This window comes from Dipteris shenzhenensis, chromosome 1 (genome assembly GCF_047967505.1).
Source record: "Dipteris shenzhenensis isolate YYH24624 ecotype China chromosome 1, Dip_SZ_1.0, whole genome shotgun sequence".
NCBI lineage: Eukaryota > Viridiplantae > Streptophyta > Polypodiopsida > Gleicheniales > Dipteridaceae > Dipteris > Dipteris shenzhenensis.
In genome coordinates, this window is record NC_141596.1 from 37,330,288 (window position 1) to 37,402,376 (window position 72,089).

A 72,089-nucleotide genomic window follows, 5' to 3' on the forward strand; every position below is an offset into this window, starting at 1 on the left:
TGCAAGCTAGAGTGAGAGAAGGGAGGAGACGGGTCTAACCAGCAAACAACAAAAGCTATGGTGTAATTGTATACAGTTATGAAATGAATATCTTGCTTATTTTGACCACAATTTGTGTACTCACTTTTGAATATCTTGCTTATTTTGACCATAATTTGTGTGCTCACTCTTGGAGTCCAAGGTCTGTGTGAGGTAACGAGGTTGGGGAAGGTGGGGACAAGGTGGAGGAGGGGGATGAGAAGGGAGGGGCACAGGGCGGGGCAAGTGGGGGGGAGTGGTAGCAAGGGTAGGGGAAGGGAGGGGACATGGTACCTATGCCCATAAATAGGATAAAGCAGACGCCAAGGAAGCGGCATCCCAAAAAAGGACAAAGCTCAAGACATCCATGAGAGGGGGATTCGAAGGAGGATCGGTGGAAAGAAGAGCAATGCAAGAAGTTCAAGGCAGACAAGAGGTCATGGAACCATGTTCACATACCTGTACAGCCTCCACCAAGAGTCAAGAAGCCATACAGAGCAAAGCCAGGAGTGCAGGCCCTAAGGGAGATCAAATAGATGCAAAAGACCACCGACAATCTGATCCCGCATGCTCCCTTCCAACGTGTGGTATAAGAGATAGCACAGGGACAATGTACGATTAAGCATAGAAGCTATGGGGGCACTCTAGGGGGGTGTGAAGCAAGTCACCACCTCTCTTTTAGAGGATGACAACTTGTGTCCCATCCACGCAAAGCATGTCACGATCATGGACAAGGACATGGCTCTAGTGAAGCGGCTACGGATGGACCCAAGCTTGAAGCCCTAGAATCTCTTTGAGCCCACCACCCAGGACTTAGACTACCCCCTGCCCTTAAAGGCACAATCTTGTATCTGAGGCCCAAGGGCCAATATTTTTTAATAAAACATATCTACATTTTGTACACTATCGCATTGTTGTGAATTCTCCATGTTTATGACTAAAGCTACTATTCATTGTAATGTCTTTTGAATTCTACCAAATCCTGGAGGAATTTCACCGTGGCACAGAAGGGAAAAGTGTCTGAGACATCACGAGGAGCCCAAAATGCCCTAAACCCACCACGGCACAAAATTGGGCATTTTGGCAAGTCCATAATGCCCAAATTCACACCATGATGGGTTTAGGGCATTCTAGGCTCCTTGCGATATCCTTGACACTTTTCCCTTCTACGCCACTATGAAATTTCTCCAGGATTTGACAAAAATGAACTTTGGATACCCAGAATTGGTGAAAATCACCGTGTCAAAAATGTGTGTGTTGATGGGGGAGCTACATGTAATATCATGGTGCCCCGAATCATGAAGAAATTGAATTTGAAATGTACAAGGCGTTCCTCCACTCGAATCAAGGTAGCAGATGGTCGACGACTCGCCACCCTAGGAGTCATTGAGGATTTGCCCATCACTGTCAATGGGTTGGCCACCATTGTCAATTTCTATGTAGTGGACATTGAAGATACAGGCAGGAGTTACCCAACCATACTCGGGAGACCATGGTTGAGAAAGAGTGATGCAGTCAGCTATTGGAAGACAGGACACATGTCTTTTGGTGCTTCTAAGGAGAAGATCCCAGTGCAACCCGGTGCCATGGAACCAGAAGAAGAAGAGGAGCAAGACAGTGATACTCTCTCATCCTCAGTGTCTGAATCAATGGAAGAATCAAATGGGGGGGAGGAATTCTCAGAGGAGGAAGTTTACATGATGGAGGTGTCTCCGACCCCGCCACCTGCAGAAAAGGTAACAGCTAGTCCTCAACAACTTGAATCTATGTTTTCCCCAGACCTCACTCCAAGTGAGAAAGACGAGTTCCTAGAAATGTTCAAAGATTTCCCTAACCTCTTTGCAACTAGCTACCACCACCTTCGTCATGTGACTGCCATAGAGCACAAGATAGAGCTGAAGCCTGATGCAAAGCTTGTGGCTCAGAAGTATCGAAGATTAGGGCCCCTGCAGACCGATGCTTTGCGCTCGGAGTTGCAGAAGCTTGTAGAGGCTGGGTTTATTGTTCCGATTCACAATACTGAATGGGTTTCACCAGTGGTAGTCACCCCAAAGAAAAACAACAAGTGGCGGGTCTGCATCGACTATAAGAAACTCAATGCAGCCACCAAGAGGGATCATCATCCTCTGCCCTTTCAAGACCTCATTCTTGAGAAGGTAAGTGGTCATGAGATGTATACTTTCTGTGATGGTTACTCTGGGTTTTATCAAATCAGAATTGCCAAAGAAGATGTGCTTAAAACCACATTTGCCACACCCTGGGGGACATTTGCATTCAAAGTAATGCCATTTGGCCTCACCAATGCTCTTGCTACCTTTCAAAGATTTATGCAGATGGTGTTTGCTCCTTATTTGGGGGATTTCTTGGAGGTGTTTTTAGATGATTTTTGTATATTCTCGTCACGTAAGGAGCACGTCATGAAGGTTAGATTGGCCTTCCAAAGGGTCAATGATGCAAATGGCTGTCTCAACCCTGAGAAATGCACCATTGGAGCCACTCAAGGGAGGTTAGTGGGACATATTGTCTCATCCGAGGGCGTCAAGCCTGACCCCGAGAAGGTAGAAGCCATCCTCAAGCTCTCCCCACTTACAACCAAACGTCAGGTACGCTCATTTGTCAATCTAGCAGGATGCTATCGCCGCTTCATTGATCAATATGCTACTTTGACACGACCCATGACTATGCTATTAAAAGATGGGGTTGATTTCTCTTGGGATGAGGATTGTGATCATGGGTTTGCACAAATCAAGAATGCTCTGGCTTCAGAACCCATTCTACGCAATCCAAATTGGTCAAAGACTTTCTATATCAATCCTGGGTTTGGTGAGCACACTCTGGTAGGTATTCTTCTCCAGCAAGGGGAGGATCGGTTCATGTATCCTGTTCGATTTGCTTCTCGACAATTGCTCGACACTGAGCGACACTATTCAGAGGTTGACAAGCATGCCTTGTCTTTGGTGTTTTGCATTGAGAAATTTAAGCATTATGTGGCGGGAAAGTCCTCCATTATACTCACTAGCACTGGTCTTGCAAAGCAGGTTCTTCAATCACCAAATCCTATGGGCCAGTTGACCAAATGGATGGCAGTTCTACAAGAATATGATTTTTCTTTCAAAATTGTAAAAGGGGGTTGTTCCAACTTGAAGAATGCTTTGATTGATTTAGAGGAGTGCCTTGATGTAACCCTTGTAGCAGCCATAGAAGTTGGGGATCCATGGTATGGTGGTATCTACAGGTTTCTGACTACTTTCTCCTTTCCTCCAGAAAGTATTAGCTACGAGAGAAAGAAGATCCGCAGAGATAGTAGGTGCTACACCCTCCTTGATGGGGTGTTGTACCGTCAAGGCATGGATGGTGGGCTACTAAGACGGGCCATTGATGCAGATGAAGTGCCTAAGGTATTGAAGCATTATCATGATGGATTTTGTGGAGGCTAATATGCCAGTGACTATACAGCTAAGAAGATTTTACATGCTGGATACTATTGGCCGACCTTGTTCAAGGATGTCACTTTGTATTGCAAAACCTGTGAACCATGCCAATTCTTTGGTAAGAAGAATTTGCGTCTTGGGCAACATCACCCAATGATGTCCATCCATCCGTTTCAAAAGTGGGGAATAGATTTTGTCGGGCCCTTGCCGGTGACTGCCCACAAAAAGAAGTATCTTTTGGTAGCCACTCAATATGTCACTAAGTGGGCTGAAGCTATCGCCATCCCCGCTGCAAATGGTAAGGCAGTTTCAAATTTCATATTTGAACGTATCTGCACAAGGTTTGGGACACCCATGGAGATTGTCTCTGACCATGGGAGTCCATTCTTAAATGAAGTAATGGAGTTACTCATGGATCACATGGGTATTGATCATCACACTTCTAGCATCTATTATCCGGCATCCATGGGTCAAACAGAGCGGACCAATGGCCTCCTTTGTAAAACCCTGGGAAAAATGGCCATAGGGAACAGGAGCCAATGGGATCAAAAGGTCACTAAAGCCGTGTGGGCTTACAACATCACTCATAAACATCTACAGGTCACACTCGTTTTGAGTTGGTGTATGGTACTGAGGCCGTTTTACCACTAGAGATAGAGATTCCAGCTTTGAGATTGACACAAGAACAGAGGATGACAGAAGATGAACATGTAGAGGCCATATTGGTACAACTTGAGAAGTTAGATGAAACCCGACGTCTTGCACTACACCAAACAGAGGTCCAAAAGAATCGACAAAAGGCCCGCTTTGATGCTAAGATTCGCAAGGGATGGGAAAGACACTTTGATGAGGGGGATGTTGTGCTATGCTTTGATAACAGATTGGACCACCAAATGGATAAGAAGTTTCTGCCACTGTGGACTGATCCATACAAAGTCATCAAGGAATGGGTCTGTACAAGTTCAGGAGCTGCATGAACCATATGGCAAGAAGGTGATCAACAAGCGTTACCTCAAGCCTTTCTTTGTGCATGATGGACCCAGGCATGGAAATGCTATGCATTCCCTGCCTGGGGGGGGGGGGGGAATTGTTATGGATAAAATTGTCTAAGGAAAAAGGCATTAATATGTGTGTGTGTTTGTATATGTGGCAATAGTATAATAAAATATGGTGTGCATAGGGCCCAGGGTTGAGGTGGCAGGGCATGACCATGTGCCACCCTTCCACGTAAGAGGACCCATAAGGTGTGTTGTACATAATCCATGATAGTAATATCATAAAATGTAAGGTGGCATGGCTCCTCCATGTGCCACCCCTCCACCTAGGCTGCATTTAGTGAGATATGGCTCAAAGTCCATGGGAGAAGTAATATAAAATAGGTGGAGATGGATATTATATTGAGTTATTCCCTCCATATGGGATAGGCCCATGTGAGGGAGGTATAGAAGGTCCAAGAGAGCAAGTTAAATAATGGGAAAAGTAGGATGAGGTGGCAAGATTCCTTGTGCCAACCCTCCACTTGTCCTCCTAGAGGTTTGAACATATTATAAAATTGGGAAGAGACCAAGGGAGTATCATAGACTTGAGATATGGGGCTTGATTTATGTGGAAAATTGAGGCCAAGGGTTGTCGCACACAATTGAGAGTGCATAACCGCCTAGCCCACATGGGAGACTTTTCCACATACACCATGCATGTGGGAGGATGCATTAATTGGGAGACCCCTCTTTTGGCTATAAAAGGAGGGGGCTATTCCTTGATGAGACACGCTCATTCTTGTAAAGCCACCTAGCTAGTACTTTGATATTTCCCTCTCATCCTTTCAAATAAAGTATGGTCCTCTTCCCTTGATGTCTCCATCTTTACATTCCTCCTCCTATCATGTACATGCTTCTCCTCCCCCCTCTCCCTTTCCCCTTGTGTCATAGTCTCCCTCTTCATTTCCTCCCCTTCTAATTCCTTTTCCCCTCCCATGAAACGTTTCGCCCTCACGATCTCCTTTCCTCTATGGCCCTCGAGCGTCGCCATGCTTAGCCTCTAGCCTCTGGTCTTGATTTCTTTTTTGGCTAATAGTGTTCATATGTTGCTTACAAATTGTCCTTCACAAGAGGTTACTACATGCTTCTAAATTAGCATGTGGCACATATGGCGTGGCATTATGACGTCTACGATTGGCATGATAATGAGCTAGCTATTGATGATGTGGCCACTCTACCACATGGCAATTTTATGACCTAACCTTATCTCTAACCTAATATACCATGTGTTAATTTCTTGACAAACTAAGGTTTGTAATGGAAAGGAAGCTATGGACTTCTGCAAGATCTTCAGCTTTGTTGATGATGAGTGTTTCTCATTCTTTCATCCACTTCTAGCCTAGGGCCCTATTTTGTGTTTGGGTTGGGTTTTTGTTGTTTGTGTTGTAGAAGTAACGTCCTGCTTGTATTGCTTGAGCATCTGTCACTTTTGATGTGTGTCACTTGCCATGGTTATTGTGGGTCTCGCGCTAGTGCGCTATCTATCTTTGGCTTAGTCAGCTTGCAGGTTGAGCTTATGTTGTGGTCTGTGTATGCTGCACCACTAGTTTAATTTGTCTGGTTGCAACTACCTAGTGTTTGATTTCTTTTGTTGTCTTTTATGTAGGACTTCATTGTTCGGCCAGCTTGTGTTTTGTTCATCCATTGACCGTGTCTTGCTCTGAGAATATTTTATGGATAACAACCTACCTTTTGCTGCTATATTGCTCATTAGGATCTTTGACAATGGTTACCAGAAGGAAACTCACAAAATAGAAGTGAAATATTTTAGAATGATGGAGAATGGATGTGCCACTTTGGCAGGCTAGCCGTGCGGTGCATCATGAAAGACACTTGCAAAAGGTTAGACCATTGCCTCCTCACACAAAGTGCAGAAAAAGACCATTTCTGTATGAAGTAGAGTGGCAAATAAAGTTGGGTGCATATATGGCCTTGCCACAAACCCTTGAAATATGAGGACATTGCATAGTCATTTCCCAACTTGAGGCCCTTTTCCTACTCGGATTGGGCAAACCAGTGAAAAATTGTTGCAATCCATTAACAAGGGATGTGTGTAACTTAATCCCATTGTCATGCCAAGGTTAGGGAGGGAAGTAAAAGCATGATTTTGTGGGTGAAAAGGAGCAATGGGGTTTTAAGGGTAAGGGAAAGTGTTGGGAACAAAATAGGTTAAGGAGTCCTTTTTGTTTGCAACCTACTAGGAAATTATAATAGTGTTTTTGACATTTTTATTGAGACATATATGCTAACACTTATATTAACTTTGAAAATTTTCTAGAAACCTTTTCTTCCAAGGAATGCCTAAGTAGACTTGTATTTGATGGATGTGTTTTGAGGAGAGAGGGAAAGCCGGAAGGCAAAAGGGTTTTGGGAGAATGGAATGCTACACAGTGATGGGAGACATGGCAAGGGATGGGGGATAGGGGTTGGAGTTGGAGTTGGGTTGTTGATTATGGATAAGAGGGTGTGGTTTGGAATGTCATTTTACTTACATAATCAAATTGTACTTCTTCATTTATACTTCCTTTTCCCATTTTTACAGGCATTTTGGTTCCTTTGTATTTCAACAAGTATACAATAACAACATGCTGAGAGAGAGAGAGAGAGAGAGAGAGAGAGAGATGTTAAAGTATGGGTCAAGTAACAACAGTGGTCCTTCCAATGAATACCCACTCAAGGTTGAATTTTTGGGATGTGGGAAGTGGCTGTTTCTTTTTTCTTTTTTTTAAATAATAAAATTGTGGAATTTATTAGGGGGGTGGTCAGCCCACGAAAAAATACCAAGGATACAAAATTCGGTCCTAGAAGGGCTACCCGCCGCCCTAGACTGTGCTGCATGCAGCTACCACCCTCTAGCTTGATCTCGTGGTTGACTACAAACTTATCAACACTTCACTAACTAGTGGATCCTTTTCTGCGATGATATGGCCCTCTACTGCATTTTCCCCGCATAACTTGCTTGTCTACCACCCACATAGATTTTGTAAGTGTAGGCTCCCATGAGGGAAAGCTTATCTTATAAGACCCATAGCAGCAACCATAGGCTCTTATGAGTTGGCATGAAAGCCTTGAATGTTAGTGCGTCCAACATTTGAACCCACGAAGTGAGCATCTACATCCTCTCTTTTATATTAGTAAGTGTAATATATAGTGTTTTTTTTAAAGGCCCCCCCAAGAAAACACTCAAACATTTGGCCACTGGCCACAACTCATATATCTTTAGACATAGTATCATGACATTTTTTTGCACTATTTTCCATGTACTTATGCCTAGAATAATGCAGTCTAGTGTAGTGTATTGCAAAATTTGGCATTTTTGGTGACAAAATGGCTTTTAAAACCCATTTTATCAAACTTTTGATGATATTTTTCATTTGGGGCTAGTTAACATGACATTTTGCCCAATATTCCTTTGGGTGCCTAAATTTTGCCAAGTTTCACCCCAAACACTAGTAATTACTAATATAAGCTATGAAGCAATGCTTTTTCCCTTCTCAACAAGCATGATATAAGGTCTGAGGCAATGTTTAATTTTTTCATGGACTTTTTAGTAGCCAATGCTACCATCCTTTACACTTTAATTGACCTAAGTCAATGAAACTTTAATTGACCTAAGCCACCCTTGTTGCTACTTGCCTCCTTGATTTCAAGAAAGGGCTATGTAGCCATCATGGCCCCCTTGATTTTTAGGAAAGGGCTCCTCAAGGCCCTTTTCCCTCATATCTTTTGATGAGATGCTTGCATTTTTCATGATTTGGTCGAGACATAGCAATTGCTATCTTACACTGGTTATTGCCTCAGATGCCATGAGATGATGTAGCACCATCTTTGCTATTGTCAATAGTATTGGCTCATCGAATGATTGGAAGAAGCGGTTGATTGAGCATAATAGTCACTACCTTACCTAGGGAATTGCCTTCAAGGTTGCCATGAGTTGCAACTTTCCATTTGACGATTGAAAAAGTGCACATGTTGCCCTGTGCTATACCATTTTTCAAATCCAATGGCTTTTGATCAGGGACATTAACCGAGATGGCCCATCACAAGTATTTGAGGGCATGAGATCAAGGTGAAGAAAAGGGTACCCCTTTTCTATGGTGGTGATGTCAATAAACAGAAGTACTCGGAATTCTAAGAAGTGTTTATACTCAAATTTCATCGGCTTTGGCATATTCTTATTAATGATACTCTTCATGTGGGCTTCTTGCTAATGCATTCTTAACCATGACTCACTTTTGCTTGAGGTTCTAATCTCCCGCAACAATATTGTTGTCACATTTTCTTTCATTTTTCAAGTACCAAGGTTAATAGTCACCTACAATATGGTTAGGCAATTGGCCTTAAGGTTGGAGATGTAGGTTGAGCTCTTGAGAGCCTTGTTTAGGCACTTAGGTAGGTTTCACAAACATCTACCTATGGATTAATGGCAGCCAATGAAAACTCGTGCGAGTAAGGTTGGTTTCATAAGTGTCTATTAGGTGCATGAAGCGGGCCTTGATGTCTTCCAGTTGTAGACTAACAAAAAGGCTTGCATATTCACAAAGGGAGGACTGGAAAAGCTGATGCCTGGGGCCTCGAGGGTCCTAGGTTCAATTCCTGAAGAACAAGTAGCCATTGGCCTACAAATGTTGAACATTGCCGGACCAAAGTGTGGCTTTGCTTGGGCATGATCACCTGCCAATGCGTTTTTGTTATGTGTAGAGCAGCTGGATGCTTGTGAAATGACGAGAAGGCATATGCACCCAGCAGGATGTGTGCATTCGGGTGCGAGTTTGGACATTTTTTGGGCTCACGCCAAGGTTCATGGATGGGAGGTGGTGGTGTTGAGCACATGGGTACTTGTTTGGCCATCGGGGCGCTGGATGCACTGGTCACTTTGCATGACCAATGGGTTGCCTCGCTATTTGTATGTAGCCTCTGTATGACGACGTTGTGAGCTATTGCGCGAGTGTGGCTCGAGTGGTGGTGGGGTGTCGAGTTGGCCACCCGGGTGCTGGATGCACTGGTCACTTTGCTTGACCAATGGGTTGCCTCGTTGTTTCTATGTAGCCTCTCTACAATGAGTTTGCGAGCTATTGCGCGAGTGTGGCGCGAGTGGCGGTGGGGTTGTGAGGTGATCCATCTGCCGAGTTGGCCACCACATGCATGTGTGCGGGCACAGGCCCTAGCGCCCCGTGCCCCCCTCAACCGCCCCCGCCCCCGCCCCCTTCCCCCCTTTTTCGCCATAATGTTGGTGCCACCAAGTGAAGTGTGTGGACTTTCAAACTGTGGAGAAATCTTCCAATTCTTGTGGAGTTGAGCAAAGAAAGCAATGGAGCTTGCAGGTGGTGGTCTTCTTCTTCTTCATCTTCTTGTAGATGTTGTTGCATAGATCAAAGCCATGGAGACCTCCCTCTTCACGCTTCCCTGCTCCAAACTCCCTCACCATCATCCTCACCCTCTGAGCTCTCTCACCTTCCTTGCCTCTCCATCTCCATCTCCATCTCCATTTCCATCTCCTTCTCGCCTTCCTTGCTGCTTCAGCCTCCACCATCACATCTTCCTCGCCAATTCTCCCGATCCTCCCCTTACCCGCACAGTTGATCCTCCTCCTCCTCCTCCTCCTCCTCCTTCCCTGCCCCTCTCGCGAGCTTCCTCCAATGGATCTGCCGCTGTTTCCCCCAATTGCCAGCCCTCCCAAACCATCTCGCCTCCTCAGCCTCTCCTCACATTGCCTCCTGACTCTTTGCAATACCAGCCTGGCTTTCTCGGTGCCATTTCTCCCCATACCGCCCCTCCCCACGCTCGCTCATCTCGTCAATCCGCCCTTTCGTACTTGACTCGCACCCTTTCTTCCAAAGTTTACGATGTCGCGATTGAGACCCCCTTGGAGGTGGCTCCCAAGTTGAGTGAGCGGACTGGGGCACACATTTTTCTCAAGCGAGAGGACCTGCAACCGGTAATTTCAGCTCTGAGTACACTGAGAATTGTTCAATTCGTATGCGGGCGGTTTCGTGGTTCAAACTCTCGATGAATCGACATCTGCTGGCAGGTCTTCTCCTTCAAGCTGCGCGGTGCTTACAATATGATGGCAAATCTTTCGAGGGAGCAGCTAGAGCGAGGCGTCATCTGCTCTTCCGCTGGTAATCATGCTCAGGGAGTTGCTTTAGCAGCCCGCAAACTGAATTGTGACGCCGTTATTGCTATGCCCGTGACGACTCCAGAAATTAAGGTTTAGCTTTTCAAATGCTTAACGCCCATGCAGTTTTTTTTTTTTTTGCATTGGAGTGCAACCGAAAGCAGTACTCCCAAACTGGTGCTCATTGTTTTGTTTCGCACGATCTGCAGTGGAAATCGGTCGAAAGGCTAGGAGCTACCGTTGTTTTAATAGGAGATTCATATGATGAAACGCAATCATATGCAAAGCAAAGAAGTTCTGCAGAGGGGCGAGTCTTCGTTCCACCTTTCGATCATCCCGACGTAATAGCAGGGCAGGGAACAATTGGGATGGAGATTATCCGACAATTTTCTGGACCCTTACATGCTGTATTTGTTCCTGTCGGGGGTGGTGGCCTTATCGCTGGCATTGCGGCTTATATGAAACAAGTGCGGCCAGAGGTAATCTGCGGCGCTGCATTTTTAATACCTGTCCCTTGTCGTTTTTAAAGAATGTCAGAAAATGTTGGGTGGTGCACATTGTTTTCCGGGAATTACAAATAAGCTTCTCCTTTTGGTTTTTGACCACCTTTGAATTAGGTCGAATAAGGGTGGTTGAGAAGTTTTGAAATGTTAGACGCACTTCTGCAGACTATGGCCATCGTGGAAGCTAGTACAAATAAATTAAATGCTGCTAAGGGATGTGAGCAAAAATCTTTATCTTGGAGACCACATATCCCAATATTAAAATACTTTTTCAAAAATGCAATATTATAAAATACTGTAACAAAATCTAATGTTGCTAAGGGATGGTTGGCTGTACATCTGTTCAATGCACTGTGTATACAACTGGCTGCCGCAGACTGCACACGCTATATACAAAGCGATGTAAACGTGTATGGGCAAGGTGCTGTGTAGATACGTATACTTCAGAAAACTGCTATATAAGACGTTGTGTATAGGCAGCAATTTAAAGGTATGACAAGTAGATATCTCTTGTAGTTGGAGATCTTAGATTCTTTGCTACTTTGGTTTTGTGGAACAACTGTTAGATATACTATGCTTTGAAGACGTGTGTTTGGAGACATATGAAATGATCGTGAAACCATGCATCAAGTGTGGTTACAGTAATACTTGGTTTTGATGGCAATAGCAATTTGAGAATTACAGACGGAGCAAATATAAACTGGAACTCTTAAACATATGATGTCTTATTACAACCGTTAGGAGGGAAGGATAACCAACACTGACGTAGAAGTACTCAAAAAAACCTTGACGAGTCCTAGGATGATAGCAAAATTGTGCTAGATGGCTGTGCTTGCTACATGCCCGTGAATTTGCAATCATCAACTTGAAACACATTGTAGGAACAAGATCCAATCACCATAGAGCCACAACTGAGGGTCCAACAGCTAGACAACATTCCAATTGGCAAAAAAAAGTGCCCGGGGTCTGCATACAGGCCAGAAACAGACCCCAGAGCAGCAACCCATGATTTTTAAAGAGATGCCCTGAGGAAGATGGCAATTTTGTAGCAAGAGGTAGAACAGGTAGGAAAGAGCACGAAACCATATGTGCTTTCACTCTAAAAGGCTGAAACTGAAATCGCTATTAGGGAAACATGGTGTTAGCAGCAAGACAGGAGCACACCCTAAGCAGAGATTGCAATTTAGGAACAGGAGGATGTCGACGCACACAGGTGCTGGGCAAGGTGATGGATGAAGGGCTGGAGCAAGGAGGAGCAAGAACAAGCTAGAGAAACAACTCATAATGTACGCTAGTGAGAAAACTGGAATTAGAACATGAATATAAAGATACGAAAGCTGAAAAGCTCAAGAAAGCAACGAAAAGCTAAAATTTTCACTTTGTATTTAGTTTTAAAGTGAATCAAATACTCTAACCTACATAGGAGCTTGCACACAAGACCTAGAACAAACCCTAAGCTTGCTAGCACATAACTTAAGTAGACAACTTGGATCCAACCCAAACTTAAACCTATAGTTAGGTCTTGATGTGCACTATCTAATGTACAATTAGAGTGATCAAGGTGATTTTGTAGACTATAAGAAAAACACTTGTGGTTCCGAAGGATGTTCTTCTTAAATCTAATTTATTTCACTTTGACCTTGTTGAAAGCGTCATGGCTTAGCACACCAAGGCTAAACTCCAAGCCCTAGTATTACAGTGTCAGAGACTAATTGAAGGTGTAAATTCTCTAGAGGTATGGAAACCCTGCGTGTATGTTCACCCAAATTGCCGTTGGTGTGTATAGTATTTGTCCAAATACTTGCCAATGTGTGTGGGTGGATCTCGAGGCCATTCAAAGCGTATGTGCATTTGGATCTGCAAATATGCCACGTTGAAACGCTCGCTAGAATCTCCAAGGAAGTATCTAGTGACGCATATGGAAGTCTTTGAGGAGACCATTTAGAGAGCATGGCTGAAGTAGATATAACCAAAAGAGTCAAAGAAGAATCATGCCTCTCATAAAATACCCGAGGCCCCGAAAGAGAGAGCTAAGCCATCGAGCCCCAAGTCATGAAGAAGGTAGAAGGAACAAAAGTGCTCAATAGACTAGCAATCCCCCTCTAGATGATCCTTGCCTATGTGCAGGCCTATCAACAATGTTGAATAAACTCCTCAGCAGAGAGGCAACAAGGGCAAGTAGTGGGTGCTCCGAACTGGGACCTCCACTGGTTCACTACAATCCCTCCATGGATAGAAAGACAAAATATTCTTGAGGGAAATTTAGAGTGTCTCCAAAAGTATTTATGCAAGTGACTGCATCAATCCACTCCCACTCTCCCAGGTTCTACTGTAAATACTTTATGGGGACACCTCCATAGAGCGGATCCTAACCTAGGGGAATGTGATCCGAGTTAGGGTTTAGGTACCATCTTGGAGCCATGACCTACAACCCTAATAGGATGAAAAACATCATTGATAAGGATATCCTAATCTCTAGACCTGGACAACTTGCCCCCTGAGTGAACATCAGAGATCAAGGCATCTTATGTGAACGTCATAGTCCTACGACGCGTAAAGGCCCCAAGCCAAGTAGAGTGACAGTGAGGCTTGTCATTTGTATCAACCCAATCCAAGGGTATGGCTGCATCAATCTGGTGAATTCTGCAATGAAAGAGGCAGGGGCAGATTGTAGGAAGGGGATAGAATTGGCAGCGCGTAAAGGCCCCAAGCCAAGTAGAGTGACAGTGAGGCTTGTCATTTGTATCAACCCAATCCAAGGGTATGGCTGCATCAATCTGGTGAATTCTGCAATGAAAGAGGCAGGGGCAGATTGTAGGAAGGGGATAGAATTGGCAGTAGGGAGAGAGATGAAGGGGGAGAAGGAGTGAGAAGTGAGGAAAGGAGGTAGAGGGAGAGGAAGAGAGAAGGGTGAGAGGAAGAGAGAGATAGAGAGAGATTGGGAGAGAGTGTAGGCAGCACGTATGTGGAAGGAGGGAGATGATTGGATTAGATGTCACATCCAAAAAGTCCACAATGATTGGTGGATGGCGAGTTATATAGTCTCTCCACATTTCCCACCTAAAAGGCCTCTAAAGGGCCTCTAAAATAGCCATATAGTCTCTCCACATTTCCCACCAAAAAGGCCTCTAAAGGGCCTCTAAAATAGCCCTTCCCCCCCCTTCATTACAGCCATCCCTTCCCATAGAATTTTGCCCTCAAAATTTTACATTCTGGCTGTCTAAAAAGGTGCAGCAAACAGCAAAGTCCCTGCCACTTGATAAGATGCTCTATGTAGACCCTGTTTAGGAGCACATGGTCTCTGAAACCCATGATGCGCTCCGGGATATAGAGGATGCGACCCTCCTTATCGATAGGTGGTAGCTGAGGAAGAACTTGGACATGTCGTCCTACATGCGGCTTCAGCAAGGACACATGGAAAACATTATGAATCTTGGAGGTACTGGTAGCTCCAACTCATACTCCACCTCTCCAACTTTGCGGATGATCTTGTAGGGAACCGTAATACCTGTAAGCAAGCTTCGTGCTGGTGTTACCTTTCAGCGAGGCATAACAGTTCTTATGGAGGCGTAAATGCACATAATCTCCTTCTTCAAAAGACAGATACCTCCTGCGTTCATCCGCATACTTCTTCTGCTTGGCTTGGGCATCCTGCATATTCTTCTTAGCCAATCGCAGAAGGGCATCCATTCTTTCCAGGTCACTTCTTGCTTGCTGATTTTTCACAGCCATGTTTGCAATTAAAGGTGGCATCCCAACCTTGCATCCATACATTGCTTCAAAAGGGCTGATGCCAATAGAAAGGTGCTTGGTACTGTTGTAACAAAATTCAGCAAGAGCCAACCACTTATCCCAGGACTTATGTGTATCATGACAAAAGTGCCTCAAGTATTCGCCCACCCATTTGTTAATCCTTTCTGACTGTCCATCCGACTCAAGGTGGTAAGCAGTGTTAGGTGTGAGGAGAGTACCCATTGCTATGAATAACTCCTGCCAAAAGTGACCCATAAATTTTGCATCTCTCTCACTGACAATTCCTGAGAGAAGCCATGATGCTTAAAAACATGCTCAATTAATTGCCAAGCAACGTGTGATGCTGAATACCGGGTCTTAGTGGGTATGAAGTGAGTCTGTTTTGTCATTATATCCACCACCACATAAATGCTATCCCATCCCGTCTCTATAGAAGGAAACCCTGTGATGAAATCCATAGGTATGTGAGTCTATTTGCCTTCTGGAATAGGTAATGGCTGTAAGAGACCTGTGGGTAGCTGGCTGTGCACCTTATTCTGTTCGCAAGGCAAGCATTCAGTGACATATTTAACCACGTCCCGCCGAATGCCTGTGAGAGATTGGGGAGAGAGAGAGAGAGCAAGAGAGAGTGAGCTAGAGAGCTGAAAGCTTGAGAGCTGAGTTGCAATAGAAGAGTGTAAAAGAGAACAACTAAAAGAGTAGAGATAAGGTTTTGTCCTAGTGACAAAACCTTAGTAGTCACTAACCATAGTTAGTGAACTAACTGCGGTTAGGGGGAAAAACCTCTTAAAGAGGGAAAAGTGCCCCTAACTAGCTTATTAAATTACATTGGTCATTGCTGAATTATATTTATAATTCTAACACCCCCCTGCAGTGCCAATGTCATGTACAAGGCTGATCAATCACCAAACGGATATAAGTTCAGGGCACTGCGAAATGCCTCAAACTTTTCACGTGGTAGTGCTTTGGTGAAAATATCTGCAACGCTGTCATGTGTGGACACAAAGATCATACTGATCTCTCGTGCATGCAACTTCTCTCTGACGTAGTGATAGTGAACCTCAATGTGCTTCGTGCGAGCATGAAACACTGGATTCTTTGCCATTGCAATGGCACTCTGACTATCAGTGAGGATTGGAGAAGGACCCTCCAAAGACAGATGAAGATCAGCAAATAGACGTCGCAGCCAGACACATTCAACTATTGCTGTGAAAGCTGCCTTGTACTCAGCTTCACATGATGAGGTAGCCACTGTAGATTGTTTCTTGCTTAGCCAGGAAATGCAAGATTTACCCAAAAAGAAACAATTGCCACTAGTGAACTGCCTAGTGTCATAATCACCAGCCCAATCTGAATCACTGTAGGCATGCATCTGCAAGTCACCCCCTCGGGAAATAACAAGCCAAAAGACTTCGTGCCCTGCAAATAACGAAAGATGCGCTTAATTGCCTGCCAATGCATAGTTTTTGGGCTGTGCATGTACCTGCTCACCTGAGATACTGCAAACTGAATATTAGGTCTAGTGTTGCAGAGATATATGAGGCATCCAACAGCCCGACTGTAAGATGTGGCATCAACTGTTTCTCCTGCATCATGCATTGTGAGTTTCAGCCCCGGCTCCATGGGAGTGGCTATGGGCTTACAATCATGCATGTTAAATCTGTCCAAGAGTTTCTGCACATACTTGGACTGAGACATAATAGTGCCACGTCTCTCTTGAGAGAACTGGATCCCCAAATAAAAGTGAAGCAGTCCCAAATCTGACATGTCAAAGGTGGTCTGCAAATCAGCTTTGAAATTTGCAATTTTATCTTCATTGGACCCTGTGAGCAGTAAGTCATCAACATAAAGAAGGATGACTAAAATTTCCCCCCCATCCATCTTGATGTAGAGGGTGCTCTCAGTAGGACTATTGTGCAGCCCCTTGCTGGTCAAAAAGGCATGAATCTTGGCATACCATGCACGAGGGGCCTGTTTCAGCCCATACAAAGCTTTGTTTAGCTTGCATACCTGAAGTACATTTGTTGTAATTTCAAAGCCTGGAGGTTGTTTGACATACACCGCTTCCAGCAAGTCTCCATTTAAGAAGGCTGGTTTTATGTCCAACTGATGAACATTCCACTCAAAATGTGCAGCCATTGCAATAACAGATCGGATGGTGGTCATCCGGGATGTAGGAGCAAATGTCTCCTTTTTCTGAGCATAGCCTTTAGCAACCAGCCTTGCCTTGTATCTGTCAATGGAGCCATCTGGCTTCCTTTTGACCTTGAAAACCCATCGTGTGCCAATGGCATGTTTACCTGGTGGCAAGTCTACAACATCCCAAGTCTGATTTTTTTCAATGGACTGCAACTCATCGTGCATGGCATTCATCCAATGCACATTGTCCTTTGCTTCTTCGAATGTTGCAGGCTCCTGCTCATCAAGAAGAGTACCTGCATATGCTGATTCCACTGAATTAGCACCTTCCATGTGCCTTGCTGCACTGCGAGTCCTGCCAGGTAATGGAGCATCAATTTTACTCTCCCTGAGAGTCTGTAACAGCCAGTTTGGGACTGTTTTTGCTGCATGTATGTCTGCAATTTCTTGCTGCACCACCTGTTCCACTGCCTGTGGAGGTGGCAAGACATCTTGTGGTGGAACTGAAGCATCGGAAGGTGGCTGTAAAGTCTGATTTGCATCAGAAATATCAGCAGGGGAACCCAAGGCAACGGGTAGCAACCCCTCAAAAACATCCTTTGAAGAAGAAGGCATATGAAATTCAGCCTGAGTGTGAGCTGAATTTTCTGCAAATATCACATCTCTACTGACAATGATCTTGCGTGTAGTAGGATTGTAGAGACGGTACCCCTTGCTTTCTGCACTGTACTCAACAAAAATGCACTTAATTGCCTTATTTGACAACTTGTGCCGAAATTCAACTGGCACATGAGCATATGCAAGGCATCCAAAGACTCGGAAATGATCCACTGAAGGCTTTCTCCCATTCCAGAATCCAGACCTCATAGGGAGTTTTTGTTTTCAAAGCCTTAGTGGGAGCCCGCTTTAAAATGTAGTTGGCACACATCAGACCTTCAAGCCAGAATTTGGGAGGCATGTGTTTGCTTTTCAGCATACATCTGTCCATCTCTATAAGAGTTCTATTTTTCCTCTCAGCTTTGCCATTTTGCTGAGGGGTCAGCCTCACTGTGAGCTGATGCACAATACCCTTGCCTTTCAGAAAAGCATCAAAATCTGCAGACAAGTATTCCCCACCTCTATCTGTGCGCAATGTCTGTATCTTGAGTCCGGTTTCATTTTCAACCATGGCTGAAAAATGTTTAAACACCATGAACACTTCTGATTTGCGCTTTAGCCCAAAGACCCAAGTGAAATTGGAGTAATCATCAATAAAGGTAACAAAGTAGAGATGACCACCCAATGATGGAGTCCTCATGGGACCACAGACATCACTGTGTATAAGCTGTAATTTGCGGACAGCTTTAATTGAACCATCCTTTTTGAAGGGGAATCTATGCATCTTGCCTAAAATGCACTCTTCACAGGCATGTGGAGGAGGTATCTCAAGAGGTGGCAATGCATCAACCATAAAGTGCTTCTGAAGTGTCATCAAGCTGTTATAATGCATGTGGCCATATCGGGCATGCCATAATTCTGCATTCTGCATGGCAGCTGGAGGGGTAGACACTGCAAGAGCATGGGCTGCTCTTTTCTCAAAAAGATCAAGCTGAAAAAGCCCACGCAGCAGAGTACCAGATAATCTTAAGGCATAATCATGCACATTTGTCATCCTCAAAGATGACCTGAAATCCAGCTCTGTTAAGAGTGGACACTGAAAGAAGATTTTTGGTGATACCAGGCACACATAAGACATCTAAAAGTCTGAAAACTGAGCCATCAATGGCAGTAAGCTCAACTTCTCCTGTGCCACGTACTGAATATGATGAGTTATTGGCACAAGTGACTTTCTTACCAACGGGAGGTGGATGCAAGGAAGTAAAAAGACACTTCCTAGGAGTGATATGCTTGGATGCACTGCTGTCAAAATACCAAGTGTTCAGTGTTTCATTGACACTGAAAGCAGATGCATCCGTAGAAGAGTCATAACTGCAAGTTAAAAATGCATATGTATCATCATTACAAGTGGCTGTACTATCCCGAGCAGCCAGCCTAGAATCTGAAATGCAAGATAAAAAGGCATAATCCTGTCCAACAAAGTTGGCTGCAGCATCCCCACTGTCAGATGCATGAGGAGCTGAATCTGAAACAGCCATACCGGAGCTGTTTTTCTTCTCTTTTGCAAGCCTTTTCCTGCATTCTGCAATGTGATGACCTGGCTTTTTGCAGTAATGACAAAAACCCTTCTTCTTGGGCTTACTTGCATCATTTTTAGCCTTTTGTGAAGGCTGTCCTGACCCACTGGAAGGCTGATTTACTGATGTCTTTGCTTGTCCCTTTGTTTTTGACTCAAACTTTGAGAGCATAGCTTGTTCACCTACACGTGAAGCCAAGTTTTTCCTGGTCTGCTCTGCCTGAAGCAAAAGTCCTATCAACTCATGAAAAGTGAGAGGATTTGCACCCCCCCTCAATGATAAGTTCAGCGAGGTATGAAAGCTGAGATAAGACTCAGGAAGAGAATTCAGAGTGGTAGTAGTCATCTCTGAATCAGGAATAATCTCATCTATGTTCAATAATTGCTCTCTGAGATCTTGTAGTTTTGTGAGGTGGACTGACATGGAGTCACCCTCTTCCATATGTGTATTACTTAACTCTCTTTTCAAGAAGGATACCCTTGCATCATTCCTGGCTGCATACATGCTTTCTAAGATATCCCACGCTGCCTTCGAGGTCTTACACGACCGGATATGCGGAATGATAAATCTTTTCACTAAAAGAGAGATGCATGACAAAGCTAAGGCATCCCGTGAATCCCATCTCTTCTACTTTGGACTAGTGGCTATAGCTGCACCAACAACTTGTTCTCTGCAGCTGCACCCTGTGCACGACCTCTTCCACCTCCTTGCTGAGGAGGGGTATTAGGTGCCATACCTGCTGGTCGGATCTCACCCCCATTAACATAATCCCATAAATTGCGAGAAATCAGAATATTGCGTACCATAAAACTCCAAAGGGAGTAGTTGGTACCATCCAACTTGTCTTCCTGTGAAAGACCACCGAACTGGAAGTCATTCTGATTTTGTTGGGCCATATCTGAGAAAGAGATTTAAGCAGATACAAAACTGAATTCCCTTACTAGGAATGAAATGCACAACTCCCAAAAAACACAGCCAAGCACTGGCTGTAAATGCAACTCAGATTTCTGCACTTGCACTGTCAGAAATCTGTCCAACCATCAAAAACTCTCCAGAATCTGCCAAAAGTGCTGCAAAACACTTCCAGAAAGGTAGTATGAACTGAAATCTCCAAAAATTGCTCTCCCAACACACAAGCCCCAAAATAGGCCCGAAATTGCAATCGGAAAGGGGCAAATTGATCAAAAGCCCCAAATGTTGCAAGAATTGCGCTCAGTCTGCAAAAGCCCCGAATTTCACTGTGAAATTGCAGTGTAATTACAAAATCCCCAAATTTCTGCAAGAAATTGTACTGCAAAACTGAAAGCCCCAAATTTCGAGCTTGAAATTGCAACCGGAAAGGGGCATAAGCACAGAAAGCCCCAAATTTTGCAATTTCAGTAGAAAGCCCCAAATTTTTGGGCTAAACCTTTGAATCTGCTTGCAATGTCTGCTTCACAATCAACTACAAACCCGAAGATACCCAAATGACTGCAAAAGACTACAAATGTCTGCACAAACACTACCAGATCTGTTGGTATGGTGACTGTACGACAGTGTACTGATGGCCGTACTGTATAGTCGATGCAGGTTGGTGCCACACGTGTGGTACGGAATATCTGTACGCAGTTGTACGGAAGTAGGTACGATGCAGGAGCTGTACGGCGGAAGCAGATACGTGAGAGATGTACGGAATATGGCGCATGGCTAGTACGGCGATACAACGTACGGCGCCACACGTTCAGTACGGCCTACGATCTGTACAGCCGTACGGTCGACGAGACTGGAGGTGCGAATGGCGATGACGCAGGTACGTTAGGGTACGGATTCCGTATAGTCGTACGGACTGTACGGACAGTCGTTTTTCTTGCTTCGAGTTGTACGGACGGGATGTAGCAGCATGAGCGGCAGTTGGAGCGTGGGCTGTAGGCTGGAGCTGAACGAGGAAGGAGTAGGGAGCAGGATCAACCTGCTGTGATACCAAATGTGAGAGATTGCGGAGAGAGAGAGAGAGCAAGAGAGAGTGAGCTAGAGAGCTGAAAGCTTGAGAGCTGAGTTGCAATAGAAGAGTGTAAAAGAGAACAACTTAAAGAGTAGAGATAAGGTTTTGTCCTAGTGACAAAACCTTAGTAGTCACTAACCATAGTTAGTGAACTAACTGCGGTTAGGGGAAAAAACCTCTTAAAGAGGGAAAAGTGCCCCTAACTAGCTTATTAAATTACATTGGTCACTGCTGAATTATATCTATAATTCTAGCAATGCCATCCTAGATGAAGCTTGTCACGATCTGTGACGTATTCCTTTCTCTATTTCTAGACTTATGGATGGTTTGATGAATGGACACTTGTGGAAGGGTATGCCCTTTCGACGGGACACTTCCTATGAGGCACAACCCTTCACAAGAGACATTCTATTGAAGAGACATTCCTATTGTAATGTACCCTCTCATCAAGGGTCACACCCTTCACAAGGGGTACACACCTCTTCATGCACATACACTTTGGAGTACACACCTTTTCATGTGTGACTCTTCACTCTCTATATAAGAGAGGCCCAATTGTATGGATGACACTACAGCTACACTACAGACACTCAAGCAATACAATTATTCCTTGTTCTCTGCTATTTCAGTCTCCTTTCTGTTCCTTAGCACATTTCTAAATATAGTAAATCTAGGATTTCTTTCAGTGGTATCAGAGCAAAATTCGCTCCTGCCTGTAGGAAATGCCCCCCACCTTCTAGCGCCGATCTGATACATCTTTTTCGCTAGAAGGATATCCGTGCACATTGTGCATGGAAGAGATGGAGAGGATGAGCGTAAAAATTTTTTGCGCCCACCCTGCCTAAAGTCATCTATGGCCTCTCCATCTCCCACACATCACGAGTTGATGTGAATGGACACGACAAAAATCGTGTCTTTTCAGGTGCTTGGGCTGTCCCAAAACCAAGGGACGCACCTTTTCCACCATCGGACACACCTTTTGATGAAAAGTCTCGACTCCTCACCCAAGGGACACACCCCATCATGGACAAAAGGACACACCTATTCATGTAGGGACACCCCTTTTAAAAACAGGGACACACCCCTTCATGAAAAGGTGCACCTATTCCAAGGGTCACACCCCTTCGAATAGGCACACCTTTTAGGCACCAAGCACTTATAAAAAGGGTACCTAGAGGGGTTAAAATGGAAAACCCAGCCCCAAACCTTAGGTTTACCCTAGCTACCCAAGGGTTAAATAAACCCACCCTTTAATTTTTGGGCAACCACCCCATGTAGGCAGCCCAAACGAAAAAAAAAACAAAAGGGATGTACCTTTTCAACGCTCTAAAGATTTTTCGTCAAATCAGGTTGGTTTCGCTGCCAGCCCTTGCTTGCGCCATCTCGCTGCCAGCCCCTGCTCGCTGCCAGCCCTGCTTGCGCCATCTCGCTGCCAGCCCCTGCTCGCTGCCAGCCCTGCTTGCACCATCACGCTGCCAGCCCCTGCTTGCACCATTTCGCTGCCAGCCCCTGCCTCGCCATTTCGCTGCCAGCCCCCTCGCCATTTCGCTGGCAGCCCCCTCGCCATCTGCAGCCCCTAGTCTCGCTGGTTTTTCGGCCCTGTTTCCTGCCAGCCTGCAGCATGAGCACAGTGCCAGCCAGCCATTCTGCCGCAAATCAGCCTGCAACTAGTTTATTCGCCATTAGCCTGCTCCCCTTGGTTCGACACCTTTTTCCTGCCAGATCAGCAGCAGTTTCAGCTTCCTATCGCGATGAAGACAGCCTGTTAAATGCCAGGCCCAGTTCTGCTCCTTCGCCACCCATTGCAACATGGACCTCCGGATAGAAATCTGCAGGCCTCTTCTACGCAACAATTTGGCAGATTAAATCATTGCCAGGTGGAGTCTTTCCATTATGCTTTTAAGGATTCTCTTGTCATTATCAAATTACAGCAAATGAAAGACGCTCCCTTAAAGCATAGAAACCCCTGGTAATTCACCCGACATTTCAAGGACACCTCAGGCATCATCTACCACACAATATCGTGTTCAGATTGCACAACCAGCCCATTTCGGAGCTTTTGCATTGTGGGTTTTCTGTGTCACGTGCCCTCCTAGTGATTTGGACCACATCCTATACCTTTTGCGTGAGGCACCTCAGTTACATTACTTCCTCAGCACAGTACAGGTTGTGTTCCACGAGACACGAAGATACCCAAAACCCGATATTCCTCAAGAATTTGCTGTCCATCTTTGGAGAGAATTTTACCCCTCACCTTCGGCATCTCCAAGGTACTCTCTACCTCCTTCAGCTCCCAGATATCCCCCTATACAGGTTGTACCTTCCCCAAGACAATATTTACACTCTGAAGGCACTCCTTCTCCTGGATTTCCTCCACTTCCGACAGCAGCTTCTTATCTCTTCTCAGATCTGTGGACTCTCCAAAAAAGACCCCTGAAGTCAACGTACAAGGCGAAACACTACTGCAACTTCAAATTTCCCATCTTCAGGACAGCATCTCCGACTTGGTCCAGAAAGTCCAACAACTTCAAGATTCTCGTAGTACCACACATACAGAGGATGACGTGACGCAACCAGACGACTATGCGGATTCATTCCCACCAGAGGTAGAAAACACTGAACTACGTGTCCTCTACCGTTTACTTCAAGCTTCCAAAACTAAAAGACTTGACATCAAACTTTCAGAAGCCTACACTGGTCAACGCAAATCGCCGAACAGTTGACCAATGGCTCGCAAAAATGTGCATGTATTTTGATACTGTTGACCTCACTGAAGGAAAAAAGATCGCCTTGGCAGCCTCCCTCCTTAAGGATACAGCTTTCCTATGGTGGCAAAGACGCTTAAAGGACGGCAAAAGTGTGTTAACATGGGAACGTTTTGAACACGTGCTCCGTAAGCAGTTCATACCTGCCAATGCGGACTTCTAAGCACGATCAAAACTCCGACAGTTGGAGCAAACAGGCTCCCTGTCTTCCTACATCTCTCAGTTCACCACATTGGTGCTGGAGATTGATGGTTTAACTGAGGATGATCACCTTCATGCTTTCATCTCAGGCCTAAATCCCTCGTTACGCATTGATGTCCTTAAAGCAAACATCACCACCACAGCTGGCGCTATTGCTTACGCAGAGCGCATTACAGATTTTCAAAACACAGGGAAGCAGAGTGCTAATCGCACATAGAACTCTACTATGGCCAAAGGTGCTCGCCCTCAAGATAACACCAGGTTTCGAAAAAACTCGGGTAATCAAGGTCAGCGACAGTCTCAAGATCCCCAAAAGACTTAGAAATCATATGCTGGATTCCAATAGAAGCACTCCTCCAAGGATCGCGCCTCTTCTTCTTCACAAAGTCATTACCGACATCCCCAACATAAAGGTGCGGCCACTGACAAGAAGAACAACTCCAGCACAAAAGGACTTTGTACCATCTGTATAGGCGACCATAGATGGTTCGATTGTCCCAAGCGACCAAAGCAAAATTCCAATATGGAACCTAGCACTTCCGAGAGAGAAGATGCTACCCCAGCACAAGACAAGAAAGGCAAAGCTGTTCGTATGGGAAATACCATCCACCTGAGCCTTGCCAGCAACCCCGAACCTTCCTTGGCCACTCAAGTACTTTGTGTTCAAGGATCGATTCATGGAACAACGGTCACTATCCTCATCGACAGTGGCTGATCTCATAATTTCCTAGCTAGTTCTATGGTCGACAAACTTCGGTTGACCACCAGTCCTAGTCTCATGGACTATCAAATTGAACTCGCAAATGGAACTACTTTCTTGTGCAACACCAGGATCAAAAACTTGTCTTTTCGCATCCAACATTATACGGACAAGTTGAACTTCGACATCATGTCTCTTTCTCGGTACGATGTCATACTTGGACAACAGTGGCTCTACGACTATGATCCATCAATCAGTTTTTGCAGCCATACTATCCAGTTTGTCCACCAGGGAAAACTTATTGAGCTAACTGGTTCTAGGGACTCTCCTTTAACCCCAGTTGCCTCTGCCCTACAAGTAAAGAAGTGGGTTCGTAAACGTCAAGTAAAGACTTCACTTCTGTTGGTTACGGCAATAGAGGAGACACCAACAAAGGATCCTCCTGAATACCTCAACCAACCTTTTTTCAGCCCTACCTGGATATTTTTCCACAGGAATTGCCAAAGCAGTTACCCCCTCGACGACCAGTGGATCATCCAATCGAACTTATTCCCGGCAGTAATCCACTGTCGAAACCTCCTTATCGGGTGTCTTACACTCAAAATGAAGAAATCCAAAGACAGGTGACCGAACTACTCGACAAAGGTCACATTCGGCCCAGTCGCGCAGCCCTTTCGGATCTCCTGTACTACTTGTGGAAAAAAAGAATAAGTCAATGCACCTCTGCATCGACTACCAAGCCCTCAACAAGCTCACTATAAAAAACAAGTATCCATTGCCTCGCATCGATGACCTCTTCGATCAACTTCTACACGCAACACAATTCTCAAAGATTGATCTTCGTTCAGGTTATCATCAAATTCGCATACGAGAAGGTGATGAGTATAAGACAGCTTTTCGAACAAAGTATGGACACTATGAATGTTTGGTCATGCCTTTTGGGTTAAACAATGCCCCGGCCACATTCATGACACTAATGAATGACATCTTCAGGCCTTTCCTCGATAAGTTCGTCATCTTCTACCTCGATGACATCCTCGTTTTCAGTAGATCCCTACATGAGCACAAACAACATCTTCACCAAGTTTTTGAAGTTCTCCATGCAAATTCTCTCTACATCAACATTGAGAAGAGTGAGTTCTTCAAGACCCAACTCGAATATTAGGGACATGTTATTTCCGCTCAAGGCATTTCTGTGGATCCCAAGAAGGTCGAGGTAATCCGAAACTGGCCTACTCCTAAGACTGTTCATGATGTCGGCTCTTTTCTCGGATTCGCAAACTTCTACCATACAAAGGTCTATCAGTTTTCTGAAATCGCAGCTCCTATGTCCGAATTATTGAAAAGCACAGCAGTTTTTCAGTGGCTTCCCGAAACAGAGTATAGTTTCCAACAACTCAAGCAAGCACTCACTACCACACCAGTTATGGCTATTGCTGACCCAAACCTTCCGTTTGAGGTCATGACCGACGCTTCCGACATCGCTACAGGAGCAGTCTTGATGCAAGAAGGTAGAGTTATTGCTTTTGACAACCATAAACATTCTGATATCCAAACCCGATACCCGGTTTATGATAAGGAGTTTCTTGCCATTGTACATGCTTATCGCTCTTGGAAACATTATCTCATGGGAGCCGACTCAGTGGTCAAGACAGACCATCACTCTTTAAAGTATATCTTTACTCAGCCAGTCATGAATGCTCGACAAGCATGCTGGGTTGAGTTTCTGGCCAACTTTCACATGACCATTGAGTACATTCCAGGACTACGCAATGTAGTTGCAGATGCTCTCAGCAGGTTAACTCTAGCATCAGCTATGGTAATCTCTACATTATCTGTGGATGTTCCGAATTCATTCAAAGGAAAGTATTTCAATGATAAAGACTTCGGCACAGCAGTACAAGTTCTTTGAAAAGATCAACCTTCAACTTTCGAACAGAAGATTTTCTCATCCTATTCTTATACGGACGACCTTCTGTACTATCAAGATTGCGTCTGTGTACCACATGACAAGGATGTTTGATGTCTTTTGTTAACAGAGCATCATGCAGTTCCTTATGCTGCCCATCTAGGCATCAACAAGACTTATAGGTTACTCAATGCAACATACTACTGGCCTCAGATGAAAAGCGACGTCATCAAAATGGTTACATCTTGCTTATCTTGTCAACAAATAAAAGCAAGCCGACGACTTCCAACATGACTTCTTCAGCCTCTTCCAGTTCCAACTGAAAGGTGGGAAAGTATTTCCATGGATTTCATTACAACACTACCACGATCCTTCAGAGGTAACACTCAGATTATGGTAATTGTTGATCGATTGTCCAAAATGGCACACTTTGTTGCTTGCAAAACCAGTGCACAGGCTCCGGACATTGCCAAACTCTTCATACAACACATCTTCCGACACCATGGATTGCCCAAGAATATCATATCCGACAAAGATCCTAAGTTTACCAGTTACTTTTGGATTTCACTGTTCGAATCTTTGGGTACAACTCTACTGTTCAGTTCAGCCTACCACCTAGAATCAGATGGCCAGACTGAAAGAGTCAACCAAGTTCTGGAAGAAATGCTTCGACATTATATTCAGTCATGCCTAGCAGCTTGGAAAGAGTATCTACCACTCCTTGAGTTTGCTTATAATAACTCTTTCCATAGATGACTCCATTCCAAGATTGTACCAACGAATTTCGTACTTCAACATCGAGTGGCCCTAGCTGATCAACTGGTTCAAGAAATGCAAGACATTCTACTCCAAGTCAGGGATCATATGCGAAAAGCGCAAGAGCGGTATCAACGGTCTGCCAACAAACATAGACGTCACCTGGAATTTGACACTGGTGACATGGTGCTATTATTTGTAGCCCCACATCGCTATAAGACTGTTAAGTCTGTGTTTCCTAAGTTGCGACCAAGATACCATGGACCTTTCCGGATCGTCAAGAAAAATTCATCTTTAAGTTACAAATTGGAATTACCACCATCATGGGGTAAAATCCATCCGACATTTCATATTTCTTGGCTAAAGACGTACATTCCAGGCGATGAAGCAGTTCCTCCTGTAGGTGATTATGTCCCAGAAATCGAAGACAATTATGTTCTCCTTATTCCTGAACGTATTCTGGACCATCGACAGCGAGAGACTCGACATCGACTTATCAGAGAATTCCTTGTTCTTTGGCGAGATCTGGACGACTCCGACGCTACTTGGCAATCTGATGAAGACTTACAGCAGTACCCTGACATTTTACAGCAGTATTTTCAAAATTTACCGTGATATTTTCTACATCAATTCATTATCTCCACCAGGGTCTTCTTTTGAGTGGGAGGGGATGTCACGATCTGTGACGTATTTCTTTCTCTATTTCTAGACTTATGGATGGTTTGATGAATGGACACTTGTGGAAGGGTATGCCCTTTCGACAGGACACTTCCTATGAGGCACAACCCTTCACAAGAGACATTCTATTGAAGAGACATTCTTATTGTAATGTACCCTCTCATCAAGGGTCACACCCTTCACAAGGGGTACACACCTCTTCATGCACATACACTTTGGAGTACACACCTTTTCATGTGTGACTCTTCACTCTCTATATAAGAGAGGCCCAATTGTATGGATGACACTACAGCTACACTACAGACACTCAAGCAATACAATTATTCCTTGTTCTCTGCTATTTCAGTCTCCTTTCTGTTCCTTAGCACATTTCTAAATATAGTAAATCTAGGATTTCTTACAAAGCTCCGTTTGATCTTTTCATATGTCTTAGTGATCCTAGCATGTCCTGCCATAGGAGATGAGTGTATTTCATGCAAAACCAACATCCTATACTTTGAATGTGGCACTAGATAAATTGTCCTTCCAGTACAACAGCCCATTATGCAGCTTAAATTCAGCATGCCCTTGGCTTGAAGGCTCCTATAACTCCAACAATATGGGAGCTGCTTTTGAATTCTGCATATATTCTTCCTGAATCCCAGGAATCCACTCCTGATAGATGGTGGAATCGGCAGATAAACTACAAGCCCACATTCTAGACAAGGCATCGGCAACCACATTTTCTTTCCCCTTCCTGTACTCAATGTCGAAATCGTAGGACTGAACTGCAGCCAACCACTTCTTCTGCTTCATGGACAAATTGCGCTGCGTAAGAAAGTACTTGATTCTGCCCAATGATTTCAACCAATCACAACTCAGGACAGCATCTATTGGGCCCATATCCAGTGCCAAGAGATCACCTGCAAATTTATAATCATCAGAGAACTTCTTGGCAACCATATTTGCTGATCATATGCTGTCCAAAAGCACCCTGGAGCATAGAAGCAAGTGCATCCAAAAACTGTGCATGCGCTGCCTGTGCTTCTCGAGATACACGAGAGAGAGGCTGAGTAGTAGGGATCTCTCTACTACCAGTGGATGCACCCACTATGGAAGGCAGTTGCTCATGCTGAGCAGCCGCATCACTGCCATGAAGTGACTCATGAGGGGCACGCTTGGGTGCCATGGTGAGTGTCGAGAGAGAGAGAGAGAAGAAGGTCTTGGAGTTTGCTGTCCATACTCCACCTTCGATAGGTGTGGCAGGTGCAATATCTACATGACGAAGCACATCCCCGTTAACATAAGACGGCACCTCCAACAGGTTTTATAGTTATTGGATGAAATTTCTTTACATCTGTCATCAGCACTGACAAGAGTTCCAAACCAACCTAGAATACTTGGGAGGTGCCATGTTTTAGCTATCTTCTCTATGCATCCCAAAAGATTAACCACAGTACTTGGATGACACTAGCTCCATTGGTTTGTAGTAGGGAGAAGCACTCTTTGGTCTAATGGGCCATTCTTCGTTTTACTGTCATTTTTCAGAATTTCCAATCATAATTGGACCTGTGTGTATTCATATAGCTGCGGATGCACGCCTTCAATACACTATTACATTGCTTTCTTTTCAAGCACAAACAGATTTGGCAAATATGTAGTCAAAGGTGCTATGATATTGAGGAAAATGGCTCAAGGCCTTGTTCAAGGGTGCATTTCATATCATGAGCTCCTGTCATGGAAGCATGGGCAGCTGAACATTGATCAAGGCGTCCTTTGGAATAGAGAGTTTAAATGTCTCTCACGACTGAGATAAAAGAATAATTTCAGATTGAGAGGAAGGTTTCATGTTGTTCATACGAATGGTGACAAGTCTTGTAGAAAAGATGTATTTAACATCTAAAGCGAGGGGTTGGCTAAGGCTGAGGATGAGATCTTTTTTATTCTGGTTTGTGTCATATTGCAATTTCTGATAACCATTACACGCATTGTTTGGCATTTTTTCACTACAAATCAAGAACTTGAGATCTGTTGGATGGATGGGTGCAGGTTCTCATCATTGGCGTGGAGCCTCTAGATGCAAATGCCATGGCTCTATCCCTACACCATGGTGAGCGTGTTATGCTGGAGAGCGTTGGGGGTTTTGCAGATGGAGTGGCAGTGAAATGCGTTGGGGAAGAAACTTTTCGAATCTGCAGGGAATTGGTTGATGGAGTGGTTCTTGTGAGCCGGGATGCAATTTGTGCTGCTATCAAAGTAAGGAAGTGTGCATGTATACTCAGTAACTTGTTCTAATTTCTTATGCATATTGAATCTTTTCTACCTTGATGTTCCAGGACATGTTTGAGGAGAAGAGAAGTATTCTTGAGCCAGCAGGTGCACTTGCCTTGGCAGGGGCCCTAGCTTATTGCAAATATTATAATCTGTCTGGAGAAAGCATTGTGGCAGTAACAAGTGGAGCTAACATGAATTTTGATCGATTGAGGCTGGTAACTCAGCTCGCTAATGTGGGTGCCAGGAAGGAAGCTGTTTTTGCAACTTTCATTCCGGAAGAGCGTGGATCGTTTAAGAGATTTATGGAAATGGTACGAGTGTTAATTACTTTTGATTATGTTGCCATTTATAATTTCTTCAAGGGACTAGAAGAGTTTCTCTATTATATCTCTGCACTGCAAGGCTTAGTGACAGTGTTTTAGAAAACTAAACGTGTTTATGTATCTTCTCAGGTCGGACCTATGAATGTTACAGAATTCAAATACCGTTACGATGATGGCAAGGACAAAGCCCTTGTGCTCTGCAGGTGGGTTCGGCTGCCATCTTTTCTTTGCTGCTAACACATGCTACAGGTATTTATCAGAGCTGGTGATCTCAAAATGGTAGACACAGTCTACCAATTGACAATAAGAGTGTAAACAAAGGGAGGCCATTTGATGATGAGAGCTAAGGCTAGCCTTATAGTCATCAGGTCTTTTCTTTCTAAATTTTTGAAGAAAGCTAAGTTGAGGGCACTGAGGGTCAGGCAACGCTCCACAAGAGAAGCGTCATTATATAGATTTGGCAGGTTGGCATAAAATGTGCCCCAGCTTAATGAGTGGCACAGAAATGTGCTTAACTCAGATGTCATGGCAAGCCTGCTTAATGGACCGGTCATTCATTGCTGAGGATCGTTTCCTGTGTGTAAGGGTCTCAATATTGAAGCCATACATTAACAAATATGTTTTCACCACTAAGTGTAAATTCTTTGTATAAACATAGAACTTCGCTGTTCAAATCTCTCTGAGGAGAATGGCATCTAAAGGCGAGCCATGATATTTTTTTAATCCTCATATAAGCCACCATGTGAAGATACTTCCTTGTGAGCCAGTTCTTTCGAAGAGCCTTCTCCTGTATGTTTTGAAAATAATACAAAATCAGCTATCTGTGAGGTGCTGCCGAGAAAGCGAAATGACCTACTTGCACAAAATGGTGGGCTATATGTGAAATGGATTCCTCAGTCGGTGAGAATGTAATAGATACCTGCAGGTTAAGCCTTGTAGGAGTGTTGATGCTGCTCAGTGGTCTTCCTGGAAGCCTCTATACCTTGCTCCCAAATCAAGGGCAAGTCAGTAATTAGTTTAATCTTTTGATTAGGCTTTTAATGCACAAATAATTAATTAAACAAGTAGGCCTAGAATAAATAAAATCCCAGGTTTGCTAGGCTCATAGCTTAACCTAGACAACAAGAATTTACCAAAACTGAAGCCATCTTTTAGATCTTGACTTGCCCTAGGTAACGTGCATGTGAGTGATCAAGATGCTAATCCTAACATCAAAGATTATGTGTTCGAAGATCGCATCTGCCTCAAGGTTAAACACTGATCTATCCTCATTGAGCCAAGCATCATTGTCCAACACATCAAGGCTCATGCATGGCTATTGGAGACCTAGCTGGTGTTAAGAAACCCTTTTGGATGTGTGAAGCATCATCAATCTCTTTTGGCACGTTGATAATTTAAGATTTAGGTGGTGGGTGACTCGATAGGATATATTGATGTGAAGTCCAACTTGTGCACTAGCTTCGAACTTTTTGTCACTAAATGTGACTATGATGAATATTGAAGATCTGTCACCATACCGTATATGTTAAAGCAAGACCGTACTGAAGACGGAGAAAGTAAACTCTATTGAAGATGGTAAAGTCATACTGAAGGTGACAAATGACATTGTAGGTTAGATCACTTTGAAGGTGATAAGAGTCACACTGAAGGTGACATGGACACACTAAATGTGTCAGACACATTGAAGATATTATAGGCTATACTGAAGATTGTGTTGTAGATAATGTGGTCATGCTAAAGATGACATGGTAACACTGAAAGTGACAAGAGCATACATGGTGATCAGCCATGGTAAAAGAGCATACATAGTGATCAGCCATATCACGCTAAAGGTGACATGGTAACAGAGAAGGTGACAAGTGCATACATATTGATCAGCCATGGTAAAAGCTCTGAACTATAAATAACCATGCACGCATGGTTCATAACAGATAACGGGCCAGGGTGTGAAGTCCTATCACAAGAACTTACACAAAGAAACTCACATGTGTAGTTAGTAAGCATTTGATCATAAGAAAGGGAAGACTTTGAAGAAAGTTTCTTGAAACTAGAAGAAGTCCCTTCCGTTAATTGCTCAAAGCAAAGTAATCATCTTCCTAAAGAAGATGAAACTCTTCTTCGAAGATTCCATAGGAAAATTTTCATTTCTTATATTGACAATGTTCCAATAACTTTACTTTTATTTGCAATTTTTTAAACTTAGAATGTCTTTTGAGAGAAGTGAGCGCCTGTCTTAGTTTCTCAAACAAAAGGATCTTATCTCAAAACACCAGAGCTTGTGCAAGTCTTCTAGATTTGTTTGCAATCCAAGTATCCCTTGTCTTTGTGTTGCTTGGAAGTTTCACAAAACTCCAAAAAAGCCAATATTTATTGCAGCTGCTTGTGAGACTACTTTGACAGATGTCTCTAAATGGCTAAGCTACTACTTCAAAGCCATGTTGCCTAGTGTCCATGAACTTTTGAGGGATTTATTAAAGGAGGCAAATGTCCCCTCGCATTCAAGCTAGATTTTAAATGACTCTATAGGAGGGATTCCTACTGTAAAATTTAATTCCTCTTGAAGCATTCAGGAAAAATATACAAAGGTCGAGTTGGAAGATCTGAAGTTTAGAATCAAAAAGCTAATTGCTGAAGTTTTAAAGCTGAGAGTTGACAAAGATAGATGCAAAGTGCTAAAAGTTGAGAAAACAACTTTATGTTTTGGCTTTTTGTGGCTAAATAATAAAGATCATGACATCGATTCTAGAAATAAAAGATACTCAAAGATAGTAAGTGTTGGAGATGTATGCTCTTGGATAGATTTTCTTTTAGATAATCTTTACATCACAATAGGTGATTCTTTGTTTCAACAAATTATAGGAGTCCCTATGGGCACTAATTGTGCTATCTTTGCAAACTTTAATCTTTTCACTTATGACTGAGAGTTTATGCAACATCTTATTTCTATTAATACCTGCCCTATCATTTTACATAAGCTTAGCTAGTTAGGCGTTTTATACATGATGTATTTGTACCAGATGTTCTTGACTTTCAAGACTTTATGTACATAGACGCTTGTGCTTTGGAGAAGGAATCTATCCTCGTCACTGTTGTGAACTGAGCTGCACTTCAAGAGGGGATTCTTGTGTTTCCTTAGATCTTAGACTTTTTCAATCTATTGTAGGATTAGAGGACTTTATGGTTCTCAATCTTATGAGTGACTCTCGTGAGATTGAAACTGCACTATTTTGTGTTTTTAGAGGATGAGTTTGGGAATGTTCCTGGATTCATCTAGGTATATTGTAGGATTAGAGGTTGATATATGATAAACGTGCACAACCTGAATTTAATGGTTTACACACTATTAAAGTGCCTCACATTTCTGATTTGGCAAAATATGGAGTCATTTCTTCCCAATTCCATAGATTTTCCCGCCTTTGTACAACTAAGGAGTCTTTTATCACTCAATATAGTAATTTGATCACTTTACTAATACACAAGAGGTATAATCCAAGAAAAATAATGAAAAAAGTATGCACAATCTTAGATATGAAGTCTTTTATCTATGGTGTATCGGCTTTAGGCAAGAAGCAAGGATAAGAATAGCCTGTTTTTCTTTTACTTTCAAAAGAGAGTTTGATTGAGTATGCATGTTAAGTTAGGAATCTAATATAGCTGCTTATGCTTGAGAACTGATAATGACATAAGTGGCGCTTTGCTTGCTAAGTATGTCTTCCTTTTGTTTTAAAAAAAAAAATTGTTACCTCTTTTTCTTCTCTCTTTTATTTTCTGTGTAGATTTTTGGACTTTAGAACAACAAAATTTCTAAATTTGTAGGATTGGATATATTCTAGTCATACAAAGGTGTATATAGGAATGTAATTTTGCATCTTTGTAGGTAGTGGTATATAAGTGTAAGGGGTTCATTTAGTTTTTGGTTTTTTAAATAATTCTTTCATTCTGTAATTTATTTCTTTCATTCCTACGAGAGAGAGAGAGAGAGAGAGAGAGAGAGATTTTATTCCTGTTTTTTGGAAGATTTTGTTTCTTGATTTGCTTGTTTATTTTTGCTTAGTCACCTTCTTCCTTTCTTCTTTATTTCTTGTTTTCTCTCTCTTTGACCCATTTTAGTAAGCATTGGGTTTGCCCAAGAGACTCCTCGTTTGAGAAAGTCTTGTAGTGTTTCCCAATAGTACTGATATTCTTGTAGTGTTTCCCAATAATATTGAATAAGTTCTTTAGAAACCTAGTATAGCTTCTTATTCTTGGGCACTGATGACGACTTAAGTTCGCTTTCTAAGTATGTCTTCCTTTTGTTTTTCAAAAAATTTTGTTACCTCTTTTTTCTTCTCTTTCATTTTGTCTTTTATTTTCTGTGTAGATTCTCGGACTTTAGAATAACAAAAAATCTAAATTTGTACAATTTGATATATTATAGTCTTACAAAGGTATATATATACGATCATAAGAAAAGTAAATGAAAATATGGTATCCAATAATAATCCATTAATGTAGTCAAGGAAAAGTGCAGGTATGCTATATGGTGAAGGATGATTTCCAAGCCATGTGAGGCCTACTGTTCCGTGTGTTATCTTTTATGTCCAAAGAAAGTTGCGTACCAATCGTCTAAGCTGTCCCATGCACCCTTTGTGGAAGCACCATCAAGATGCAGTGTACCAAGGGTTACACTCTCTTCTTGCAAGGGAGAGTTTGGATGAGCTCAAGTACAACATCTTAGGATGAACACTCTCAAGGGTGCAGCCTCCTACTCATGGGAGATGGCAATCACAAAGTTGTATCCTTGATAGTGCATAGTCGGGCCTCTAAGAGACTCACCCTAAGTGAGAGAACCCTTTGTCTTATAACGAAGCCTACTGATTTGTGCGAGTTGATCTTGACGCCCAAAGCCCAAAAACACCTCTTCAAAAGTAGTCTCAACCTCTCTAAGCTATTCGTTGATGATTCCATGAAAGGTTTGTGTCATCAGCAAACTCCAAGTCCAATAGCTCCTCCTTTTGAATCGGGAGCCGCATAGCTAAGATCTTGTAGGCTATGTTGAAGAGGCTCTTTCTCCACTGTCGAATGTTGGCTGAATCTTCTCCCTTGGAAATAACAATATGGGAGATATGGGACCATCAAAGGTCTTGCAGAAGGCATGGTAGGGCGAGGCACTGACCATGTCCGAGAACTTTCTAAGAAGGCTGGGGAACTACATCCTCTCCCATACATTTCTGTACCCTGAGGGGCTTTAGGCCTCTAGCATTACCGTGGGGCTCTAGGGCCTCTAGCATCTTAGGTCCCCTAGCGAGCAGCGTCTGTTTCAGGTGCGGAATCCTTGGTCTGCAACAACTAGCCAATCATAAGTTGTGAAACCACTAATAGAACATGGACCTAGATCTCCTAGTGAGCAGACTCTATCTGAGGTATGGAATACTTGTCCTGCAACAACTGGCTATACAACAAAGTAGTCAACCTCAAAATCTCATTGGGTCATCTGGCCCTCATCACAAAGATGCTGGAGCTGCATGCCTGCTGATCTAGGTCCTGTAGTTTGGAAGGACTGATCGGTCATCCTATCTCCATGATGTCCCTGGCTAGCCTGTACTCCGCTCGTCTAACCTTTATCATGTGCAGCCCTACTCTGGCATACTCGTACTTGGTCTGCCAGACGTGGTGACTCGGACTGCTGCTCCACATTTGCTCAATAGAAGCTAGGTCAGGGGAAGGACCATGAACCGCTCCTAAAGAGTCTGGCAGTGACTGACGGCTTGCTCTTGTACTGCTGCACTGCTCCTCTAGATAGCTTACGTGTACATTGCACCCAGATCACCTTGCAGGGGTGGCTTCGAGGGTTTAGATTGTGGATGAGTGCCTTTCTAACCTCCTCCTGTTGATCTGGGATCCTCACTCACTGCAGTAACTCCCTATGGGTACGTGCCTTTCAAACCTCACTCCTTGCTGCAGTAACTTTCTATGTGGCTGCACTTGGCGAAGTACGATTGGGGACTATTCTACCATGGTGGTCACTGTGGAACCTCCTCTCGCGTGGCCTAATCTCCAATGTAAAATTGTTTCGGCCTCTTCAAGAGGCCATTGTGTCTGTGTTAGCCGAAGCAGTAGCACCTCTTTTACTGTTGTTTTCCTATCCATCCCATTTCTTCCAAGCATTGGCCCTTCCTTTGTACCATCGTCTTTCTTTATATGCCAAAAATTCAGCCCCCTTGTAGCAGCCTATTGAGTCCCTTATTATAATGATTCATGAACATTTTGACCAAGTGCTTCCCTCTTAGAAATTATGTGCCTTTGTGTGTGTGTGTGTGTGAGAGAGAGAGAGAGAGAGAGAGAGAGAGAGAGATTCTCATGTGCTATTTTAAAGCAGTGTAGGGCTTCATAAGGAGGAGGAGCTTCAGGCCATGAAGAGCAGATTAGAAGGTGCTGAGATGAGAACATTGGACCTTACAAACAATGACTTGGTGAAAGACCACCTTCGTCATCTTGTAAGCACTTATTCCTTATCTATTTCAGAGGTTCATCTTATATTTAAGCAGCGTATTAACAGCTCCAAAAGGCAAATTGCAATTCCCTTTTCCTACACTCAATTCCATGTGTATATGTGTGTGATATCATTATATGAGAAGCAGCGTTTCAGGATTTAAGCTACCTATTAGATTGATGTTTTTTCAAGATTTTGACATTTCTATGATGAGTTGCTTCATATCAGATGGGTGGCCGCACAAATGTGAAGAATGAGCTTTTATACAGATTTGTATTTCCAGAGAGACCTGGTGCTCTCATGAAATTCCTTAACACTTTCAGTCCACGTTGGAGCATTACTCTATTTCATTATCGCAGCCAGGTAAGCCATTGTTTGGTGCCATGATATCATATTGGAATATTTTCAAGTAGTTGTAGGAAAAATATATCTATAATTGGATGGTCCTCTCAGATAGTTCTTAAAGTGACTCAGAAAGCAACTCTTGTTAAATCTAGAATGCTACACTATGCTGCACAGGGTGAGATGGGTGCCAATGTATTGGTTGGCATGCAAGTTCCTAAGGAAGATGAAAGAGAGTTCACAAATTGCGCCAATCTCCTTGGCTATGAATACCAAGATGAACGAACAAATGTGGCTTTCCAAGTGATCATGAGATGAGTTACGAAGATTTTGTGCAAACTATGTATACAGAGCACGTGCAGGGATGCTACACAGGCGTGAGAAGTTCTATGGGTATCATGGACCGATTATTTTTCTTTGAGCCTAGCACTCGCATCATTACCTTCTCTAATGGTGCCTTTGATATCTCTGCTGAGGAGGAAAGTACTCTTATGGTATCCCTAAGGGGTTGCATTTACTGGATGCCTCGTAGTCTTTGAAAAATTTCCAATGTAAAAGTTGACTTCAATTCTTGATTTGATGCTTCATGGTGATCGGTTAAAGTTTTGCCTCCAGATTGTTATTCAAGACCTTATGGCGACCTTCTAGTGGGACTGGTTGTTCATGTATTAATTTGGCAAGTGGCACGGTTGGAGAATTTCTTATTGTAACTTAGCTCAACAAACTAAACTAGGATAAGCATCTTTGCGTGTGGGTGGGACACAGGTACATGCCTACACCTTGTTGCTGTTGCATACGTGCCTTGGGTGCACGCATCTATGTACATATGTATACATGTGTGTGTGTGTGTGTACATATACATACATACACACGTATATGTATATACATGCATACATACATGTAGACGTGCGCACACATATATTTGGGACATTTAGTTATATAATGCTTTTCTAGTTTACAAAGCTTTTCCTTGTATCATTTCTATGTAAGGAATTGCATAAAATAGCTTAACTCTTGAAACCATTTGAGAAAACTATGCATGGTCTGATAACTATGGTAGCTAACTCGTTCATGAATTCTTGCAAATGACCCCCCTTATGCTAAAGAAAATGATTTCCTTGAGGATTCTTAAAGATCCTTGATAATATTGCCCAAGGATTGTTCGTTTCTCTCTGTAACTTGGTGAAACCTTTTCAATCCCTTGCTTGTTAAAATTCACGAGTGATAAAATGTGAGCTAATAAGATCTACATTTTTTGTGGGGTAATATCGTGTTGAAGCATTTCTTGGTGCAAATTGGTTTCCCCTTTGCACCCCTTCCCCCAACAGCCTATACATGTGAGACCATTGTATCACTATGTGACTTGATGATGATGTGTCCCATGTGATGAGTTCTTTTGTTCCTGATTTTGGGTTTCTTCTATGCTCTCCTTTACACATACTATGCGACAATGGTTATGTCCTTTATTGCAGTGCATTGTGCTCCTTGGTACTCTTGCGTAACAATGTATTCCTATGTCTGTTTTCTTATAAGTTCTAACGTCCCTAGGACACCACACCATGGAATACCCTCCAAACCACTCCTTAAATTTGTGTTTTCCATTACTTCCCTCTTAAGAGTTTCCTTTGGATGCAAACATTGTAAGGAACATCTACACAGGTATGCAAGTTTGCTAAATATTGTATATTCACAACACCAAAAATGCATCAAATATGGGGCTTCTATGGATGTATAGCTTAAAGGACTAGATTATGGTAAATAATATTGGAGAGGTTTGCTTCACTTGCCGAAGAGAAAGAGAGGCTTAGTTTTGTACAACACATTTTACAAATTTGAGTCTAGTAAAAGAAGAAAGACCTACATGGAAAAGGACTTGCATCTTTGTCCATCCTCAAATGTAGTCTTTGGGTGTGTGCACTTCTTACATGTAATTGAGGTTCTTGGGCTTATGTTCATGGAGTATGTGTTCCTTTACTCTCTTGTGGAATGGAACCATTGGAGTCTTTCATAGGCATCCATCCCATGCGTAAATAAATCTACAAGGTCAGGGACCATTTTTATTACCAAAAGGACAACTTGGTAGCTATTATTTTGAGGGGGCAACACACTTTGGGTATGTTTACAACATTATGCTACCACAACCATAAGACATGGGTTCTCATATGATAACTTGAGGATGGTGCAGTATTAGAAGGAGGAATTAATAAAGGAGGTGGCTATGTCCATGAAGTTCTCCCTTAGTCCAATTGTGTGAGGTTGTCTTGGTTCATGCACTTAACATTTTCGTTTATTATTTCTGCAAATTGACATGCATAGACCATAGACTATGTGGCCATGCATGGGTGATAAGTTCCAATGCTCTGCATCTAAGGATAACCTACTTTTAATCAACCATATTCATGACAAGCATTATATATGTATGTCCTATACATGTAATGAAAGAAGAAGGTGTTGCTTGCTCCCCTTTGATGCAAATGACAATGCTAACATTGGAGATCGGGCTTGTGGGTGGCCATATCAAGAATATTACTATAAACTTAAAATGGAAAGGCATATATGTGAGCACTTTTTGGCCATCAATTATTAATTTTTCATTTGAATAAGTGTAAATGATTTGGAAAGGTGTCGGTGCAAGTAAAATGTCATCCCTCTAGTTGCAGATAAAAATGATGCATCATGTGCACAACTATTGTGTTTCTTCTTTACATGGTGTGCCATTGGTTTGTGCTGATATGTACTTTGCAATTGCTGTGTTTTGTAATACACTTCCAAAATATTCGTGTTTTTGAGGTTCTTTAGAGTCTTCTTGCCTACTTGTTTATAACTTGACAATAATGAATCATGAAATAATTACAAAAATGATTAAATTTCATAGCTTGATTCTCAGCTACATCGTTGCTCTTGCTCTTTCTTTTTCGTTGCAATTACATTTTTCAACAATCCGTTTCTTTCTTATGTCATTGCTCTCAATATCTCTTTTGCCCTTGATTTCACTTCTTTGTTGCATCATTGCACTTTCATTGTCTACTCCACATCTTTTGTTTGAACACTTTGTCTTCGTACTTGATGAAGAAAATGAACATGAATGGGGTGCAATCATCAAGGAATGTGACAAAATACCTTGAGCTAGCATACTTAAGTGTGAAGCAATTCAAGTGGGTAGGCGCTTTGATTTCCTTCATCAAGAATTACAATCCCAATCGATGCATCAAACACCTATGAAATGACAATGGGGGCGAATGTCGAAGCATACGCTTTACTCAATTTTGCAAAGCAACCAACATATCTTCCAGAGTTTACCATTCCCTCAACTCTGGAACAAAATGGCATTTCTAAAGGCAAAAATTGCACCATTCTAGAGCTGACTTGGTGCATGGTCCACCATGAAGGACTACCCGAATTCATAAGGCATAAGCTGCCTCAATAGTTGTCTATCTAATAAACCATGTACCAACTCTTCTAATGGGCATGTCGACTCCCTACGAGCTCCGGTATGGACACAAACCTAATGTTATACACCTCAGAGTCTTCGACTATTGCATATTTGTCCATGTGCCCACACATCAACGTGGCAAAATAGATCCTTGAAGGGTAGCAAAGTCTGTTTATTTCTCGACAACTATGCTAATAAGAAAAGAAGCTACAAAATCTTTATCCCATGGAATCGCCAAATGAGGTTTTTCAAGAAATGTCCTAGTTCTCAAGGAGGATCCCCTGGTATACAACATGCCTTTTGCCATGTCATCACTAGTCTAGCCTATTCCATGCATCCTAGTCCCCACTACCCCATCCTTGCTTGTGACTCGTTTCCATGCACTTGGAAGACCATGCTTGCCATGTCTCGTAGCCCATGCCTCCCTTAGTCCGCATCACTCCCGATTGGGTCCCCTTCTTGACAATGCCCTGCCCCCCCATGCTGATGCACCCATCCAATGCTTGAAGAGCCCACGTGCTTCAACAATCCGCACTTGCTAGCTTATCTTTGATGTCCACATGCTATGAGCGCAGTACCTACACAATTAACCTCAACATTAACCTAGAGATCCCCCATCTGATGACATCACGATAACTGCTCCCATTCCGCATACCTTACCCTTTGTCTTTCGTCACTCCACATGACCTTGCCATCTGCTAGCCCACTTTGATGGGGCTTTGATGACACAATAATGGGACGTGGTTTGCTTTGTTGCTTGGGCGAAAGGCAATCAATAGTAAATGGGTCTTCAAAATAAAATGCCAACCCAATGGTGAGATTTCTTGCTTCAAAGCTCATCTAGTTGCTCAAGGATTTATATAGACAAAGGGCGCATTGATTATATTGACACCTTTGCATCGGTCATCCACATACCGTCCATCTGGCTCTCGCTTGCTTGGGATAATACACTCCGCAACATTCAGATCTATCAACTTGATGTGCATCCTACATTCCTCCATAGTGACTTAGATGAAGACAACACCCACCTGGCTTTCCCCATGTGGACAAGATGGCGTGCCACCTCCATAAAGCACTTTATGGGCTAAAGTAGGCCTCTCATCCCAGTAACTCAAAATCGATTCATTTTTCTTGCACTGCATTTTCAGCCGCTATTATAGGATTGTATGCTATATGTTTGCACCAACTCTTCCATTTTTTGGATGTTGCCCTCTACATGGATGATTTAATGGCGCTCTACAAAAAACTCACCAGCCCCTCGAGCTCTTCAAGAAGGAACTCTAGTCTAACTTGAATGACTTATTCTGGGACATTCACTATTGTCTAGGTATTCAAGTTCCGCGGGATCAAAAAGATGGGAAGACATAGTTTATCAACAAAGGTATTCAAAGCATGCTTGATAAATATCATATGGCCGACTACGCTCCCCTCGGCACACCCCTTGACCTTAAACATCAAACCCACCAAAAAATGTGTCGCACGACATAGGATGAACATCTACCTATGGATCCATATTGTATCCTTATTGGATCATTGATGTATGCCATGGTCTGCACATGACCAAAAATATCTAGTTTTGTGATTGAGCTTATTTAATTTATGACTAGCAGCCAAACATGTTCTCAAATCTCTCAACGGCACCTCCAATTTGGACACTACTTATTTGACTCAATCACAACATCTCTTGGGCTATGCCAACTCTAGACATGCAATACCGACGATCGTTGTTCAACGAGTGGTTATAATTTTGTTGTTTGAAGGACCAGTCTTTTGGGCTTGCATAAAGAAGAAGTCAATTCCCCTCTCCATAGAAGTTGAGTACATTTCTATGTGTCACACTGCCAAGGAGCATGTGTGGCTTCACAGAATGGTCCAAGAGATTTTAGGATCCAGTTCACCTCTAGCATCCTATACAATGACAACAATGCTTGTATCTGGCTAGCAAAGAATGGTTGCCATGACCCACTACAAATGTAGCAAGCACATTGATCTCCACGAACACTATATTCGTGACCTTGTCCAACAAAGGGAGCTTCTATTACTTTACTGCCCCATTGTAAATATGCTTTCACTAATCATTTGCCAAAAATTAGTTCATTTTCTTACCCACTGGCATTGGTGTAACACCAACGCCTTTGACTGTCTATTGAGAGAGGGATTACGTGGAGTTATCAGATCAATTGAAATCTATTTACTTAGTGATATTAATTACTTAGGCAGTTTACACATTGAGAGGTACCCATCCCTGGGCAACCGTTTGAATCAATAGGAGGTAGTTTTTATTAATAGACATACATCTTATTATACAAGCACACACTGCCCATAACTAATCTTTCCAATCCTATGTCAATTTCACATTCCGCCCCGCCCTCTCCAAGGGTAGCCAAGCTTCACTCCCTAGTAATGGGTACCTTTCAAATATCCTAATCACCTATGCTTTTAGAGTCCTACAGATCATTGGTAGTTCCTTTGAATTACAAAACCATTGTTGGGTGCCCATGGGTTTGGAATGGTGCACACATTCGAGATTTCCAATGACTCTTTCCTTCTTGCGATGTATGCATACTTTATTACAAAAGGCTCACACTCATTTCATACATGTGCTCTAGCTTTAGGTTGCTCACATTGTTGTTCCTCCACTTGCTCTCAAGAAATTCCTTTGTCTCTCTTGATGCATGTATCACTTGGGTTTTCTTTGATTCTTTTGCTTTTTTTGTTTTTAGTCATTGCACTATGGTTCCCGATAGATAGTCGAGTTTGGTATTCTGATGTGTGGTCTCATCATTAATGTAGTGAGCTGTGTGGTCAAATCATTAATGGTGTGCATTGCCATTGTTGTGCTATCTATCAAAGTATTACATAGCACTTGTTGCTTGTTGTATGCTGTGGGCATCATCCATTGTAGGCTTTAGTTTGCTTTCATTGTCGCTGTGAGCTCTATCAGTCATGAGTTTGTCGTTGAGGCTGTATGCTTGTGGTTTGTGTTGGCATTTCTTGTGAAGGAAAGTAGCGACTAAAGAAGCCAATAGGCTAGAATGAGAAAGAGCACGAAAGTAAATGCTCGAGCAAGAAGCTAAAGAACAGTGTAAGAAAGAGAAGAAACGGCTTGAAAATGATGATTATATTACACTGACCTTGAAGGCCTTATAAAGGTTTACAAACTATAACTGCTTGAGAAGTTTGTTGTACAACTAATCCGTAGATTATACAAATGGAAACGGAAATGTTTATCCCTTAGCTAAGTATTTCGGAGTTAATTCCATACATTTTAATACCCCCCCTTAACTCCAAAATATTGGAATAACCAAAGGAGGGACTAGCTGCTAGTATCCAGAGGTAATGGACTCGGTGAGGAAATTCCAAGTGAGGAGCAACATTTCCAATGAGCGGCCTTCACAAGAGGCTTAGTGAAGACATCCACAGCCATGTCATGTGTCAAAACATATACCATCTGAAGGTGCCCTTGTTCGACCTCGTCCTTGAGAAAGTGAAAACAGGGATCAATTTGCTTGAGGCGCTCGAGCTGACTGTTGTGTGCAATAGCGATTACAGACTGATTATCACCATAAGTGGTTAATGTATCATCCATAGGGAACCCAAGGTTGTTAAACAAGCCATGCAGCCAGATAATTTCAATAGTGGAGCTTGCTAACGACACATAGTCTACCTCAGCAGTAGAAGGAGTGACCGTGGCTTGCTTTTTTCTATGCCAAACCACCGGTCCACCTGCATATAGAAATATATAGCCAATAGGGTGCAATTTAAAGACTATACTTCAAGGAATGCAGTGATGATTGAGGGTGCTCAATATGTGCCTCTCAGTGATATCCAGGCTGCAATAGACTAGGCACGAAAGTTAAATAGAGATGTAAGTAGGGTGCCACTAAATAAAAAGAGAATGGACATGGCATGTCCCATTCATAATAAAAAATTCCGTCTGGTTGAATACATGTATGGCCTCACCTTCTATTTGCATATGGTATATCTCAAAGCCCCCACAGCTTGACGATATGGTATGCCTTGCATCTCATGATAATATTTGATATCAATGGATGGAGACATGGACTTTCTAAGACATGAAATTGCTTCGATTGGTGTTGCGATCGAATGGGCATGTTGCATATTGAAACTGTGGAGTATGTCGTGAGCGTACTTGCCGTGAAACATCGATCTTTATTTCACCTATGGCTAAGTTCCTTTGGATTTGTATTCCAAGGAAATATTCTGTGAGCCTTGATCAGTCATTTGAAATTCAAGAGACAGTTGGAGTTTCACTTGGGCGAGCAGGTTAATGTCATTACATGCAAGGAGCACGTCATGTACATAGAGACCAATGATGCACAGCTTATCACCAAGCTTTTAACATAGACATTGTTATCAGACAAGGTGTGCACAAAGTTGATGCTTTCAAGGAAAGTGTAGAAGTGAAGATACCACACTCAAGGGGATTTTTAAAGCCCATAAGGACTTTTAAGGAGCATGCAGACCTTATGCTCTTATCCTGGTGTGATGAAACCATCCGATTGTTGTTGCATGTAAACACGCTCATGAGGTCCTCGGACACCGTTGAGGAATGCAATCTTCACATCCATTTGATGGAGGAGGAGTGAAAGCTTGGCTTTGAGTGCCAATATTGCCCACAGAGATTTCATATTGATGATAGGAGCATATGTTTTCGTATAGTCGACCCCTTGAATTTGCGAGAACCCTCGAGCTACCAATCGAGCAAGGCTACCATTAGAATTGTACTTACATTTAAGGAGCCATTTGCAGCTGACAATATTTCATCTAGTAGGTGAATCCACCAGGGTCCAAGCCTTGTTTTGATGTGGGGAATTTTGAACTCTTCTTGCATCACAGCCTGCCACACTGACAACACAACAAGGTAAAGCACCTATAGATGCACACACAGACGCGTTTACTGAACTTAAAAAAAAAACTTACGGGCGCATCTATTTGCATGTCTATTTGCGTGTCTAGAGACCCATGTCTAACGGTGAGTCTATATAGCAGACAGATGCACGTATAGACGTGCATATAGACGCATAAATAGACGCTCTGCTAGAAAATTTAAAAAACAGACAGACGCATCGTTAAATGCGTGTATAGATGCATTTATAAACGGTCTTATAGACGCATTTATAAATGCGTTTATAGACGGTTTGATAGACGTGCTACATAATATTTTTTAAATTTATATAATGCTGTGTATGTTGTGTATGCTATGTAGTTATAGGAATCCCATTTCCACATTGTGTAATTCAATTCTTACAGCCAACTGCATTTTAATTAGCACTCTTGCAAGCACATCTATAGCCGACAATTACAATTCCAAATAAAACATTACAACTCCAAAAGGTTTAGTTTGCAAGGCATTAATTGATAGAACGTTGCACAAGAAAATTGAAAGCTCAAAAAGTGCTTGTATGTACATATAGCACGAAGCTAAGCCACATCCTGTGGCTTCAAGTACCAAAAATAAGAGGAGTGTATATACAAGAGGCACAAAGCCAAGCCAGTGGCTTTAAGTACAAAAAAGAGTAGCTAGCACTACTTCTACGACTAATCTAAGTTCTCCACGTCCTCGCTCCCTTCTGCACTCCCTTCTCTGCCTCCTTCCTCGTCTTCTTCCTCGTCTTCTTGTGCAAGGGCCTGTAAACAAGGGACAACATATATCAATGTATGAAAAATTAAATCTTTACTTATAATGTTGACATTATTTAATTACTTTCAAATACCTCGGGGGACGCTCCAGTAGCTCGGATATACTGCTCCTCAGTAATCAACCCATCATTATAAAAGTGCTTCCATGTATCTCCTCTGCGATGGTGGCAGTGGTAGGCTGTCTCGATAGGAGTAGGGTATCTACCCACGATATCAAGCTGCAAGATAACACAATTTGCGGAGGGGTTAGTACAAAGAAACAACCTCCTAATAAACTAAATAAACAATATAATTTGAGATCGATACTTACAAATTAGGCCTCCCATGATTTAACACCCCCTGCTCCAAAATGCAGGCTTCCATATTGCTCCATTAGGATCCTTCGTGCTTCCATGTGCTGCAGACTACGTTCCTCCCTCGCTGACTTCATTGCTTTCTTCCATTCACGCTTGTGAGCGGTGTGGGGTGGGCCCCTTGGTGGTTGACCTCCCTCGAGCCTGGCAAGCTCCGCTTGTGCCTGCCTCTTAAGCGAAGATCTTTTATTGCCAAGTATCGTAACAATCTTTGACTTGGCCCATTTATCTATGAACTGAAGATTGGGGGGGTTAGGATACCTAGAGCGAACAGTAGCGAGGGTCTCATCAACCAACCTCTTTGGCTGGTCTTTGTAGTGGATAAAACAATCTCTATAATTGTTAGCAGTTACAGAGTGCATGAAGGCCATGATGTCCTTCCCCCGTGCATCCATCAAGATGCCTCCTATTTGAGTAACGTCATAGAAGATCATACCATTACTCGGAGGCATGTCTAAATCATCTGAATCATCCTTGTCCCCACCACCACCCCTCTCACAGCACTGTGCCATGCATCCCCCACCGCTCTCCCTACTACTACGCCTGCTATCATATCGTGTCGAGCTAGTACGCTAGCCACTCGTAGCTGGAGACTACATGGGACTACATGGACCACTCGTAGCTGGAGAACCGAGTCTCGATTGCACAGGAGTACGTCGACGGCTCTGCGAGACAGAAGGACCTCCTGACGGCATGGGGGAAGGGACATAAGATGGCATGGGGGAGGGGGCATAAGACGGCATGGGAGAAGGGGCTCGGCTGTGTAGCCGGATGGGTTATGCTGACTCCGCTGGGGTAATCTCAGCTAGTGTGGGGTTGGGGTGGTTTGGAGTCTGTAGTGCCGACTCTTGGGGGGTACCCGTCATGTAGCCATATAACTCTCCAGGACTGGGAGGGTACTCTTAAAGGTTATATAACTCTCGAAAGATGGTCTCTCGAAGATCAGGTGAGCCTGAAGAGCTTCCTGGCCACATGATGAACTAGAAAAAAGAAAAAAAGAAGATTACTGATGAGCTGAGAAGAGAAAAGAAGAGAAAGGGGGAGAGAAAAATTACCACGAAAAGAGAGGGAAAGAGAGAAGGAAAGAGAGGCAAATATAGGAAAAGAGAGGCAAATCCTTTCCTTGGAAGTGGTAGTGGAAAGGGAAAGGGAAAGGGAAAGAGGAGAGAAAAGAGAAAGGAAAGGAAAGGGAAGGGAAGAGAAGAGAAGGGAAGGGAAGAGAAGGAAAGGGAAGGGAAGAGTCAAACTATCGGAGTGCGTCTATAGACACATATGAACAACGCATCTATTTTTACGTATAACAATGCGTCTATAGACACAGCTATCTATTTCTAAACATAGAGTAAATGCGCCTGTAGATGCGCTCTGAGACGCGTCCATAGATGCACTCCGACAGACGGACTATTCTAAAAAGGCAAAAAGGACATGCGCCCGGCACAAAAGCATAACATTGATACCAAAATCATTCGTTTCTTGGATACGACGAAGGATGAATCCAAAGAGAGCAACTTTCAAAGAAGATCAACCGTAAAGAGCCTTACCTTGGATAGAGGTATGGAAGCTTCTTGTCCTTTTTCAAAGTTGCGTCTCTTCCTTGTTCACTCTCCTTCTGTGTGCTTGGAGATGATTCTGTAAGCTTGGAAGTAAGTGTGGGTGCCTGGAGATAAGTGTCAGACTGTGGATCTATTAATAGCAAAGCAAGCAAGCCGCGTGAAGCTTATGTGAAGGAAAGCAAAGCAACCGCACTAAAAGTAGATTTGAAAGCCATGTCTATAAGCGCGTCTAATGGCACATCTATACACGCATCTAAATACACGTGTACTTACATGTCTAAATACACAGAGCAGATGCGGTTTTAGATGTGCCTATAGACGCGCACCACAGATAAGATAGATGCGATTTTAGACACGCCTTTAGACGTGCGACAGAGTTTTAAGATTAAATATTTGAAGAAAAGCAATTTTTTTGGGTTGTTTGTTTGTAGGATGTCTTCATCTTCAACAAGTAGCTCAAGTGAGGATGAATCCCTCCGTATCCACCATTGCGAAATGTGGTTGGAGCAAGAAATCAAATGTATGTGTAATCGATGTCGAAGAAACATGTATCGTGCACGTAGGATTACACTCAATCAAATCTCAAAGTATGGAGAATGGGATGCGACCATAAACATGGTAAGTGTTAAAGAGTTAAGGTTGACTGAGATACCTATGGGTGTTCATATGTTTGAGTTATGGTCCCGTTTTAATTTGATACAGGATGCAGTGCCACACTCGCATATATTTCCCTATGCTCGTCGTGAGGAGACGAAGCATCGGCGATATGAAGTGGGACCTTCAGGAGGGACCGTTACGGATGCATGGAGTGATGGTGATAGTAGCCCTCTGCCATTACCTCATGACGTTGTGGAGGAGGTGTTTGATGATATGGTGCGGGATTTATATGTCCATCAATCCGAAGGGAGGGATGATAGCATGGAGCAGGACGATCTTTTTACCGTAGCATCGACTCCACTGTTTGAGGGGTAAACATTCTCTATTCTACGTGCCTCCCTTGAGTTACTAAACTTGCAAACCATCTATGGATGGAGCAATACAAGTTTGAATGCATTACTCAAGTAAGCTTTAAGTCTATTTTGCAAACATGGTGAATTATGCTAGTGGGCCAATTACTTGAATGCTTTTCCTCATTTATGGTCTTCACGTGCAAGCTATTGTGTAAAATGCTTCCAAGGGAGAATAAATTACTGACCTCAAGAGATATGGCAAGGCAACATGTGACCTCTTTTGGAGGATTAGATTACAAGCGCATCCATGCATGCGTCAACGATTGCGTTTTGTTTCGTGGACTACATAAGGATGCAAGAGAGTGTCCTACTTGTGGAGAGGCAAGATATAGAGCAGATCTCAAAACGTTGGACGTGCCTCGTAAGGTTCTACGATATTTTTCCATAATCCCTCGCATCCAACATATTTTCAAGTGCAAATCCATTGTAGAGCTCTTGTCATGGCATTCCTCCCATCGATCAACCGATGGCAAGTGGAGAACTCCCGCAGACATGCGTGGAAGCATATTGAAGACACATGGCCAATCTTCAAGGAAGAACCTAATAGCTTGAGACTTGGATTGGGTATGGACGGTGTGAACCCATTTGGTCTCAAAAGCACCTCTTACAGTGTATGGCTAGTGATATTGGTGAAGCTTGGACACAAGAGAGACCAAATGGGTGTGTTTTTTTACCTCATGCACCGTGGAGGTTATCAAAGCTAGAGATGGCAGCTGTGAAGCATGCTATTACTACAATTCGTACTCCCACTGGATGCATGAGGTGTTTGAAGGGGGCTCGGGGGGGTCACTATGTATGAACCCTCTATATCACGTGCATTCGAGGCCTATTTGTAAAATCCCTTATCTGTAAATTTTTCCTTAATAAAATGTACCCTTTTTCTATACAAATCTGTAAATTTTTTTACACTTCATTTTAAATGCTCCCTTATGTATATTAATTTTTGAGAAATTTAGAAATTAAAAATATCCTTCTGTTAAACTCACGTGATAGGGTTACATATGATGAGTGACCCCCTCGAGGAAAGGGCCCTTTACAAAGAGCAAGAAAAGAGGTGTAGAGCAATTATATGGCTGGAAATCTCATGATTGGCACAAGATGCTCCAAGTATTTTATGTGCATAATATCTTTTTCCTTTCAAATTTGTGAGTGAATAATTATAAGCAACTAATTAACCACCTCCTCGTGGGTTTAGTTCATACTATCTACTAGCATTTCTCGTAGTGCATCGAAGGATGTCAAGGATTGTATTTACAAGATGGGCGAGCTTGTGAGGTACTTTACATGATACAAAATATGATGCGTATCAATGCTCCATGCAAGGTGTTCATATTGCTAATATGGTGTACTTTTTCATTTCTAGGTATGTGAGCTCAAAGGAAATAGATCCCACCATGCTTGAGAATGCTTGAGTTATGTCAGTAGAGGTGGTTTGTTTAGTGGAGGAGACATTTCCACGTTCTATTCTCACAAGCCAACTACATCTTATAGTGCATTTGGTGGATGAGATTGCTATATGCGGTACTATATATGCACGATGGTTGTCCTTCCTTGAGCGCTTCATGAAGACCTTGAAGGGCTTCGTGAGACAAAATGCAAGACCCAAAGGTAGCATGGCCGAGGGTTGGTTGGTACAAGAGTCACTTGTATATATTTCTAAGTTTCTTATTGATGTGGATAGCTCTCTCCCACGACTATGGAGAGATGATGAATACCTAAGGATGACCTCTATTGTGCCTCAAGGGAAAGGATGAAACAAAGTAATAGACACGGAGTTGCTTAGTAATATCAACCTCTATTGTGTGCTTAAGAGTGATGTGATGAAAAGATGGGTGACAAGATACGAGGATGCAAAGGCAAGAAGACAAGAAGAAAGGGCCCTTTTTCGTACACACCACGGATCTCGTGTGCCATATCCTCAGTATCTAAGAGCACTTCTAGAGGATATTCATGTGGATTGGCTACTTGATGAAATGAAGAAAGCAGAGAAAGACGAGGGGATGCATATCACAATGGAAGAATGGGAGTATGCTAGGGGATGCATGAGCAAGGTCGGTATATAGAATGTTATGCATAAGCTAGGAGCTTTCAATAATTTAGATTGCTTATTTAATTGATTTTTTCTTGGTGTAGTGTACTATGTTCAATGCTATATGGTGTGAGGGCAAGCATTTTCGAACATAACGGATTGGTGATAAGAGAAACACACAAGATTGCGGCATCATTGCTAGCTTTGAGGAAGTCAATGGAGCCATGGATGATTATTGTGGCATAATCCAAGATATTATTAAGCTTGACTTTCGACGCTTCTTTGTGTATGTTTTGGATGTAAAGTGGTTTAAGGACATGGTGAAAAGAGGCCCTAATACAACAATCAAACGCCATGTAAGTGGCTTTGTAATTATTGACTCCATAAAGTTTTATCAAAGTTTAGGACACACTAGTACTACCGCAACAATGTGAACATGTATTGTATACACATATAAAAATACTCGCTTTTAAATATTTGATACCTTCGATGCAAGGAAAATAACATGATTGTATTTGTGTTTGAATTAGGTTGTCTATCAACCAATGGTAGATAATAATAGATGGTGGCATGTCATACCTATTATGCCACGTTCCAAAGTGATGTATAGTACATTTACTAATATGGAGTGTATGGAGGATGATCATGGCCATGGAGGTGATGATGACCGTGATACGAGAGAGGAGGATGATCATGAGATAGGAGATACAGATATTGAGGCCATTACCCGTGAGGACGAGCCTACCATTGGTGATGCTGATTTCGATGAGCACATGAGTAGCACAAGTAGTAGTGGGTTGAATGTATTTGTAGATCTAAACACTTGTTTGGATTTTGAAGTAGATAGTTTGGTAAGGGTTGATCTTATTGAGGATGAGATTGAACCGTAATCCATCATTGATATTGGCAAAACTATTTTACATATTGTCTCATTCTCCTCACCTCACTTAATTCTTGTATATGTGGGCTTGCAAAAAAGCATTGATATTTTTGTTAAAATTATGTGCTTTGGTAATCATGGGCAATGTTTGGAAAGCAGTGATGTACACCAACACTCACTTTCTGTATTCTCTGTTTTGCGTCTAAATACGAGTCTAATTCTCAGTATAGACGTGCTAATAGACGCGCTAATACATGCACAAATAGACGCTCTGACAGATGCAGTATTAGACGGGCCCGTATTTTCTCAGTGTAGACATGCTAATAGATGTGTCAATACACGTGCAAATAACCGACATGTCAGACGTGCTATTAGATGCGCCCGTAATTTCTTTATTCAAGCAAGCCTATAGACGCGCCCGCTATTTTGCGCATCTATCAAGCACGTCTATAGTTGCTTTGTATTGTTGTGCAACCATCTGAATATGATCATTGGCCTATAGAAAGGAATATCTTAGATGGAATATGATCATCGGCCTATAGAAAATCCTCAATTGATTCAGTACCATCTGCAACGGTCGAGCAAAGAAAGTCGATTGTGCTTTCCAAGTCAACTGTAGTTGCCAGTGAGTATTCAGGTCCGCAAAGGCAGGTGGTGGTTTGGGAACTTCGTGGGTGGACCGTGTAGAGCAATGAGGCTCTGGTGTTGAGCAGGGGGGTGTGACCTCAAGAGGGAGATCATGGAGAGTGGTAGATGGCGAGCTGGGAGAGGATGGCGCATGAGGATCAATAGTGAGAGGACGAAATGCAGAGGCAACGGGATGCTGAAGGCAAGAACGTATGGCGAAGACGACGGGGACTCAGTTGGACTGAAGGGCTGAGTGACTAAAGAGTCACCAGCCCTCTCCTTGTATTAACTTTGGGTACAATGTCAAGAACGTGAACGGGTGAGTCGTTAGACTCGCCCGTCTGTCCTCTCACAGCTGTCTAACAGCTTATCCTAACAACTAACCCGTAGATACTGGGTTGTAAAATATCCCACAATCCCCCCCTCAAGCCAGTGTCGGAGGACTGGTCAATGAGTAATAGGAGGTACATCAATGAGGCCAATGCCTTGGCGAAGGAATTCGAAGCGGTCACGAGCAAAGGGTTTCGTGAATAGGTCGGCCAACATATTGGTGGTGTTGCAGTATTGGAGGTTTAATTCTCCGCGTTGGACAAGGTCCCGGACATAATGGTACTGAAGCTCAACGTGCTTTGTGCGTTTGTGGTCACAACCATTTTTGCTGAGGCAGATACATCCTTGATTGTCGTTGTATAGAGTTGTGTGTGGAAATTTGATCCCAAGTTCGTTGGAAAGGGTGAGGCAGATACATCCTTGATTGTCGTTGTATAGAGTTGTGTGTGGAAATTTGATCCCAAGTTCGTTGGAAAGGGTGAGCAACTAGACATGTTCTTTGGAAGCCTGACAGACGGCGATATGTATTTTGCTTCAGTGGAGGAGAGTGCAATGGACCTTTGTTTGGAGCATGCCCACGAAGTTGGACCTCCAGCGAGTAGATACACATATCCGTGTGTGGAATGGCGATGATCAAGATCTCCTGCCCAATCAGAATCAGCATAACCGAATAAATTGGTGGAGGTTTGGTGATAAGCAATGCCAATGGTGGAGGAACCTTTCAAGTACCGGAGGACTCGTTTGGCAGCAATCCGAATGTTGATTGCCAGGATTAGTCATGAATTGTGTGAGTTTGCATACTGCAACAGAGATGTCGGGACGCGTACATACATGAGCGAGCCTATCAGGCTGCGGTATGGTGTGGAGGACATTTGACGATGCCACAGTGTCTGTAGTTGGACACATCTGATTCGTGAGATGGACATTCGGATCAAGAGGGGTAAGTGCAGGAGTACAATCTTGCATATTGAATTTTTCGAGCATTTGCTGGACATAGTGTTGCTGATGCAAACAAGTCGTGCCTGTAATGCGGTCACGGTGAACTTGTATCCCTAAACAATAGTGAAGTGGTCCGGAATCCGTCATGGGAAAGACTTGTTGGAGATCACGTTTTAACAATTCAAGGCGAGGTAAGTCGTTGCAGATGACAACAAGATCATCAACATATAAAGAGACCACCAAGAATAGATCGGGTGCAGTACAGGAATAAAGACTGGGATCCGTGTAGCATCGTTTAAAACCATGGGAAAGAAAGTACGAGTCGATCTTCAAGTACCAGGAGCGTGATGCTTGCTTGAGACCGTATAAAGACTTGCGTAAGCGGCAAACCATACCGGGTGGATGTTGAAAGCCGGGTGGTGGTTGTAGATAAATTTCTTCCTCCAGGTCGCCATTTAGAAAGGCTGTCTGGACATCCAATTGGTGCATGTGGAAATTAAGGAGAGTGCCCCAGGCAATTAGACGACGGATGGAGGCAATGCGGACGACTGGAGCAAAAGTGTCGAGATAATCGATGCCTTCCGTCTGAGTGAAACCACGAGCAACAAGGCGTGCTTTGAATCGTGAAATGCTACCATCGGGGTTGTATTTCATCTTGAAGACCCATTTGGAGCCAATGGCTCGTCGACCAGGTGGTAGTGAGACAAGGTCCCATGTGTTGTTTTTCTGAATAGAAAGGAGTTCAGAACCCCTTGCCGCTTCCCATTGCGGCCATTGTGCAGAGGAGTGGGCTGCACGGAGACTTGTGGGTTCTGTGGGTAAGATTGCTGGAGAAACAAAGAAAACTTCATCAAATCGAATTGGTGGATGGCTAGTGCGAGAGGAACGACGGAGGTGAGCAGAAGGCAATGGATGTGTGGGAAGGTCGATGGAAGAATCTGTTGGTGCTGGTGCATGGGATTGATGAGCGGGGGAAGATGGAGATTGACTGCTGGAACCGTGGTCATTGAGAGGGAGGTTGGGAGTCGGCTCGTGCTCGGCGACCATGGGTTTTTTACCAAGGCGATGATGGTCGTGGTGGCTGACTGGAGGTGCCACTCTTACTTGCTCTCAGAAAGGTCGCCTGTATCCTCTTGGAGTCATGATCGGCCCAGCCGAAGCACGAACAGCCATGGCCCAAACAACTTCACAAGTTGAGACTCTTCGCTGGCACTATCGGTTTGGTCATCCACATATTCAAGCCCTTCGGACACTACAACGGCATAATATGGTTGAAGGACTCGAATTCCAGATCATGCCGATTGATCTGTGTAAAGGCTGCTTATACGGCAAACTCAAGCAAAGGCCCTACATATGCTCTTCTTTGCGGATTGTGCGACCTCTCCAACTAATTCACTCAGATCTGTGCGGACCAATGCCGACCATATCTCTGACTGGGTCGCGTGACTTCATGACTTTCATTGATGATTTTACCCATTTTACCATCATCTCATTCCTTCCTCAGAAGTCTGAAGCACTATCTCACTTCATAGCGTACCAGATTTTGGTCGAGAATCAATTAAATCGCCATATTTAAACAATACGCACGGACAATGGTGGGGAATATACATCAGGAGATTTCACTGCTTATTGTCAACAAATAGGCATCTTGCATCAATATACTATCCCCTATCATCACCAACAACATGGTAAAGTAGAGAAAAAGAACGGCGATGTCATGGCGTCCTCTCGATCAATGCTCAAACAAGCTGGTCTACCGAATTCTTTTTGGGAGGAAGCCATTTCTATGGCATGTTATCTATAGAACCGATTATCCACCAGCACATTGCCCAGCATGATGCCATATGAGGCCTGGATGGGCAGGAAACCAGTGATCACACATCTTTGCATTTTTGGGTCCCCTGATCTTTGCATTTTCGGGTCCCCTGCTTACTCGTTCATACCTCCTGAGCGACTACATAAATTGGATGATTGTGCAGCAAAAGGCATTTTCGTAGGCTACGGGGATCGGTTTGGGGTTAAAGCCTATCGAATCTACCATCCAGGCACTCGACGTTTTTCTTTTAGCAGAACAGTCTTCATCAACAAAAATGCTCTACTCCTTGCTTGTGATCATGCATTGACATCTTCAGAGACTCCACCTGTACAAAAAGAAACACCCTTGTCAATAACAGATGATTTTGGGGACAACCAATTTGAAGAAGAAACACCCGATGTAATTCACTATTTGATCGATCTAGCCCCCTTGCCGGCACCACCTTTACCCCCACAAAACGCCCCTCCTATTGTTCCGGTTTCGACACAATTACTAACTCCTCAACCACAAGCGATGCCTTTACCCACAATGCATCAACGACTCAATGCTCAATCTCCTTCAAGATCCGGCAATGCACAATTCCATAGCTGAGTCTTGCCAACTTCCCGCCACCAGACCCGCATGCCGGATGTGTTCACCAGCAGACAGACATACGGCCAAAGACAGTCATGCAATATCCGTCCACATGGCTCCTATGCAGTGGCGCAGCTTGGTGGACACGTGGGCGGTCAAAACCCTCTATTGTCAGCCCACGAACTACAACCCAATGAGCCACTACCCCCACATGCAAACTCGTCATCATGTCGCATGGATGACGAAACAGATACAACAGCCGACGCATCTCTCGCTAGTCATGCAACAACGTCCACCTCTGAGACGACTTCACCTTTCGTAAGAGATAATGACCCTTGCAACGAGCAAGGTACCCCTTCATCAGACGAAGACGCCACCCACCAATGGACTCGCCTCCTCACAGACGTCCTTGCAGAGGCTCACCTTGCTTCCCTCCCTAAAATACTACAAAGCGATCAATCACTCCTCACGATGGAAGGAGAACCGGACACCATCTTTGTCCAAGATGCTCTCTCTGGCCCTGAAGCACAACAATGGAGGGCCGCCATGAATGACGAGATTCACTCCCTTCAGCAAAGCGAAACCTGGACCCTTGTTGACCGACCGACAGACCAAATAATAATCTCGTGCAAATGGCTACTTCGACACAAGATTAACTCTGATGGATCTCTAGGCCGCTATAAAGCCCAACTCGTGGCTCGTGGTTTCTCTCAGATTGAAGGTGAGGACTACTATGAGTCCTATTCCCCGTACTCAGTATGACCTCGTTTAGGGTGTTGGTTGCTCTCGCTGCCCATAATGGACTCCATATTCATCAAATGGATGTTCGAACTACGTTCTTACATGGTGACCTTGAGGAGGATATTTACATGGACCAGCCCCAGCATTATGTATCGCCCATTCACCCAGACAAGGTATGCAAACTTCGACGCTCTCTCTATGGGCTCAAACAATCACCACAGTGTTGGTACCTGAAATTCCATCAGTTTATGATTGGTCACGGATACAAGAGGCTCCCTACAAAAGCAAACGTCTACATTTGTCACAAAGCTCATGTGCTACTGATTGTAGCCATTTACATTGACGGGTCTAGGGAGATTTGGCCATGCGGCCAAATCTTTTGAAAGCAGCAAGGTTTGGGGAGTTTTGGCTGTGGTGCCAAATCTTCCTAGCTTGTTTCTAATCACGAGTGTCTAGGGAGATTTGGCCGTGTGGCCAAATCTTTTTAAAGCAGCAAGGTTTAGGGAGATTTAGCTGTGGTGCCAAATCTTCCTAGCTTCTTTCAAATCACCAAGGTCTAGGGAGATTTGGCCGTGTGGCCAAATCTTCTTAAAGCAGCAAGGTTTAGGGACATTTAGTTGTGGTGCCAAATCTTCCTAGCTTGTTTCTAATCACGAGTGTCTAGGGAGATTTGGCCGTGTGGCCAAATCTTTTTAAAGCAGCAAGGTTTAGGGATATTTAGCTGTGGTGCCAAATCTTCCTAGCATCTTTCAAATCACCAAGGTCTAAGGAGATTTGGCCGTGTGGCCAAATCTTTTTAAAGCAGCAAGGTTTAGGGAGATTTAGCTGTGGTGCCAAATCTTCCTAGCTTCTTTCAAATCACCAAGGTCTAGGGAGATTTGGCCGTGTGGCCAAATCTTTTTAAAGCAGGAAGGTGTAGGGAGATTTAGCTGTGGTGCCAAATCTTCCTAGCTTCTTTCAAATCACCAAGGTCTAGGGAGATTTAGCCGTGTGGCCAAATCTTTTTAAAGCAGCAAGGTTTAGGGAGATTTAGCTATGGTGCCAAATCTTCCTAGCTTCTTTCAAATCACCAAGGTCTAGGGAGATTTGGCCGTGTGGCCAAATCTTTTTAAAGTAGTAAGCTTTAGGGAGAATTAGCTGTGGTGCTAAATCTTCCTAGCTTCTTTTAAATCACCAAGGTCTAGGGAGATTTGGCCGTGTGGCCAAATCTTTTTAAAGCAGCAAGGTTTAGGGACATTTAGTTGTGGTGCCAAATCTTCCTAGCTTGTTTCTAATCACGAGTGTCTAGGGAGATTTGGCCATGTGGCCAAATCTTTTCAAAGCAGCAAGGTTTAGGGAGATTTAGCTATGGTGCCAAATCTTCCTAGCTTCTCTCAAATCACCAAGATCTAGGGAGATTTGGCCGTGTGGCCAAATCTTTTTAAAGCAGCAAGGTTTAGGGAGATTTAGCTATGGTGCCAAATCTTCCTAGCCTCTTTCAAATCACCAAGGTCTAGGGAGATTTGGCCGTGTGGCCAAATCTTTTTAAAGCAGCAAGGTTTAGGGAGATTTAGCTGTGGTGCCAAATCTTCCTAGCTTCTTTCAAATCACCAAGGTCTAGGGAGATTTAGCCGTGTGGCCAAATCTTTTTAAAGTATCAAGGTTTAGGGAGAATTAGCTGTGGTGCTAAATCTTCCTAGCTTCTTTCAAATCACCAAGGTCTAGGGAGATTTGGCCATGTGGCCAAATCTTTTTAAAGCAGCAAGGTTTAGGGACATTTAGTTGTGGTGCCAAATCTTCCTAGCTTGTTTCTAATCACGAGTGTCAAGGGAGATTTGGCCGTGTGGCCAAATCTTTTCAAAGCAGCAAGGTTTAGGGAGATTTAGTTGTGGTGCCAAATCTTCCTAGCTTCTTTCAAATCACCAAGGTCTAGGGAGATTTGGCCGTGTGGCCAAATCTTTTTAAAGCAGCAAGGTTTAGGGAGATTTAGCTGTGGTGCCAAATCTTCCTAGCTTCTTTCAAATCACCAAGGTCTAGGGAGATTTCACCGTGCAGCCAAATCTTGTATGTTTTGAAAGAAGCTAGGAAGATTTGGCCATGCGGCCAAATCTCCCCATTTAAAATTCAAAATTCAAATCTTAAGATTCAAATTTCAAATCTGAAAATTCAAAATTCAAAATTCAAAATCTTAGATTCAAAATTTAAAATTCAAAATTGAAATTTTGAATCTTAGATACAAAATTCAAATTTCAAATTTCAAGATCTGAAAGTCAAATCATACATTAAAGACCCTACTTTCAAATCACACTTTGAGATTCGTACTTTTACAACTCTTGCTTTCAAATCGTGGTGTTTTGAAATGGAAAAGATGGAGAACATGTAAGAATCGGGTACACTTTCTATTTCTTTCGTTTTCTTACTTGGATGATTGAGTAGCCATTGTTGTTCGTGAGCTTGGCTCTTTGGATTTCAAGCAGGCATGGGATTGTGCTTCCGTGAAAAGCCAGGGGATTGTGCTTCCGTTTGGATGGTCGTAGTTCCAGAAACTTAGAGAAAAAGTTTCATCCGCTAGTAGGGTGGCCAAGATCCGCTCGTGGAAGTAGAGATGCCAGTGATGGAAGGAGAAGAAAAGCCACGATCCGTGCACTTAGAACAATAGCTTCTCCAACGGAAGGAGCCGAGAAGTAGCTTTCGGTGGAGATTATGGTTATTGCATTACAATAGCTTCTCCAATGGAAGGAGCTGAGAGGCACAGTAGTGGAAAGGAGGGAGGGGCACAGTAGTTGAAGGAAGGGGCGAGGGGCGCAGCAGTGGAAAGGAGGGAGGGGCGCAGCAATTGAAGGGAGGGACGCAGCAGTGGAAGGGAGGGAGAGGCGTGCAGGCAGTAGTCATGCAGAGAAGGCTCTACGACGATGACAATGGGCAGCAGCACAACGACGGGGCACGGTAGTGGAAAGGAGGGAGGGGCACAGCTGCTGAAGGGGGGCGTCTATGATGATGATGATGGGCGACAGCGCGACGGCGGGGCACGGGAGTGGAAAGAAGGGAGGGGCGCTGCAGCCGAAGGGAAGGACGCAGTAGTGGAAGGAAGGGAGGGGAGCGCAGCAGCCGTGTGGAGAAGGAGAAGACAGCCGTGTGGAGAAGGAGACGATGACGAGGAGGAGTGTGGAGAAGGAGACGATGTCCAAGAGGAGGAGAAGCATGCACCCAAATAGCATGTAGAGCAAAAACAACGAGGATGAGGATGAGGATGAGAGGGAAAAGCAAGGGGTGGGAGGGAAGGAGGAATCCCCCAAAAAAGCATGCACCCCCCAATAGCATGTAGAGCAACAACAAAAAAAAAAAAAAAAGACCTCTTTCTAATCCAACTATTGAGTGTGGAACCTATGGAATGTTTAATTGGTATTGGAATTTTAAAATCTACATAGTTAAGTGCACATTGTTAGGACATGGGGAACCTTCCGGGACCTCTCATTTTGACATAGTTTTGAAGTTTTTTGCTTGCAATTAGCTAACCAAGGGTGGAGGAGTGTTTTCCAAGAACTACCCCATCTAAGACATTGTCCTAAGGCTCTCAAACCACCCTAGTTACACATTTGATATCTAGGAAGGGAGAGAACAAGGTGAGCCTAGCACTTGATCCCCATGAAGATGAATTCAATTCCTTCTCATAGTTTTACTTTTTATGCTTGGTTTAAAAGGTTTGTTTAGCTTTGCCTTTTAAAGTTTTGGTTTTTTAATAGTTTTAAATTTTTAGGTTTGCTTTTAAAGTAAAAGTATGATTTTAAAGTGTAATAGCGTGAATCATGAAAAGCATGTACGATGTTTTTGAAAGTAGGATCTCTAGATACTAATTTCAAATTTTGAAACTTGAAACTTAAAATTTGAATTTTCAAATTTCAAATTTGAATTTTAAAATTTAAAATTTAAAATTTGAATTTTGAACTTTAAATTTTAAATTTTAAAATTAAATTTAACGTTTGAATGTTTGAAGATTTAGCCATGTGGCCAAATCTTCCTACTGATTTGAAAGAAGCTAGCAACATTTGGCAGCATGCCAAAATTTTCCCAAACCCTGGTGCTTTGAAAGATTCAGCCACACGGCCAAATCTCCCAGAACCTGGTGATTTGAAAGAAGCATGCAAGATTTGGTTGCACGGCCGAAATTCCCCATACCCTAGTGCTTTGAAAGAAGCCTACAAGATTTGGCCACATGACCAAATCTCCCCAAGTTTGAAAGAATGCCACAACCAAATCTTCTCAGTGCTTTGAAAGAAGTCACCAAGTCTCGAAGGATTTGGCCATGCATCCAAATCTTGCTAGCTTCTTTGAAAGCACCAAGGCCTGAGTAGATTTGGCCATGTGGCCAAATCTTATTGCTTCTTTCAAAGCACTAGTGTCTTAGAGATTTGGCCATGTGGCCAACTCTTGTTGGCTCCTTTCAAAGCACCAGGGTATGGGGAGATTTGACCATGTGGCCGAATCTTGTGGGCTTCTTTGAAAGCACCAAGGTATGTGGAGATTTGGCTTCTTTCAAATCACCAAGGTCTAAGTAGATTTGGTTGTGTGGATAAATCTTGATGGTTTCTTGAAAGCACCAGTGTCTCGAGAGATTTGGTTGTGTAGACAAATCTTGCTATCTCCCTTTCAAAGCACCATGGTCTGTGAAGATTTGGCCAGGTAGCCAGATTTTGCTGGCTAAAATTCAAAGCACCAAGGTTTAGGAAGATTTGGTCGTGTAGTGAAATCTTGTAAAGCATTTTCATCCTAAGTCACACCATCAGATATCAATATTGAACTATAACAAATGTTATGTATGCAAGTGCCACATTGAAAGTGGGGGTTAAAGTCAACTTGCTTGTCAGTGGAAAGATTGTTGCCATTGGGACAATATTCTCTACATCACATGATGACATGTGCCAAGGTGTGCCCTTGGGAGAAAACAATGTTTCAGTGGCGATCGATATTTGTATGGATGAAAGTGCACTTCTTCCATTTCCTACAATGGATGCATTCTTAGTCTATGAGGCTTTGGGTAGTGTTGTTCGTTGGAAAGCACGATCAATGAGTTGTGTGGACAATGTCAATGGAGCTATTTTACCAATGAATGATATAACATCAGATACCATTGATGTTGAACCTCTATGTGAATATGATGAGTTTTCCATTCGAGAATCATGGAAGGACAAGAAAGTTTTAATATGGGATGAGCAGAAAACCAAGAGCATTGCTGAGGGTGTTGTTTTGTATGTCTACCCATTTGAACCTATAAACTTTGAGATGCTTGGTGAAGGTAATGTGGGTGTGGGAATTGAAAAGTATCATAGTGATGTATCAGGCATCGATACCACTTAATAAAATGGCCCATTGCACAAATAACCTTTTTAGATGGAACTTCATTAAGAATCGATGACACCATGAATTTTCCAAGTGGTTCTAGGCAAAAGCACATGGAAGATGAGGACCCAAATGAAAAATCCACAAAAAAGAGGCGTTACTACATGATAAAGAGGAAAGCTAAAAAACATGGCATGCCATTAGCATCATCTAGACTCACAAGGGATGCAGTCACAAAAGTATCTATGATTGATTGTTGTAAACAAAATTGTTGTCAATTTGTCGATCGTCAAATGATATCCAAATTACGCATAGAGTATTGGGGCCAAAGTTTGGAGGCTCGCACCAATTATGTATATGACACTCTTGGGGTTGCTTGTCGAAAAGATGACAATGGTGGGCAGTTCAAATATGTCTTTTCATTGAATGGTATTCAAGTTTGTTGTAGAGCATGGTATGAAATGCATGGTATTCCAAAAACAACATTTTATCTATATAGGGAGCAATTTGAAATTGGTATACGAAGGTGCATGCATGGTAATAAAGGAATCGTGTGGAGAGGTTGGGACCACATAGAACTGGGTAGAGCCATAATCCAAGATTTTGTGGATAACAATTCTGAGCGTATGCCACACAAAAGTAGAACACTTCAGGATGGATCAAGGGAAACACAGCTCATGATACCAGATGTATACAAGCAGGTTGATATTCTCTATGAGGTTAACATCATGCAATTAAAGCATAGTTTGGGTTGTAAGGAGATGTCAACTTCCACATTCAACCGTATATGGAACTCTGAATTCAAGCATGTAACTTTGTCAAAAACAAGTGAATTCTCTAAGTGTGGTTTATGTAGTGCAATCAAGGCTTGTAGCGACAAAATGCCAAAATGAACGTGATAAGTTGATGGAAGATAGAAGAAAGCACATGTTACAACAAAAAAGTTGTAGAAATGTGTACTACACTTGGCGCAGATTTTCTGAAATGTATCCTCAGACATACTTGTGCATTATCCATGATAAGATGGACCAAAAGGAGACAGCCATCCCTAGATTACGCAATCGTTCAAAGGACACATACAAATCCTTTCAGCTCCCAGTGGCTTTGACTGGCATGATAACACATGGACATGGTCAAGGACGTTATGGTCACTTTTCTTTATCCTTGTGGCCATCGGATCCTAACTTCACAATCGGTTCATTGGCTTTGTGTTTGAGAAATCTTGAAAGATTTGATAACCATGCACTTGGAGATTTGGTACATGATGGGATGCCAAGGTCTGATAACGCTCTGCTAAATGCACTAACCTCAAGAGAAGCATTGGATTCTCACTATGTTTCTAATGAAAAGCAACAACTTCATCTTGGAGCAGTGGGTGGAACATTCAAAGACCTTGGACTTGGAAGTTCCCATTAAGAAAATCCTTATAAGAAGCTACCCGAACACCTATTATTGCAGTTGGATAATTGTGGTTTTGAAAACAAGAATAGGTACTTGTTTGCTTACCTATCATTACTTGTCACTCGAGGGATTTTCAAGTCAATTCAATTGGGATTCTTGATGGTTGGGCATACACATGAGGATATTGATGCAATGTTCAGCAGCTTTTCAGAGAGGTTAAGAACTAGCCAAACATTGACATTTGCACATCTCATGGATACTTTTAGACAATGTGAGGAGTCTTCTCCAACGCCATTTTTGGTAACGGAAGTCCCTGATTTCAAGAGCTATGTTGATGGATGCCTATGCATGGGCAAGATGCTTTAGTGGGACACTCAAAGCCTCTCCAATTTTGGTTCTTTATGCGAAATGAAGTTTCTATCATGCAATATAAAGTGCATCCACGATCATTAGATTGGCAACCAAGTGAAGGTGGCATTGAGTTGTGGAAGAGACATCTGGATGGTCATCCAATGCTACCAAGTGGAGAGCCACCTTGTGTACCCATGTTCGAGTATGTGAAGGATCACTCACATGTGATAGTTGGTATCAAGGAGTATGTACACTTTTGGGAAAAATGGGCACACGTGCAAGGTCCAGAAGCATCTTTCACAAAGTTTTACAAGCCGGTAGTGAAGTACTGGAAGAACATGATTGATGAGCTTCATAAACCAAACAATAGTGTAGAGGGCATGTACGAGAGATTTTGGCCAAAGACGCAACATATTGATTGTGTGCAAGTAGTTGATAATAAAAATGATGAGTTTCAAGGAATTGAAGAGTTGAATGATCACTATTGTGGACCTCAAAGGAAAAAGCCAAAACAATCATTTGATCCAATGATTGATGTACAAAAAGGACACTTTCTTTTGGTCCGACCAACAGAAAAAATTTACCCAATTTGGCTAGGCATTTGGCTAGGCATTGCTCAAACTGATGTACAAAAGGATAATAAATCTAAAAATTTCAAGAAGGTTTTCATACAATATTGGGCACCTATATGCAAAAGACGCAATGCACAAATTGAGGAGGTGTATGCAGATTGTTGGAACAAGATTTGGATGTGCAATAAAGGTGATCCTCCACGTTGGGAATCTGTTGATGCTATTGTATGGTCATGGGTTCCAAAAGGTAACCTCTCAAAGAAGGTTTCCTCAAAGAGTAGCAACCTCCCCATCAAGGTGAAGATACCAACCATTGCATGCAAGCGAGCTTTATCTAGTTTGTCTCATAGTACAGATTCCAACTCTGATGTTGACTCCACAATGGAGTGAAGGGTACTTGAAAAGCTTGACTTTTTTTTCCTTGCACAACGATAATTTAATTGAATACTGACAAATATTTGGAAGGTATGACATTGATATTTTTTCTTTATCTTTTTTGTTTGTAGACCATTGCTTTGTGGTTGCAAGTTCTGCACACTTGACAAAATATCAAGGACTAGTGTTGCATTCTTACTTTTTCTCCAACTAAACTAAAATGGTGTTTTTGAACACCACCTTTTTTCGCTTTGTTGTCCACACCGAGAGTCCACTCTTGTTGAAGAGTGTGTTAACATCCTCTAGAGTAAGTTGCTTTGGAATCATGTAATCTTTCTTGTTTCTCCCTTCATCCTTTCTATGTCATTCTCTCGCTCACCTCTCCCCATCTTGTCATGCTTATGCAAAACCTTTTCTTCGTTTTTCGTTTTGCTTCGTTGAACTCAAACATATGATGTTTTTTTCTCGGCTAATGCAGAACATTCACACTCCAAACTGTGAGTTTTTATACATGGCCAAATCCAATGAGAAAGTCAATGGAGTGCACTCAATGCATTGTAATTGCAACCCCTCAAAAACTACCATGCATTGGTTGAAACCTCAACATTTGACATTTTATTTATGTTGATGCAAACCATGCACATTTGTGAGATTTGGATGGACTGCCAAATCTATGGGAAAAATCAATGAAAATCATTGAATGTTACATAATTACAACCCCTCAAAAATTCCCAAATTATCAGGATATTCCCAAATTCTCTAATATGGTGTTCACTCGACTGGTTGGCTAGTCAGATTCTGACTGGGGGGGGGGAGATTTGGATACACAGCACTCAGCATCTAGTTATATTTTTCTTCTAGCAAGGGGGGGGGGATATCTTGGCAATCCAGGAAACAAAACTCGGTAGCTCTCTCTTCAACAGAGGCTGAGTTTGTTGCAGCAGCGGAAGCCACAAAGGAAGGTACTTAGCTAAACAACCTATTGAAGGATCTTGCGGTTGGACTGGATCAACCCCTAAAGCTATACCTAGATAATCAATCATGTATCACACTCATTCAATCACCAAGGCATCACGAGAAGACTAAACATGTGGATTATAAATACCACTACTTAAAGGAGATATATCAAGCAGGACACCTCGAGTTGGAATACACGCGCCAACACAAAACATGTGGGCGGATTTCCTCACCAAAGCGGTACCACGAAGGAAGCATGAAGAATGCAGCAGCTCAGTCGGACTGATCTCGGCATAGATTAGTTTTTTCTTTTTTCAAAAGAGTTCCTTTCAAGTTCTGTTCTAAAAAGAAGGGGGTGTGTGAGTTAGTGACAAATAAGCATGAAGTAAAATTATGAACAATAATATTTACAAATGACATAATGGAAAGGCATCTGGTGTGACGAAGAGTCACAACCGTATCTCTGTAACAAATAAGCCGGTTGGCATCATAATCAAATGTTTGTTTTCTACTATCTCTCTGTGTATGAGCAATCGCTCTCGTAAGTGTATGCTAGTTGAAGTTTTCACAATGTCTCCCATTGTTTGAGCAAAGTGTGGTCAGATCTGGTCGCGCATCTTCATGTCTTCGGCTCGCTTGGGACATTCTTTGTCAGTGTCCATTAACATTGCAATAGTAGTAGGTGGGCTCAACTTTTGGCTTGGGCTCCTGTCCATGCCATCTGTCAAGGTGTGGATGTTCTGATACCGAAGGAGGAGCTGAGGCCATCTTCCCAGTGAAGTATGGAGCTTTCTTGAATATGGGTGGAGGAGTAGTGAGTAACGCACAATCAGCTGCAGGAGTCATTGATTTTCGGCATGCTTCCTCTTGGAGGAGTCGATTGCTGACGAAGGGAACAGTGACTTCCTCTCCTCGTCCCTCAATTGTCATGATGAGAGCATCGTAGGAAGGGGGCATACTGTTCAAAATGGTGAACGCGAATTGGCTTATTTTCTTTCAAATTGGTGTTGGCGAGGATATGCTATAGAATGAGGATGCTCCCTACGTTCTTTTCCTCGTACATAGATTGAAGGGTCATCCATGCTTCATGAGTAGTTAGGCAGTCTTGGACTTGGTTCGCTGGCAGGTCGCCTAGGGTCAAACAGATGATGAGTTTGGCTTGGCGTTCCTTAGCTTTGAAGGTGAAAATCTCCATTTCAGATGCAAGAACTTCTTCGACATTTGGTACTGTTGTGGGATTGGAAGGTGCAAGTACGCTAGGACCAGCTGTGCTGGAGGAGGAGCATCAACAGCTGCCAGAATAGCTGCAAGGGTGGACAATTCGCTACCAGCTTCAGGTGATGGATTAATCACGATGGAGAGGCTAGGATCTCGTTCGGCTCTAGTCACAATAGCCCGTAGGTCTTTTTCTTCTAGAACCATCTTGATTTTCCATTTCCAGATGATGACCTCCTAGCATGTGGCGTCATCAGAAACACAGGAAATAGGTTCCTATCCTAGGAAATGACCAAGTATATTTTCCTTCTCCAGGAGGGACAAATGGAAGAGGAGGCCTTGACCTGAAGCCTTGATCCTACTCCTGGCCTTTCTGATCCTCTTATTTCTATAGATGAGCCCAACATCTACAATGAAGAGCCCATAGATGAAGAAGCTGAGGAGCGAGAAGTTTCATTGGCCCTAGAAGTGCTCCAGTGACCTCCTAAACCCCATTCTACTTCTCAAATTCCATCCACCTCGAGCACCACCTATGTTGAGCCTGCAACAGTGATATGCTTTCTTGCTGCCCTTCTTATCGATGGAGAACAATACCTCTTTCTCCATGACATGGAGGTTATGTTTGGTCTCCAGGAGGATGAAGCTCTTGGTGGCTTGTGTGGATATGACTATGCAAGAAGCTAGGTTTTTGGGAGCAGATGATTCAATAGAAGAGGTTCTTGCTTTAACATTGGCCAAAATCAAAGATGCCTCTGACATCAATCTACTTCGACCTACTTGATGTTCTAGAAGAAGCCTCCCCATCTCACTCCAGATAGTAGGAGGCCTCTGGATCCATCCTCATTGACAAAGAGGAAGGGATCGAGCATGATGACTCCATAGTGGTAAGAAACTATGAGCTTTGAATTTCTTCTCTCTTGGTATAATTTTGCTTTAAGGAATTCTAATGTAATGTTGGACTATTGCAGGAGGCATTTGAGGTCGACCTATTCTCATCTCCGCAACGCCTTGTTCATAGTAGCTTCGATTGAGATCACTCATTGGCACATTACCTTGGCAAAGAAAAAGGGTGCTTTGTGGTTATCCACAAAAAGTTTTCTCCACATAGCACTGATGACCTCCTGAAGTGCAAGGCCTTGTTATGAGTGATTGGTCATGCTGACATCAATCGCAATGCTAACAAGGTCATTTTGATGAACCGCATGGCTGCCCTCAATGCTTTTGGAACCAATTTTCAAGGTATGGCATTGACGGCAAGCCATGTCCCTGGCCAAGATGACAATAGTCTTGACTCTCTATCGACTAGGTTTAGAGCTAGGACTGTATTTGGGAATTCAAAGCCCGATGTTCTTAGTGCTTTAGAGAAGAGAGAAAGGCTCTGAAGCCTTATTGTATAGAACTTTTATTTTATATGAATAGAGATATACTTTTTATACAGTGCCCCATTTTGTGTTCTTTTACAAAATTTATTTTATACTGTCATTGTATTTTGTAACTTTAATTGTTATTGGCATTACTATTTTCATTCACTATTCTGTTCAAAAGCAAGCTATCAGATAAATTTTTGTGCTATAATGGTCATTTTTTAGCAATCCAGTAAGAATCTCACATGGCACAGAAGGAAAATGCGTTTGGCATCGTGCGGGGAGCTCAGAATTGGTCAAACAAGCCTCATACATGCCATAGTGTGTTTTGACATTTTTGAGCTTCCCACACAATGCCGAACACATTTGCCTTTTGCGCCATGGCAAAAAACACATCATTTGACCACTTAAATTCACACAACTTGCATAACTGATGGAAAGCATCATGTAACATGTATAATAACATGGAAACAGTAATAGAACATAAAAATATCTTTTATTCATTGGCCTCAAAGGGCAGAGATTTACAAAATGATTGAAATTACACCAAATGAACCTAAACAACATCTAGGGCCTAAGGGAGGGATCGGAGTGGTTGCGCTTGGCGAGTGCAAGGTCCTTATCCATCACTGTTACTCTTTTGGCATGGATAGCACATAAGTTCGCATCTTCAAAAAGACCTACTGTCATTTGCTTCGTTGCCTCTTGAATTGCTCCCATAGCACCTGAAGTGAAATGCACATCATCCTTGTAATGCTATGCTATTTCACATACAACAAGCTGGAAGGGTGCACGGGGAATGAGATTGTCCACAGTGGTTTGGAACTTGCGGATCTCCTGAAGTGACTTCACCCCTGATTTTTTGCACCTCTTAATCTTTGGGGGACCTTGCACTGGCCTCTGGACATGGCCCCATGGCTGCTTGTCCGCTTTGAACTTCTTTCGCCTCTCCTCCCTTGCAACCTCCTCTATAGACTCCTCTTCCTATGTCTGGTGGGTCCTTCGAGGTGGCTTGTCATGCCTAGGAGCCTTCTTTGTCCTTGGTCCCTTTTCCTTTTGGTGAGGCTATGAGACAGCAAGCTGAGGCTCTCGCTCAGCTCGTACTAGAGGCTCCTCATGCTCTTTCGTGCGATCTGCTTGGTTGGAGGATTGAGGCCAAGGTCTGTTATATCTCCGAGCCTGCCAAATACTTCCTCTTGTTGTGGCTCCTCTAATCTCTCCATCTACTCTCTTTTCCTTTCTTGCTCCCCTTGTTAGTCTAGATGCTCCATGCCAGGACCCCACGGAGCAGGGAGGGGCAGTTGATCACGATTAATTGGACTATTCTATCCCTCTTGGGAGACCTCTGTACTTCCACGGTTAGTTGTGTGGAAGGACCAAGAGGACCCCTGATCATGCTTGGATCTTTCATTGTGCTAGGATTCCTCATGGTGCTGAGATCCCTAGTATCCCCCATGAGAGTCCGATGGTGGAGACTCATGTTGCTAGGACTCCTAATGATGAGAACCGCCTTCAAATCCCTGCTGATCATTGCCCTCTTGGCCACTGGGGCTTGTAGTGTGTTCGGAGGCCATGGAGTTGTGAGGAGGAGAGCGGGTTGCATCTAAACGACGTCCAGTGGGTCTAGCAGTTTGTTTAACCCGTGCCATAGAAATGAGGGATTTTAGGGTTTTGAAGTGCTTTATATAGTCTTTTTTAAGGCACTTTAGGGTTTTTCTTTTAAATTAGGTTTTTTTGAGTGCACCCCATCCCACTTCGATCTTTTGTTAGCTAGTTCGGTAATACTTAATCTTCACCACCCTCCCTTCTAACCCACTCACCCCTCCACCCTGCCATGTCGCACATGTAATTCTATAATTTCCAAACAAATTTGTGAATTTTGGAATCTATAATTGACTCAAAATAGTGTTAACTTTATTCATCAAACATTTTACATTTGGGGTTCTCTTAGGACCCAACGCCTCCCTTGTCTAACTCTATGTTGCAACAACCAAAGTGCAACCCCTTGGCTCCCTGTTGAGGACTTCCAAGTAGCACATCTCCTTGTCTTCTTGACATGTTGAACCACTTTTGCAATACTTGAGAACTCTACCTTATCGCGCTTGAGAGTCCTGGCCTCTAGACATCTATAAAACCAGTCGAACATTTCGTGTAGTGCATTGCTTCATGCGATACCACCCCCATGCCTTGTATTATTGAAGTATGATGCCTTTGCTCTGTAGTGTGATTTCTCCATTCCTTGAGTATTCCAAATGGACAGAGGGCCCCATTGCTCCACAAACCATGATGCATGTGCGTAAAGAATATGCTATAAAGAAAAACATCATATAAGAAACATAAACTGACTCAAGTTTAAACCACAAAATTTCAACCTAAGGAGGATTACCATGTAATGTGTAATATGTGACTCCCCCCATGCTTCTACCATCAATGATATGAATTCTCCCAATGCTGTCCTGAATCTCTCATAATAAAGCTCATCTATTTGACCTTGTCTAAGCAACTTTATAAATGCATCAAGCTTTGTTCACAATTTTTCTCTCAAAGTAGCAATTTGCGGATGTGAAGCTTGATTTGTAGTGCACTCACACAAAGCTTGCTAGTACTCCCAACCCAGGTTGCTTTGAGCCAATGTATGTTTTTCTTTATCAACATTGTGGTTGGACAAGAACCTCCTTGCCTTTCCTCCACCCATGGACACTTTAGTAGGAAGATTTTATGTCTTTCCTGATTGTTTCTTGTCCTGCTTAAGCTTCACATTGCCTTCGTGAAGTCCCATTAGTGAGATTAGTTCTTCAGCTTTTGCAATGCATTGTGTAGATACTTGCAGTGGCCTCAAATTCCAAGCATAAACTAGATGGATATAGAGTAACTTATCAAGTATGCACAGTTTAGCATGCAAAGTACACAGCGTACCCGATCCAATGGAATTGGTAGAATGGGGTCCCACTTAGGATCCTTTTTGTGATGATTAGGGGCTGCACTTTGGTTGCAAGAAAGGATGCCATATTCCCACTGTAGGCTTCCCTTTTGCATC

The 72,089-nt window shown here is 43.0% G+C and overlaps 1 protein-coding gene across 1 annotated transcript; it reads left to right on the plus strand.

The window, feature by feature from the left end:
- Nucleotides 1-9,799: 9,799 nt before the first annotated feature.
- On the plus strand, nucleotides 9,800-38,476 carry LOC147905774 (threonine dehydratase 1 biosynthetic, chloroplastic-like). The gene is made up of 9 exons (XM_087374533.1): nucleotides 9,800-10,424; nucleotides 10,518-10,697; nucleotides 10,814-11,083; nucleotides 30,192-30,398; nucleotides 30,479-30,727; nucleotides 30,869-30,942; nucleotides 37,098-37,215; nucleotides 37,440-37,574; nucleotides 37,731-38,476. Exons 1-9 carry the CDS (start codon nucleotides 9,867-9,869, stop codon nucleotides 37,869-37,871), a joined length of 1,932 nt encoding a protein of 643 aa, XP_087230659.1. The 5' UTR covers nucleotides 9,800-9,866; the 3' UTR covers nucleotides 37,872-38,476.
- Nucleotides 38,477-72,089: the final 33,613 nt, after the last annotated feature.

What these genes read in the sequence shown, in the direction of transcription:
- LOC147905774 (XM_087374533.1), top strand. Translation starts at nt 9,867, where the DNA reads ATGGAGACCTCCCTCTTCACGCTTCCCTGCTCCAAACTCCCTCACCAT. An exon ending in CAATTTGTGCTGCTATCAAA is followed by an intron (nt 30,399 to 30,478) that starts GTAAGGAAGTGT and finishes TTGATGTTCCAG; the next exon opens with GACATGTTTGAGGAGAAGAG. An exon ending in TTAAGAGATTTATGGAAATG is followed by an intron (nt 30,728 to 30,868) that starts GTACGAGTGTTA and finishes GTATCTTCTCAG; the next exon opens with GTCGGACCTATGAATGTTAC.